General features: G+C 42.4%; 2 protein-coding genes and 1 long non-coding RNA gene across 6 annotated transcripts; 1 reads left to right on the top strand and 2 right to left on the bottom strand.

Annotated features, from left to right (window-relative positions):
• Positions 1–13561: 13561 nt before the first annotated feature.
• Positions 13562–43757, bottom strand: LOC124248922 (uncharacterized). The gene is made up of 4 exons (XR_006891178.1): positions 43600–43757; positions 35953–36044; positions 14680–14906; positions 13562–14017 (listed from the first exon to the last, which is right to left on the bottom strand). It is a non-coding gene; the product is annotated as an uncharacterized LOC124248922 (long non-coding RNA).
• Positions 42917–52442, top strand: PRELID3B (PRELI domain containing 3B). Of its 3 annotated transcripts, XM_046679576.1 has the most exons (7): positions 42917–43132; positions 46930–47098; positions 48280–48369; positions 48799–48869; positions 48985–49087; positions 49699–49823; positions 50416–52442. In XM_046679576.1, the coding sequence occupies exons 1-6, from the start codon at positions 43101–43103 to the stop codon at positions 49801–49803; spliced, it is 570 nt and encodes a 189-aa protein (XP_046535532.1). In that variant the 5' UTR covers positions 42917–43100; the 3' UTR covers positions 49804–49823; positions 50416–52442. The 3 variants fall into 3 exon arrangements, with proteins under 3 accessions (XP_046535532.1, XP_046535533.1, XP_046535530.1); XM_046679577.1 differs by lacking the exon at positions 50416–52442 and having other exon boundaries at positions 42921–43132; positions 49695–49823; XM_046679574.1 differs by lacking the exon at positions 49699–49823 and having other exon boundaries at positions 42923–43132.
• A 7736-nt stretch (positions 52443–60178) lies between these two features.
• TUBB1 (tubulin beta 1 class VI) lies at positions 60179–66438 on the bottom strand. Of its 2 annotated transcripts, XM_046679544.1 has the most exons (4): positions 66382–66438; positions 62444–62552; positions 61820–61930; positions 60179–61694 (listed from the first exon to the last, which is right to left on the bottom strand). In XM_046679544.1, exons 1-4 carry the CDS (start codon positions 66436–66438, stop codon positions 60616–60618), a joined length of 1356 nt encoding a protein of 451 aa, XP_046535500.1. In that variant the 3' UTR covers positions 60179–60615. The 2 variants fall into 2 exon arrangements, with proteins under 2 accessions (XP_046535500.1, XP_046535498.1); XM_046679542.1 differs by lacking the exon at positions 66382–66438 and having other exon boundaries at positions 62444–62744.
• Positions 66439–71283: the final 4845 nt, after the last annotated feature.

Genomic DNA, 71283 nt, shown 5'->3' with positions numbered 1-71283 from the left:
AAGACTGGTACAAAGAGTTCTCAATACCCTTTACCCAAATTCACCAATTGCTAGCATTTTGCCACTTTTCGCTTTATCATTCTCTCTCTGTCTGAACCATTTGAGATTAAATTGCATACATCATGTCCCTTTATCCCTAAATACCTCCATGTGCATTTTCTAAGAAAGAGGACATTCTCTAATGTAATGGCAATACAGTTATCACAGTCAGGAAATTTTACATTGATATAAGACTCTTATCTAATCTACAGTCAGAACCAGAGGGAATAAATGAAAGAAAAGGCGGAAGCGGAGGGCGGATGGATAACGCAAGGCTGTTCCATATTCCAACTCCACCAACTCTCTCAGCCACGTCCTTTAGAGCAACTTTTTTCTGGCCCAATATCCGATCTGATATCATGCCTTGCATCTAGTTGTCCAGAAATAACTAAGTTTTTCTTTATTAACCTGAACATTTTGGACTTCAGCACTCAATATCCACTGACCTAGTTCAAAGATGCTAGGAAGGGAATTTAAAGCAAGGTATCTTAAGAGGTAGCAGAGACGTTAAGGAAGGGTTGAGACGATGGGAAGAGCTAATAAAAGGTATAACTGGACAGCCAGTGTTTGTGAACCATCGTGAGTACAGAAGATGGTGCAGCTGGGCCCTCAGGGACGTGCAGTGTTCCCCTCTGTTCAGGTACATGACATTACCTGATGTCATCTGAGTGACCTCCGTTCAGGTACCAAAGAGACATTAGGGAAACAAGGCCAAATAAAACTGGCCCCTGCCTGTGAAGAGATGACAGTCTAATGGGGACAGCAAACATGCAAGCAGATCATTTCAATACGAAGTGGTGAATGACACAAACACCAAGACCCGTGTGCACACCTATGGAATCACAACATGCTGCCGAGTCATTTTATTCTGGACCCTCAGAGACTTAAAAGCCCTTGACCCGAGTCTCAAGACATCAGTTCCACTCGCTGTCGCCCCAGCACAGAGCACCGAGTTCTCATCACAGAATCTGGAGGGATGCTCCCTACGGTCTCCCCAAACATGTCCTGAGAACCTTAGAAGGATTCCACATTTCTGCTTTGTTCTTTAGGCCTCTTCTGGGAAACCTCCCTCTTTGTATCAATTCTATTTGGATCAGGCTTTTCTGAGTTTCAAAAATCTAGACCTATTCAACCGAGTTCAACTAAAGGGTGCAAACGATGGCCGGAGCCCCCCAGCAGGTCAGGGATGGCGCACGGACACCTCGAGGGCGGTTTCAGCAAGGAAGTGGGTCTGGGTCTCCAAGGAAGAATATGGAACTTCAGGGTTGAGAGCAGGGCTCTGAAAGCGTGGAGAGGTGGTCAAAGCAAGTTCACGCTGGCGTGTCAATTCCAGTCTCATTTTATAAATGTTTCCTTTGTGTCTTGAGAAACCAGAAAATCATTCGTCTTCTTCTGCTCTTAGAAAAGAACATTACTAAAGAAATATTTCAGCCTATAGCCTGTATCTTTTTAGATTGCATGTGGAGTAATTTGGATGGAATGTATTTCGTGGTGGAATTTATCTCTGTGTTCTGACCACAGTAAGTCTTCTTGGTGAATCGTCAGGAGAAGAGCAGAGGTCTCGTGCTTCCTGCTGGCACTGCAGGTCCACCCACCTGAAACACTGTTACCTTCACAGCAAGGCGCCAGCAAAGAGCAAATTAAAAAATATAAAATGTCAATACTCTGCAAGTGAAAGAGTGTCAATTCAAATAATACAATCGGGCATCATTTACCTAGCATTGTTTGTTAGATGTTCTGTGGTAATTTTTCAGAAAACTAAAGTTTGTAGTATCGTAATGACAAAACTTAAGTCATTCAAATTGGGAGGGGATTAACTTTGAAAGGGCACAAGAGACACTTGCTGTACTGATGAAAATGCTGCATCTGGATTGTGGTGGGGCTGCACAACTGTGTGCATCTGTCAGAAGTCACGGCACTGAGCACTTTTAAAGGGTGAATTTTATTGCATGTAAATTATACCTCAATAAACTTGACTTTTGAAAAAGAGAAAAAGTAATTAAGATACTGTCAAGAAAGTGAAAAGACAACCTACAGAATGGGGGGAAACATTCACAAATCATGTATCTGATAAGAGTCTAGTCTCCAGAACATATAAAGAATTCTTACAACTCAACAACAAAAGGACAACTCATTTAAAAATGGGCAAAAATTTGTGGCTCCTCAGAAAGTTAAACATAGAATTACCATATGACCCAGCAATTCCACTCCTAGGTCTATAACCAAAAGAATTGAAAACAGGTGTTCAAACAAAAACTTGTACATGAACATTCATACCAGCGCTATTCACAATAGCCAAGAGATGGAAACAGCCCAAATGCCCTCAATGGATGAAGAGATACACAAATTGTGGCATATACATACAATGGAACATCACTCAGCCATGAAAAGGAATGAACTACATATTGATACGTGCTACAACATGGACGAACTTCAAAAACATGCTGAATGAAGAAGCCAGACACAAAAGGTCACATATTATACAATTCCATTATATGAAATATCCAGAATAAAAAAAAGCCCAAAGAGACAGAAGGCAGATTGGTCACTGCCAGGCCTGGAGGGAGGGAGGAGGGATGGGAAATGACTATTTAATAGGCACGAGGTTTCCTGGGATAACGAAAATGTTTTGGAACAAGATAGAGGCAGCGGTTGCACAGAATTATGAATGTAATAAACGCCACCGAGCTATTCACTTTAAAATGGTTAATTTTAGGTTCTGTGAATTTCATCTCAATAAAAAATTGTTTAAGGAAAAAAAATAGCATCATTGATAGAAGTCTTTCCAAAATGTATTGTGCTGTTCCCAGCTTTCTTTCCTATAGTATAGGATCAATAAAGGCCTTGAGAGACATGGTAGGGATCTCTCTGGGGGCCCATCCCAGAACTCTGAGCTGCCAGAGCAGGTCATCAGTAGCCATGTTTGCTTGAGGACCCTGAGTGGGAGGCTTCCTGGGAGAAAGTAGTGACGGGAATCTTTAGGACTGACAGGCCCCTGGCCCATGGAGATAATGTCTATCCAAGAGGCAGGACTAGATGCCCCAACTCTTTACCATGTCTGTAAAACTCACAAGGCAAGGCATTCTCCCTAAGCTTGGAGATCTCCACGTTCCTCTGCTCTGACCAGATATCCAAGCTGTTACTGCAGCTGTGGTCCTAGGCAGCACCCCTACAATGCCCTCTGAGCTTACCCCTGGGAATTTGTTGCAAGTAATTTGGTAGAAGGAACTAAAGAATTTTAAAAATAAAAACTACATCTACTGTTGGGCAATCAGCAAAGCTCTGTGAGCACCCCAAAGTGAGATTGTCCAAGGCGGGTGGAGAGAAATGTATTTACTGCTAGGGACAAAGCCAGTCCCCAGCACTGGACATGGCTCCTCAAGAGAAGCAGTGAGAACAGAAGCAGACGAGAGGCGAACATCACTGGCTCCGCTCTGCACTCTCTGAAGCAGAAAGACAGCACCAGAGTGTCCCGGAACCCAACCGCCAAGATTCAAAAGGAATTTCACGGGTGGAAGATGAACCAAAATAAGAAGAAATCTAACTGGAATGAATGTAAAGACCTGGATTTCTTTTCTTTCTTTTTTTTTTTTTTAAATACAATTAAAGGATGGCAGCAGCTTGGTAAATGGTGTGAATGGCCACTATGTGCTGGACATTTGACAGGCATTATCTCATCTCGTCCTTGTAACACTCCTACAGAGTAGTGAATAGGAAAACCGAAGCCCCAGGAGGTCAAGTAATTTGTTCAAGGCCACATAGTGTAGGTGTCAGGCAAAGCTAAGCTAGGTTCCCAGAACTCCAAAATACGTGTTCCTATTTTCCATAAACAGTTACTCATGGAATAAACCTTACCCGAAGCACAACTCACATAAAAAGACCCGGGGCTCCACTTGACAATGGGTCTTTAAAGACTCTGCAGATTGAAGCCTACATTGATTAAAATACAGGGTCCCAAAATTTCAGGGACATGACCATCCCACTGTACTTCAAGGATTCATTGGAGGGTTTGAGGCCCAGCTTGAGAAGGAACTGAGAGCCTCTGAATCGGATTTGTCAGTTTCAGGGTCTCGCTAAAGATTCTGAGTTGGATCCTGAATCCAGGAATCTTAACCAACTGGAACAGCCCCTGGGGAAATCTCAGAAACGAGGCGCCCCCTGGTGGTCTTCCTGACCAGGGACAATGGCCCATTCCAGAGCCTTCTACCCACTTACAGAGATGCTTCAAGCAATTCACTTTATTTATTTTTTAAATTATGTTTTGATCGTTGAAATTATTTCCATCTAAACCCTTACGACCAATATCTTATATTTCAGAGAATACTTTTATGTACTTATTTACGATTGCATCCCAAGTTCAGAAACCAATAGTTAAAATTTCAGCTCTTTCCCATGAGTTTCTCATAAGGAAAAAACAAAAAACGAGAGAATACAAGCCCACCTCCCACTCAATATAGAAGTTTTTGAGCTTTATTTAAATTAACATTGTCGCGATGCCTTTGACGGGGAACATTTATTTCACAGAAAGGAGGGTGGGCTCGTTCTAACGGAGGTGAAGGACTTCCTATAACTAACGAACGTTATCTAAGCAGCCTCAGGGCAGTCTTCCGCTCTGAATTAGTATCTTATTATTTATATTATCCATTGCATATCCTATTTATTCTCTGCCTCATTTATTTTTAGGAAAATAACTTGCAGAGTATTTAGTTCTGATGAATGATTTTGCTCATTTGCTTTTGAGCATTGATCAGCCACGAGTCCTAAAGCAAACACATAATTGGAGTGTAGAGAAACGAAGAGAAGCAAAACTAATTAATTTGCCAATTCACTATCATCAGTGAATCTTAAAGTACTTATAAATGGTCACTATTCTGAATGATTCTATAAGCCAGGGATCAGCAAACTTTTCTGTAAAGGTCCAGAGAGGAACTATTTTAGACTTTGCAGGCCAGACGTCCTCTGTCACAACTACTAGACTCTCCTGTTGCACCCCAAACGCTTCCAGAGACAGCATGTAAACAAACAGATGCGGCTGAGTTCCAATAAAACTTTATTGATAAAACTAAGGAGTGGGGCAGATTTGGCTTGCAGGCCATAATTTGCTAAATCCTACTATAGCGAACAGTTTTTCTCCATTGATGCCTTCCATTTTAGGAAACACTTGTGGAATATACATACTAACAATGTCTAGTAATAATATGGAGATCACAATTCTATTTCCACTATGCTAGTATTTACTTGGTGTTTTCTTGATGATTAATTAAAGAATATTTATAGGGCCCAGCCCCCTAGCGTTGTGGTTAAGTTTGGCACACTCCACTTTGGTGGCCCAGGTTCACAGGTTTGGATCCCAGGTGAGGACCTACACCACTTGTCCGCCACGCTGTGGTGACAACTCATGTATAAAGTGGCAGAAGACTGACACAGATGTTAGCTCAGGGCTAATCTTCCTCAGAAAAAAAAGAAAAGAATATTTATAGAGAAATTTGTTAAATCTTAAAATTGTGATTGCATCAGAATAAGTCACATCAGCTACATACCTTGTCATGTGGTACATAAGTCACCTTTCTAAATTAATAGCAAGAATTTACCACCCATTTTTTTATTATTGTCTGGCTAGCCTCCTAACAAACATTAAAATGATGAAAACATCATTCTCTTCTACTCATAGGAATTCTTGCTCTCCCAGGCATATAGTCTGGTTATTATTTCAAAGTTTTAGACAAGTACATATTTTTTATATTTCTATTCTAACGTCTGTCTTGTTCTATATAAAACCTCCTAAAGAATTTTATGAATTTTATTAGAAGGCTTATAAGCTTTCTGGCTGATACATGCTTACATTATTTGCATTTAATTTAATTAGAGTTTTGAAGGAAGTGCTGTAAAATCAGATTTTGAGTTTTCATGCCATTGGAAATTTGTTTCCTACCCAGGTCACGGCACCAGTAATCAAGGGTCTTATTTTTGAAGGCAGTTTATGTAGCTGTATTTTGATGTTTTAAAAATTGTCTAGAGGATAAGACTAAAAAAAAATCAAGGTTTGCGTCTTTTGATTTTCCTTTCTTAATGTTTAGGTTAATGAATTTTTAGCTGAATCTTCATCAATATACAAGATTTTCATTTTGAACCGTCCTTGTCTTTCACAATAAATCAGAATGTCTTTATTTTGAAGTTACGCACCACGGAGTCACCCAATTTCTTTACAAACCTTACAGGTAGAGCAGGGGAGGAGTTTTTCGTATCAAGCAGATTCATTTTTAAATGCAATTATGCACTCATTCTGCCCCAGAAAAGTTTCATCCTCAGCTCTGACCAGACAGCAATCAACAGGGGTTTGGTGACAGTCACTGAAGATGGAGAAGACACAGGCATGGGGCGCTTTGTTCCTAGGGTTCTCTTTTTTCAACAGCTAATACTTCACTGGAAGAAATTTGGAAATGAATAGGAGAAAAAGGTAATTTACCCCATCTGTGAATGACACTGAATATTATAAGGCAGGTCTGTACCTTCCCTTTCTGTTAGAATTTTATTTTCAGCATGTCTATAACTTATAAAGCTGATTGTGCACCCTGTGAATGTACTAGTAGAAGGAAAGAGTTCTGGAACTTACCATCTTTTCTTCTCTATATGGCAAGCATTGTCTGGTTTTCTAGAGTTAAGTGGGGAAAATTGACTTGTCAACTCAGTAGTCCAAGTGAAAGTTAAAATCTAATAAGAAGCTGTCTTTATGTCTTTTTTATGTCTCAGTATCCAGAATCAATTTCATAACCAGCGAAAGTCACGGATGCTGCAAAGAGATGCAACAATATCTGCAATCAGAAGACACAGTCAGAAACACCTCTGCCAGTTGAGTTGCTCTGCTCCTTAGCCATTAAAGCAAAGATTTTTCCACTTTATTTTGAAATGCCGTGCAAACATAGAGCAAGATAAAATGATATATTGCCTAAAAAAGGAGCATTAAATGTTTTTTAATGGAGCACTAAAATAAGGGTAACAGTTTCATTTTTTTAAAAAATAGTATGGAAACTCTTGGGTGCACAGCTGCAAATCCACATGTTCCAGCCAGACTAGACAGCTTCTTCAGGCCGGTCTCTGCCAACACCAATCTGGAAACCCTGCCAGGGACTTGGCCCCCTCATCTCTCAGGGTGGGTATTGGTTTTGGCTGAGATATGGCACCACCCAGCCAGTTTCCAGCATTGCAGGTGAAGCAATTAACAGTACATTTTTTAAAAACATTAAGTTTTAAATGACTTTACCTAGGAAATGTACTCCCTAGGATAATGCTGTCCAGTCTTCCCTCACCCGCCCGCCTTCGTGATTGTCACCACGTCCCCGCATCATCTGTACCATTATTTACTTTACATTTTTTTCCCTTAGTGGGTTTATTTATTTTACCTAAATAGATTTATTTTAAAAGAGAACTTTATGAAACCACCACGAATGGAAAAGCCAGTATCACTAGCCCGGAACGGAAAGTCGCCCTATGCAATGACTAAGGAACTGCTGGGTCTATGTGCCATCCCAGCCATCCTGAGCCTTTCCTACTCTTGTCATCTCCTGTCCTGCCCCAGATCACATTGCCTGAAACTTTACAAGACGGAAGCATCCTGCAATAATGATAAGAAGCCACCATCCGAGGGCTTTTTTCTCTGGGGCTAGAGCTCAGAATAGCCTGATCGCATGGCCAGCGCCCTCACCAGAGCCTGCACTGCCTTTGGCATAAGGGCTCTCAAAGTCCCCACTTTCCACCTAACATCTAGGAAATGTCCCCTCTACCCCTGTCAGGGGAACGAGTCCTCCCCTCCCCCTGCTGAGCTTTATCCTGTCGCCTCTGCTCTCCTGTGGCCTGTACCCTTTCTCCAAGTCCCCTGCTTTCTCCATCCTCTCTCTCTCCTGACCTTGTCCTGGCCTGAAATAGTTCTTCCCTGGGTTTTCCTCCCCACTCAGGACATCCTTCCAAGCACGTGCATGCCCTCCACCCCAAGCCTCTTGCAAAATGGAGTTGGGGGCCGTGCTTCCATAGCTCCAGTCACCTTCTAAGGCCCAGGGGCTCTGCCCTTTTCTCCCCGTATAATTGAAGATGCTCCCAAAAAAGCCCCAATTCTTAAATACCAAGTGCTTGCAGGCTCTCCTCCTCGTCTCACCCCAAATCTCTCTTTAGCTCTCGACCCCTGTGAGCCGGGCCCTCCTGAAGCATCTTCTGCATCTATTGACTACTTAGGAAGCCCCTCCTGTGCTCCTAATCCTGTCCCTCTGCCTGCTCCTCTTCCTCCCTGAAGTAGGAAGTCACCAAGAACCTACCTCTGATCCTTATCACTTCCCTCTCCCTTCTTGCCCTTGGCAAGCAGATACCATCTCCAGGTTTCACTGTGTATGACCTCAAGCAAGTTATTTAAACCCCTTAGACGTCAATTTTCTCGTCTGTAAAGTGGGGATAATGATGGTCCCTAGATCGTGTTCTGAGGAGTGAATCACTGGTGGTGTGTAAAGCGCTCAGAACAGCGCCCAGAATTTGGTAGACGTTCCATAGATGTTACCCGGATCCACCTGCCATTGTGTAGTTTGCAAGTCTGCATGGCCAGCGCTTGACCCTGGGAAAGGCTCCCACAGGCATTCCCAGATTTGCCCAGACTCCTCCTCCTGAGGTCACTATGCAACATAGGCTTGCCAACTGCCCACTGTGTGCGATTCCAGGCACTGGATGTCCCACCTGTGACCCGAGGGTAGGGCTGATGACTGTCAGTCCACCGGGCACGGAGCACCTCGCCTGGAACGCGGAAGACACTCCTCAAATCCCTGTTGAATGAGTGGACACCAGCCTCTGCTAGTAAGAGAAAATCAGACATGATTGGAAGAGAAGCTTCATAATAACAATTAGTAACATCTAGGCAAATAATTGTAAATACACAGAGAAACAAAGAGTTGCAGTAACTTTGTACAAGTAGAAAAACTGAAATTTTTGAAGTCCATTGAAAGTGCTCATTCTTTCATGGAATAATTCAGTGTTCCTTTTAGTAATACAATCAGTAGTCACATGGTTTCCCCATTTTATAAGTTTGCATTTTTATCGTTTCCTTAAAGCATGAAAATACAGATATTTTCATTTGGGTAGCTTTCTTTTAACCACAATCTGAAATAGGTAGTAGAAAAATGGTAAACAAAATATCATATTTTATTTCATGCTGGTTAAATTGATCACATTTTGATATACTTTATAAATAAAAGAATGAGCTCTTATTAATCATGTTAAATAAATTGTAGTTTTCTTAAAGGAGTATTTAAATGCAGTATGTGGGTTTGTTTTCTTGACATATTTCTTCTCAGTACATTTCTTTTGAGTGCATTCAAAAGTCATGCACCTTAATCGCGTTACTGTAATTGCCTCAATATTATCTCAACCACAAGGTTTAAGCCTCTGGACAGAAGCCGAGCAGAGCACTTTGGAGAGCGGCCTCGTTTGTCCAGCGTGACATATCCAGCTTTTCACTGTGTTATTACGTTTCACCGGACGTAATTTGCCCGATGATACAAATGAGCTCTGTGAAAGTTATCCAGGTTATTACTGGGTTCTATGGAGGCATTCTTCAAGTCACAGGACCTAATCCTGATTTTTCATTCCTATTTTTATTATATTACTTATACTTTTTTTCTTAATACAGAGTATTACATGCTAATTATGAGATATTTGGAAATACAGATAAAAAAAGAATTGTCAACCATAATCCCACCACATAGTCCTCTAAATCCACCTACCTAGGAATCATCACTGTTGACGTTTTTGTGTATAATCGTATGTATGATTATTTTTAGCATGTATGACAATGAATACCTATAGACACTGTTTTCTTGCCTACTTTTATCCTTTTTTCCCACTAAATACATGGTGAACATTTTTCCTTGTCATGAGATAGTCTTCTCCGTAATCAATTTTTTATACTGAGGAAAAATTCACATCACATTAACCATTTTACAGTGAGTGACTCAGTGGCATTTAGGACATTCACAATGCTGTGCAACCAGAGCCTCTCTCTAGTCCTAAAATGTTGTCATCACCCCAAAAGGAGACCCTGGACCCTTCAAGCAATCACTCCCCTATTCCTTCTCCCCGCGGCCCCTGACAACCAATCGTCTGTTTCCTGTCTGTATGGATGTACCTCTGCTGGATGTTGCATATAAATAGAATCACACACTATATGGCCTTTTGTGTCTGGCTTCTTTGATTTAGCATAATGTTTCCGAGGTTCATCCACATTGTAGCATGTGTCAATGCTTCATTCCTTTTATGGCTGAATCATATTCCCACGTTTGGATAGACTACAATTTGTTTATCCATCTTCTGTTGATGGACATTTGGATTGTTTCCACATTTTGGCTATTGTGAATAGCGCTGCTATGAACATTCGTGTTCCGGTATTTGAGTCCCTATTTTGAATTCTTTTGAGTATACACCTAGGAGTGGAATTAATGGGTCATACAGTAATTCTATGTTTAACTTTTTGAAGACCCACCAAACTGTTTTCCACAGTGGCTGACCCATTTTACACGCCCACCTGCAATATCTGAGGATCCCGCTTTCTCCAATTCTTGCCAAAACTTGTTATTTTCCGATGCTGAACTTCTTCCACCTTTTGTTGAGAGGACGATGGCTGACGGACTTAGCACACTAGCGCAGTAAAGCACGTCTTTGGTGAGGATCTTATTTCCCTTTGCAGAACGTGAAGTAAAATTGATCATGGAGCTGATGACGTGTGTCGCTCTTTATCAGAGAAATAGCGTCTCCTACACTTTGAAAGTCCTACATAGAATTAGGAATTGAAGAAAAAGATTCTATGGGCAAGATGAATAGCAATTTGAATTTTTTAAGGTTTTTTTTTTTTGTTATTTCTAGGATATTATGAATAAACTGCACAGTAGGAATTTGGATATACCCACTTCCAGAAAAACTTAATAACCATGAGTTGGTGGTATTTTTTACAGCATCTTGTTTTATCGTAATAGGTTTCTATTTTGTTGGAGCATGACTTCACCAAGTTGATCCAGCACAAGTAACGTAAGGCCCTGTTTTTAAAGGAAAGGGTGGTTGTAGCTTGAGGAGTGTGCAGAGGCATAGAGTCGGCGGGACTATTCAGGAACATTAAAATAACTAGTTCATGAAGACTAAGAGAAAGTGGAAGACATTCAAGGGGGAATTTGTAGCCTAGGCACATGGCACAGACAATCATGGTCATCATGAACAAATCTCTTCTGCCTTAGGGACAGCACTTTTGACTTAGTGTGAGAAAACAAGATGATTGATAATTTATCCTCTCGCTCTGTGAACATGCTCTGGGAGTGCACTGACTTCCTAGCGTCATAATTGCTCTTTGCCTCGGAATGTTAACCAGGGAGAGACACCAAACTGAGCTAAAGTATGAGAATATTTATTATACAGCTCATCAATTTCAACTACTGGGACCTAATTAATAACTCTCTAGTTAATAACTAATTTTCTAATTTCAACTGTGAAACAGTTCCTTCTTTTTTAGTATTGAAATTAAGAATAATTTTCCTTTTTCACATTGTGGTTTTATTAACTGTTTAAAGTTTCCAGTGTTTTGTGGTGTTAACGTGGAGTTTGTCACTTAGACTGTATAGTTACTGAAGCTGCTTTTACTCACACAAACCATTTAGATTTTTTTAGATAAATTTATTCAGAAAAGTCTCATATGTTTTTGAAAAGAGTTTGTTCAGGCTGCTTTAAAAAATCACAGTTGAAAAAATCACAATTTCTCCCCTAATCTAGTGGGCATTGTGTGCTCACTCTGTCTCTCTCTCTCTTTCTTCTTCTCCTCCTCCTCCTCCACTCCCCACGCCTTCCTCAGTCCCTCCCCTGACTCTCTCCATTCTGACTCTCCACTGTGAGGTCTCTGCCTCCCAGAAAGAGCCAAGGTAGAAAGGGTGCAGAAGCATCCTTTGTCCATTCCCCAGTGGCCAGGATATGGGCATATACCGAGGCTCAGCCAATTGCACGTTCTTGTCCATGGCTTTGAAATTTTAGGGAGTGACCCTAAGAAACAGATGCACCTACAAGTTATTAAGCGTGATGGCAGCAGAGTTAGGAGCCAAGGGCTGGCAATGGCCGGTGCACAGACAACAGGTGCCAGTGGGGAAACCAGCAGAACTTCCTGGTAGTATTTTCTCGGTGTTCTTGGCTTCCCGCTTCTGCACTTCTTGCTCACATTCCAAGACCCTTTTGCCAGCCTTCTCACTGGTTCTGTGAACTGTTGATGTCCTTCCAATAAATTCCTGTCCTCTGGAGTTAATCAGAACCCATTTCTGTTGTTGGTAGCCAGAACCCTTGATTGATAAAGTGTTTATCTCAGCTTAAACCCGAGATACAAATCTTGGGCTTGTCACTGATTGAATTTATTAATGGAGAATAAATTTGAAATTCAAATTCAATAAAAATTTGTTGAGGAACCATTCTGTTTAAGGCATTATCTGAGGGATGAAGAAAGGCTAAAGACATTGTCAATTTTTTCTTCTTTGGACCCAAAATCTATTGAAGACACACATATCTGATCACGCTGCAGCACAGATCACACAAAATTCTACAGGCGAAGTAGAAACCAAGAACTGTGGGCCTGTGGGGAAGGAAGAAACCGTTCTCACTTGATTGATCCAGAAAGAATCTGTGGAGGAGATGAGGTGTGAGTCGGACTACATCCCTCTACGTTGATCAGAGAGCATCACCGGATTTTCTTGTCTAGGACAGCGATGTGCTAAGAGCTCATGAAGACTCGTAAAAGAAAATACTTTCTTGAAATGATAGAATAGTATATCAGGGAACTCTTGAGCCGACACCCCAGTCTCACTTGGAAGTCACTAGAAACAGGATCATGTCTGCCACGTGGTGGGTGCCAAAGTCTTGTGTCACTGCTTTTTTGCAGAAGTGCCCCCAGTTCCCAGTTCTTGCCTTCCCTGAAGAGGCGCCCAGGAGGCTGCCCCATGTCTCTGGATGAAGAGAGAAACCTTCTTTTCACTGAAAGATAAAGTAAAGCTATGGCGACATCAGTGGTTCGGTTAAAAAAAATACTTGGTTTAAACATAGAAGATCTTTCTCACAATGGGCTGAAGGCTGAGTGGACTATTCTTGTGTCATTAACCCCTTTTTCCTGGTAGCACTCACATTATTCCCAAAGTTGTCAGACTCCCAAACTCTAAGTACTCTCTTGTCATGCTGTACTGGCTCCAAAAAATATTAAAGATATAAATGAAAGAATTAGAAAAAATAGAACACGAGAAGTTAGAGTTTAATTATGACTGTTCTGCACTCTTTGACTATACACATCACATTTCAACTGACCATTTTATATTTGAGCACAGTAAAAATGAAGTTATTTCTCAGCTCTAATTTCCTATAGCAAAGGATAGAAATACTTTGGAATAATTTGCAAATTGTCACCATATGTTACAAGGACAAAGAGGAGGTATTTGATACTACACATTTAAAAATTCGATATCTTGTATTAAAAATTCATTTGCTTAGAAAACCTGAGATTTTTTTTGTATGGATAAAAAAGTAAAATTTAAATGTTTGCTTTAAAGAAATGTTCTCCCGACTGAAAGCATGGGTGTGCAAATCCAGACAGGGGAGATGTGGAAAAGGTGAAAGGGTAAAATGATACAGGGCAGGCATCTTCGAGCCACAAAGACCTGGGTCCTAACCCAGAAGTCACCTCTTACTAGCCAGGTGAAGTCCCCACTTTACAGATGGCAAAGCTGAGGCTCAGGTTAAGGGACCTGATAGCTGGCAGATGGAGAGACCCAGCAGAAACCAAAGTAGTCTGATCCCAGACCCTGTAGGCTTCACTCTTCTGATATCCACAATGATGCTGGAGCTTGCCTTCATCTTGTGCCCTCCTGTTGCGCTCAAAGGGTACAGGGACAAATCAAGCCTGCATATTGCCCCTTTGACATTTTACATGGTGTAACTGGAAAAAAATAGACACACAATTAGGGGAGATGGGGAGAGTATTCTTTCTCTTTTCCCTTTGACTTTGTCCTCTACTTCTCCCTGGTTCAGTAATGGCACAAGCCAGAACCCTGCATCATCCCTGATGCTTCCCTCGCCCCCAGGGCAGCTGCATACAGGTGTTCATGCTGTGCACTGCACCACATCCAAAGGGGTGCCATTCACATTGGAGACTAACTTACATGAGAACACACAGGTGGCACAAAGTGAGATACTGGGTCTCCTAGACATGTCCTGGTTCAGTGAAGGAGAAGCCCCTCCTGGGTAAGCCCACACCTCCACATGCTAAGGGGCATATGTATGCACATACTCTCTGAAACACGTTCTCAGGACTGCGGTCATGCCTCTTGCACTCGAGCCCCAACTCCCTCACCTAATCTGAATCTGACTGGGTCCCTCTTAGGGAGCAGAGGGAGATGGGGGAACTAGGTTGAGAAGAGTTGTGAATGCTGCCCCTCCTTCCTCTTACTTCCCACATACGCACACACTCCCGTCGTCCAGCCCTCAGGGCATCCGGCCTCCCATCCCCTTTCCTGAAAACTCTTCTTCGGGCTGGCCAGAGGGCTGAATCTTTTTCATCCTTCAGATCTCAAATTAAGTGTCACCTCCTTGGGTACCCACCTCAATCTGCCTCAGAAGGCACCTGCCTCTCTCTCGGCGCTCCCCCACCCCCCGCGGACCATCCTCTGTTGCTCGTAGCTCCATGCTCTGTGACGCCTCATAATCAACAAAGTGTTTGCTGGTTGTGAATCTTCCTCTCTGACTAGAGGGTGAACTCCATGAGGCCCGGGCTGTTTCCTATTTGTTCTCCTCTCTGGTTGGCACGTAGTAGGTACTGGATAAATACTCTGCGAATGAATAGATGATTATGTTAGAACACTGGAAAACTCTAACAGAATCAGCTCTTAGGAGATCTTACCACTTCCTCAGAACTTTGTCATTCCGCCAGAAAAGTTTCCTTTGGGGGGAAAAATTAATGAGTGCTTCTTCACATGGAAAATGTGTTTATAATGACAGCAAAGCTGAATCATATGAACACAGGACTTGAATAAAAGCTGACCTTTCTCACATATACCGGTTAGTCTCTCTCCTCCTTTATAAATGAAGATAGGCTGCAAAGAATACTTGGTCTGTTTCCAAAGTTTTCCCTTTGAAGTTTTGTTGCTAAGGTAAAACCCCCGTCTTCCATCTTGGAACAGGAAACTGAAGCAGAGGGCCCTGACTTTTCATAAAGGTGTTATAAATTAGTAAGGAGGACATGGTTGCCAGCTCATAAGTGTGAATCAGTTTTAATTATTTCAGGCTCGATTATTCTGTCCTAATATCCTCTTGTTGAAAAGACACCAAAGTGAAAAATCCATTGCATGATCTCTTCAGGCTCTGGGGGTGCAAAAGGAGAGGAAACAAATAAAGTCACTTGGGTTGTTTCATCCCCAGACATCGACATTTTCACACCATGTTTTTAAGAAATACAGTATTCTTAAATTATCCAAAATGTCTTGAATGTACTTGGAGAATAAATGAGGCCATTTTCAAAATTATAGACGAATAAAGAGCCCTACTTTTTCATTAGAGCTTGACAATAGAGTCTGCATTTAAAAAGACTTTTAAATGTACCCTGTAGCACTCTCTGCAAAAAGTTATGAAAGTGGCTCCCATGGAACTTCCAGAAGGGGCTAGGTCATTGAGTGCATTATCTGGGGATAGTACTGCTTGTTTAAATGATTGATAGCCTGATTATTAGTGATTTGTTATGGTCAAGATAACTCTCTGCGATACATGCGTTGGGTCCATTTTTGTTATTATGGAAACTCTGTTTGAAACTCCAGTGTCAGTGTTACTATGAGTCAGCCAGGCTGGAGACTTTATTTCAACAAGCGCTATGAGTCATTTGAAATTATGTATCATTCATAAGCAGAAAACTTCTTAAATTCTGTTGTATCCCACCTACCTGTGACATTTTGATTCTCTATAGAGTGGGAAAAAAACAGTATACATTGTAATTTGGTGTCTATTTTTCAGGTAATTGACTTAATAAGTTGAAATGAAATCGTGTGCCACCCAGTTTGCAGAAGAGATCTGGAATTAAGCAGTAACTTTCTGAGAGGAGCATCAAAGTTCAGCTTGGTAATTCTGAAAGTTGTTTTTCCCCCCTTGGTGTGTAAAAGCTAGGAGGATGTCTAGCAAGTTTTTCTATCTCAGAAGTGCTACTGAGTTGATCAGAATAAGGTACACTTAATAAACTTACACTGAATTTTAAGCCCAGAAGTATATATTTTGCAGATTCACATTAGATAAGATGCATGCGGTGTGAGGTGCTACTCTGCCTGGAGAAATGTGATGGGCGTTTTATGGGACCCTTCATTGTAAGCATTTCAAACTTCCTAACACAATACACCAATGTACCGCTTCACTGAAACCACCATGATTTTGATTCTTATTTTTTAAGAATTCAGAGGATCAAATAATGATGCCTTCCAGACAGACTGCATGAAGAAAAGAAGTCCACTTTTTCAGTGGAGTGTCTCCGAATTGATATGAGTTGCTCTTTATTTGTTTGCAGGAGGTAGAAAGATGAGTACACCACGTTCATTTACTCTATGTTACCACGTGACGCGTTTGTATTTAGTGTCTGTATACTTCATCATTGTCGTTACCCATTCGTGAGACCTTTCCATGCTTCTCACTGTCCATAACTTAAGGTATTAATTACTGGACCCTCCTGTTTGCCCCTTTGCAAGCCGAAGCTTGCTCCTGACCTAAGAATTGTGTTTCCTAAGCTCATCTTTCCATGCCCTTAGCTCTCCCACCCACCTCCCCAAGAACGAGATTTATGAACTCCTAGTAGCAATTCCATGTACTCAACAGATTACTGTGAAATTCCACTTATGCCCTCTTTTCCTTAAAGGTAGCAAGAAAACTATGTAAAAGATCAGGTCCTCTGTGAGCAAGCAATAAGAAAGTCCTCAAAGTCTGAAAACATCGTATTTAGAAGAAGCTGCTAAGGGAAATCAGAGAAAAAGACATTCTTCTTCTTCATTGGCTCAGGACACACTTGTGAAGCATTGCTCTGTACCGGGAACTGTGCCGGGCTTGGCCATACGTGGACCAACGGGGAGACCTTGCGCTGTCATGGAAGAAGAATGGGGCTTGGAGCCAGTGGATCTTCCAATGATTAGCTGTAGGACCTTGGCTACATTTTTGTTAAAGTCTCTGAACTTGAACAGTGGCCACAGCAGTGACGATAATTAAATGTTAGAGCTTGGCAACTAACTGAGTAAATGTGGGTGAAAGCAAGGGGGAGGGAGAGGTCCTGGAACTGAGGCTTCCAGTCTCGGCAACTGAGGCCAAGATCGTTTGAAGAAGGAACAACAGGATTTATCAGCTGGTAAAAACCCAGAGCAGAGTAAAAAGTAACTTTCAAATTGCACATCTCATTAATTAATGCTCTGCATCCGCCCCCCTCCCCATGCCACCCACTGCTATCAACACATCCTCACCCTCTAGCGTGCTTCACTCTGTGCCACAGCCTCTTAACTGCCTTCCAGTTTATTCTGAAACCCCTCTCCACAGGCAATCCTTCTTGGTCAGTGGCACCCTTGACTGCCAGTCCACCAGAGTGGTTTCTTGTTCTTACATAATGGAGAGGGGCATTGTCTAGAAGTGCCCCACAAAAGACTTTAGAGTGGAGCCCAAACCAACATTTAAGCAGTGGACATAGGGAGAGAAAATTTTGAAGAGATGGAGAAGCCAGCACATGGTTCTAGAGTCTGGATCTCAGGAATCGAGCCAAGGAGAGGGGTGTAGGGCATGCTGACTATATTAATTTCTTGGGGCTGCTGTAACAAAGCACGACAAATGAGGTGGCTTAGATCAACAGAAATCGTTTATTATCTCACAGTTCTGGAGTCCAGAAGTCTAAAACCAAGGTGTCGTCAGTAGCATACGCCCTCTGAAACCAGTGAGGGGAAAACCCTTTCTTGCCCCTTCCGGCTTTCGGTGTCCCCGGGAATCCTTGGTGTTCCTTGGCTTGTAGATCTCTGTCTCCATCATCACACGGCCGTCTTCTCCCTGCACGTCTCTATTTTCACAAGGTGTCTTCCTCTTCCGATAAGGAAAGCAGCCATATTGGATTAGGACCCTCTCTCATGACCTCAGCTTAACTAGATTGCATTTGCAAAGACCCTATTTCCAGATAAGGTCACATCCCTTGGTACAAGGGGTCAGGACTTCAACATACCTTTGGAGAGGATACAATTCAAACTATAACAAGCACTTTGGGGAAAACTGTGTGGTTTAGGGTCTGGAGACTTGAGAGGTGAGAATAATCTCATAGGTGTAGCCAGGACTAGGAATAGAGCAAAGCGAGGGAGGCATTCACCCAGGGACAAAATTTAAAGGGGTGCCAAAAACCTCAGTAAGCAAGGTAAACAACATTTGAATGCAATTTGTTTTAAGAGAAAAATTATTGTGAATAGAATCCATGATGAACAAAATATCACCATTTTCAAGACAGGATCAGTGTTATTGATTTTTCTTGTGGCCACAGGGTCCAAGGCGGCTCCACTGTTACCATCAGCTGAGGCAGCTGAGCTGGAAGGACAAGGCCCAGAATCGCCAGGGGCCATTTTCGCCACAATGTGGAGAACACAGATTGAGAATGAGACTAACAGAGATGCACGCAGAACCAAGAGGGAAAGAGAAACTGTACTCTCTGAGGCCATGTTGGAGTCCCTGGCTCTAGCCATGCCTGAAAGTAAGATCTGCTGGCTTTTTGTGATAGGAGCCCTGTTCCCCTTGTTTGCTTAAGCCAGCTTGAGTCGCATTTTGGTCTATTCAGTTGAGGAGCTAGGGACAGGTGAGGGAGAAGCCAGTCCCACCCTGACATGCTCCTCCTGCTCTGACAAATGGAGCATCCTTTTCAGTTGCCTTGAACCTTCCTGAGCTTTCCTCAGCTCTATGGTTTTCTCCTTCATTCTCTCTTCCTAAATCAATGCGGCGTGTGCTTCCCCCGTGGACGCAGCCTCGAGAGATCCCTAGAACGGCTTCCCACAATGCTTTGAGAATCACGACCTCATTAAATGTGGTTCCATCGTAACAACATTGCTTCTCCTGCTTCCTTTGTAATTATAAAAACATATCCCCTTTATATTATAAGATTAGATAAATTCTGTGGATCAGCTATTGCAGGAAGCTGAGCACTGTTTATCATATTTTCTGAAGAAATGAATTCTGAGCCCAAAACCTTCATAAACAACCTTTGGGGATATAACCTACTTATGTTTTGGGGACTTCCCATGCATTCCAGCTGTGTCATTTGTTTTTATTTTCCTGCCTTCTCACTATCGTTAATCCAATCAGTCAGCAGTATTGAGCCCCAAGCCTGCATCAAGCCTAGTGCTAGGTGCTGGCAGAAGAGTGGACACATTACGGCCCCTGCTCTCAGACAGCTGACTGTGGAGCAAGGAACCTTATAGCCAGTGCTCCCCACACAGCAGGCTCTGGCGGTTGCACCTGTGTGGACCTACATGGAATCCTTTCTCCACCCTCTTTATGTGGGTCCAGACCACACTCCCCTTTCGAGGTACAGCTGAATTAATGTCCGTCTCCCCCCCTGTGGTTTCATGACAGCTGCAAGGACTTTTGTCTGCTCAGAACATTGACTGCACATATAAATCTTTCCATCCATTTAGCCCTTAACTGTATAATTTTCTAATCTTTGCAAGCAGACTAAAAATGAATTCCATAAAGTAACTGAGGTCAAAGTTTATGTCTCAGTATATTTTTTTCCCCATGGCACCAGAATCAGAACTGGGCATCTAGAAACCTCTCAGTAAATCATTGGTTTGATTTGGAATTTGAGCTTTATTTTTTTGAAATAGATGCGCTCTAAGACAACGTACAGCCAAACGTTTAGAAACCAAATCATTTACAAAAGAACCCGAAGTCCCGTTTTTAAAGCAGACCCCTTAGCTGACATGCTCTGTGCATCAAGATGTTCATCTCATGTTACAGTCATAGCTTATACCTGTATTGGAATGCCTTCTGCAAACAATTTAGGCATTTTTAAAAGCTGTAAATAACTAATTGTACAATGTGGGCCAGGAGAATTTATTGTTGATTCTCAGTGATAATTTGCTTTCATCAAATATTTTAACTGAAACCTCTTTTGAAAGCAGGTTTGGTTCTTTAAAACGTTTTTTAAAAGAACCCAAAATATTTATTTTTTCATTTTATTATTTGGGATACTAAAATGAAAAGCTGAAAGTTTCCCTACATTCTGGGATTCTACTGGGCACTTCCACTGGTGAATGTTCTCGAAAATATTGGTAGAAAGAAAATCAGACATAGCTCTTCTTGTTTTATCTCTTAAAAGAATGCCTCTTTATAAAAATTAGACTCTTTGAATAGGAGGCTAGGAGAAGCTGGTTGAGGTGGGAGTTTAACTGACAGTTCTTGATTCATTTGTTATTGGGAAAAATAAGGTACATGTCACACGTGGGGAGTCTGAGTGCACAGAGGGAAGAAAGCCACTCCTGAGAGCACCCCACCACCAGGATGGAGCCCCATCTCTCCCCGGCCTTTCCGCAGGTGCCTTGGGAGAAAAGGGAAGAAACACCTGTGGCATTTGTTGAGCTCAGACGCTCTTGAGCACTGGATGATCTGAAGAGCGCATGGGCACCTTTCAGTGGACAACGTCTATGCTTTTTCACTTTAGGTTGGGAGCAGATGTGTTAGTACCACAAAGCGGGGCCTTAAATAACAGGACCTTTTTGTCTCGCAGTCCTGGTGGCTAGAAGTCCGAGACAAAGATGCTGGCAGGGCCACGCTCACTCTGAAGGCATCAGGGAAGGCTCTGTCCAGACGTCTCCTCTAGCTTCCTGTGCTTGGCTGGCAATCTCTGGGGTTCCATGGCTTGTAGAAGCATCACCTCACCTCTGCCTTCATCTTCATATGGACTCCTCTGTGTGTGCGTGTGTCTGTATCCAAGCTTCCCCTTTGTATAAGGACATATTGGTTTAGAGCTTACCCCAATGACCTTGTCTTAACTAGATCATCTATAAAAATCCTATTTACAAACAAGTTCACATTCACAGATACTGGGATTAGGACTTCAACATCTTTTTGGAGGGGCAAAATTTAATCCATAGCAATGGGCAAACTTTTTCTGTGAAGGGCCAAGTAGTGACTATTTTAGGCTTTGCAGGCCACAGGGTCTCTGATGGAACCACTCCACTGAGCGCTTACAGCACTGAGCAGCCAGAGATAGTATGCAAATAAGTGAGCGTGGCTCCACTTCAATAAAACTTTATTTATGGACAAGGAAATTTGAATTTCATATAATTTTCATGTCTCACAAAGTATTATCCTTCTTTGATTTGTTTTCCCAACTATTTAAAAATATAGCAACCCCTCTCAGCTGATGGGCTGTACAAAAACAGGCAGCTGGCTGGGGTGAGCCTCTGTGCACTCGTGCGTAAGAGCATCCACAAACATTCTTCTTCAGGATTTCTGTACACAGAGGTATAGTGACTCCACAATGGCCTGCAGCAAATTGGGAAGCGGAATCTAATCCACATCTGTTGTCTGCCAGCAAAACAATTCACAGAGAGTCGGCGTCCTAGGCCTGCAGCACCCAGACAAGCTTTTAAGCACAGAGAATCAGTCAGTAGAAGCCTCAGAATGCTCAGAAAATTGAGACGCTGGAGACAGCATTGACAACCAAAGAAACACACACACGGCTCGAGTTAAAAGAATGGGCCATCATGTTTCCTGTCAGGTAGCTGAAAATGTTTTGGGGGGAAATGCATGATATCTTCCATTTAAATGCTGCTCTCAGACAGCAGTGTCTGGAATAAACAGGAAGCTGAAACAAGGGATGAAATGGACATCCGAAATCTTTTATGTGAAAAATTTTTCTGCAAGTTTGATATCCTGTGTTGAATCTCCAATGAAAGCAATAAATGAAGAGCTTTGTTGCTTCTTGGGTTATAGGAGTGAGAGATGAAGACCGCCCCCTTCCCACCTCCCCCCACCCCCCTCCATGCCCCGCCATCTGGGTTTGAAGGTGTTTTGCTTACTCTGGGTTCCAGTCTGGGCTGAGAGAGAATGGAGACCAAGTCAGATTGTCCCTGACGGACACCCTCAGCCTAGGCCCTTCCTCCCATTTTCAATCATGACAATTACTAAACTGGTTACTGACATATGTAACAGCCTGGATACATGATAAAGAACTTAACAAGTCTATGTTAACTGATCCACCTAGATAGCTCATTGAATATTTAACCTTTATCAGTATTTGGCATCATGGTGAGACCAGAAATCAACTACCAAATTTTGAAATAATAATATTTCAATAAAAATATCTTGGTCAGAATAATTTTATAACAGTTTTGCAGTTTCCAAGCAATTGTTCTCTGTTTTATCTACAGCTGACATCACCAATAATTTAGGTAGATGTTTGGGGTCCTAAAACTGCAGTTCTCAGCGACTGAAAAGAGATTAGATTGAGCATTTTAGCATTTTTTTAAGCAAAAGATAGAGGTTAGACCCTTTTGCAACAGTTCAACACCCAAGTAAAAATATCTCCTATTTACTTTCTTTTTCTTCTTTTATCGAGGTATAACTTACAGACAGTACAGTGCCCAGAGGTTAAGGGCACGGCTGCAAACTCTTTAGCTGACACCATTCCTAAGGTCAGGAGCAAGCAAGGGATGACCCTTATGACCCCTGCAATGCAACACTGTGTTAAGATCATAGCCAGTGCTGTGATCGTTTTGATATATTCTAATTCATTTTTTTTTTAAGATTTTATTTTTTTTTTCCTTTTTCTCCCCAAAGCCTCCTGGTACGTAGTTGTATATTCTTCGTTGTGGGTCCTTCTAGTTGTGGCATGTGGGACGCTGCCTCAGCATGGTTTGATGAGCAGTGCCACGTCCGTGCCCAGGATTCAAACCAACGAAACACCGGGCTGCCTGCAGTGGAGTGCGCGAACTTAACCACTCGGCCACAGGGCCAGCCCTTCTAATTCATTTTTAATTACTCACCTTTTCATCCATTCGATCCACATTTGCCTCTATTTTCTTTAGCATATTAGTCATAATTATTTTGAAGTACTTTTTTGCTCACTCCAATATCTAGATAATCTCTGTATCTGCTTCTGTTGATTCTTTGATCTTCTTGTTTATCAATTTCATTTCTTGTTTCTTCTTATGTCAGGTGATTTTTTGTTATATGTCAGACACTGTGGACAATACATTGCAGACTTTCTGCATTGTTATCTTCTTCTAAAACATGTCTTTAAAAATATTTCTGATTAATATTTTATAATCATGAAGGTAAAAGCTTTAAAGGTACGTTATTTAACTTGTCATTTATTCTGAGCCAATACCCCTGTTATGTAAACTTTAGCAATATTAAAGGTTGAAATCATCTAATATATAGAATCAATGGTTCAGAATAGCTTGGAAAAGATGCAAGGGTGTTCTTAAAAATGTTTCATTTTTAAACCATTCTAAGTCACTGCAGACTCCAGATTGTTTCAACATAATAGCTGCCTATTTATCATAAATATGTTCTATGCTTCTGAATCCTTTTAGAAGAAAAGGAGAGTGACTATCTCTTCTGTGGAATGTGGCTTCCCTCTGAGAAGTCATGTGATTTCATTTGAGGAAACAATTATCTTTTTCATCCCCCTAGACCATTGTAAATTAGCATTGTGGCAATTAGAGAATTAGAGTGATAATATCCAGTTAGATAGTTAGATTCTTTACTTTTCTTGATATCTACATAATTTTCTTGAACAGACTTAATGCAACCTGAAGTTTTTTATATTTCATGCTCTTATCATTTTGTAATCCTCAATCAGTTTTCCTTCATGTATTTGTGCCTCTCTCTATGGTTGGATTCTCCCTGCAACCATTTGTTATTAGCCTCTATTGATATAAATTGTTAGAACTGTATCCAACAGCACAAATTGGTACTTGTAGCTGTCCCTCATTTGCAGCTCCTTGACAGTACTAAGTGCAATGGGGGGGAAATGAAAGGTAAAATAAAATGAGTTTATTTTGTGTATCCCTTTGCTAGTGTAATATTTAATGCTACGTTGATGTTTTGTCATATGGATAAAATGTACATGAAACGAACCAGGAAAAATCACATGTGCCTCACTTAAACCACCGTTTCCACTTTTGTCTCACAATTTATGGCAACAGCTTGATTATATATAAAGATTAACAACAGAAACTGAAATTAACTTGTTTTTGTTACTAAATTGCTTCAGGTTCTTTAAGAAAAAATAGGCCCTCTAGCCTCCTGTACCATTTATCATTTAAAACATTAGAGCTGATTCTATAAAAAGGCTAAAATTTAAAACTATCCTTTAAAGAACTGCAGTGATTAATTATTGGCCTTGCTTGCTTTTCATAAATAGAACATTTTGTATTCAGGAGGTAAATCCTATTTTTACATTTACCACAAGAATGTGAATCACTAAAAGAAAACAAAAAACCCAATTCCCACAGGTGATTATTTTTATGATGACTGTTACAAAATTAATTTTTGAATTTAGAACTACTGATGTGGTCTGACTAGTTATTTGGTATTTATTAAATGCCAACTGTGTGTCCAGCTTTGGTGGTGGTGTTTGAATGTCACTTTTGTGATTATATACTTCCATAGAATCTTCACTAAAGAATTTATCCACCTCATCATATAGAATTCAGAAGACTTTCTGGGGTGTGGGGGGGGGGGGGGCGGAGGGGAGCAGGGAGGAGGCAGGAAGCAGTGTTTGGAGTAGTTAACTAATATATTTCTCTTTTCCCTCAAAAGAAGAAAGCCAGTTAAATTAATTAAAGCTGGTACTGCGTAAGTCATTTGACTCTGGCATGCAAGGTATACAGGAATAAACAACCCAGGCTGTTCAAGTTTGACCATGTTACGCAATCATAAAACACTCAGATCCTTTTTCCTTTGGGGTTAACTGACAGCTTCAGCAATGAAGGCTCGGTCCTCCATACCCATTGATACCCCGATCCTGAATTACTGCCAGTAAGGATCCACCAGAGACCTGTTATTTGTCATAAAGCAGAAGCCCGTAATCCCACCTGCACAGGTTTCTGCCAGGGAAGGTGGGGGGCGGGCAGGTATCTTCGTTAGTAACTAACTATTCTCTATTATAATTTGTTGTTACTGTATCAAACATGGTAAGTTCAGTCCAACTGTTTCTGATGAGTTTCTGAATACTTAAAGCACTTCTGAGTCTATTTTGATTTGTAACTTTTGCTTGTCTTGAGGTCGAGTATAAATTACTTTTACGAAGCAATCTAACCTGCTATCGTCCATGTGGGTTTTTTTCCCCATAGAATCATTTTGATTCACACAGGAGTCTCACTATTTTTAAAGACTGGCTTTGGGCCTGACGTCATGATTCCTGACCTGCGTACATCTCCCGCCGCCTCAAAGCCCTTTTCATTTTCACCCTCCTCCACACTCTCCCGCTAAATCTCAGTGACTCATTCTGCCATCATGTAGCATTCATTCAACGCCCACACCACGCGGGGCCTTGCGAGGTCCGGCAGAAAGCTCCGTGCCTGTCTCCTGTCTCCAGAGAGGTTGGGATCTACTGAAGCAATTTGAGAGGCCGCGTAGAGAAAGAAAGATAAAACAGCCAAGTAACACTCCAGATAAATTACCCACCGAAAAGAAAACACTGTGAAATCACAGAAGGCGTCAGTGTTTGTGGTTTGGGAGTTAGGATGGCTGCGAGAGGAATATATTAATGTGTATTTGCATTTTGGAGGAAAGCAGGGGGAAGAATGAGGGCAGGGAAACAGACAGGCATAGCCTTCCTGTTTCCAGATTGCTTCTTTGACGTGCCTCCCTTTTCCCAGTCCCAAATGAGGGAGCAGCATTAGAGAATCACATTTCCAGTCAGATTTTTCTATGTTGCTTTGTTTATCCTGCTAAAAGGAGAACTGAGGTTATGCATATTATTTTGGTGGTGTCAGATTTGTAGTTATGCATATTATATGTAATCATTCTAAAGTGATTTTCTTCCATTTGGGCCTTTTAGTGTAAAAGGAAAGTCTGCTCGCATTGTTTGCCTTGGAAAATCTGTCAACTTCTGAACTCCATCTAAAAATGGACTCTAGACTCTCTGCTGATTTTACACATTCTAACATTTTATCTTCCCATTAGTAACACAGTGATCTCTTTCTGCAAAATAATACTGGTAGTTTTCTACCCTCACAATACTATACACCAAAACTATTTTTCCCATTTAAAATTATCCATTGTTAAGGCTCCATAAATTGATCTGAGTGGAGTTTAAGCAGGTGTATACATACGTAAAAATTCATCCAGTGCACGCTAGTGCACTCTACTCTTGGCAAGTTATATTTCAGAAAAAAATTAAATAATATCACCTGTTTTTCTCCCTACGCAGCAGCCATTTTCTTTCTCATTGTTATTGTTTTTTTTATTACTAACATAATATTTTCAAATCCTTCAAGGAATTCTAAAACTTCACCCAGAACCCCTTGGCTGTAATAAAAATGCTTATTTTTCAATATCCACTTTCACTTTGGACATATAATTGTAACTGTGAAGTATATGCCCTTTTGTACTCTGTTCTTGTTCCCCATGTAATATTATATCAAATATTTTCTATGTCTTTCATGATCCTCACAATTTTCCATTTTAATGGATGCAAACTCTTCTGCTAAGTAATTACAACACCATTTGCTTAGCCACTCCTCTTGTATTGGACATTTAGGTGACTTCCGATTAGTCATTAAAACAAATTACCCTCCTGTAAACATTTATGCATGCACAAACAGATGGAATGTTAATTTGAGCTCATGTTCTATGCAAAGGGCACAAAAAAGGAATACAAATGTGAAATCTCCCATGAGGAGCACTGAGTGTGGTCTGCAGAACTGCTGACTAATTATAGCATGTGTGCGTTTGTTGGTGCCTGCGGCATGATCGCCATAGGACAAACCCAAGTGGGCTCTGAGCTCCATTTGGATGTGGAATGGCTGATTGGGCTTGCCTTGTTCCCGCCAGAAAGCTAGGTCAGCTCCCTGTAACGACTTGATCCTGGTGGTTGAATGAATGAATGTATGAATGAATGCATTATCCCAACAAGCTTGTGAGATAGGCAGTATTATTCCCGTGTTACAGATAAGGAAGCTGAGGCTCGAGGACAAAGGTACAAAGTGCCATGGAAACACAGGGCTCTTAGTTTACGTGCACAATATTGCATGTAACCCTCCCTGGAGCCCTCTAAGGTCCATGTAATAACCCCAAACTTGCAAATGAGGAAACTGAGGACCAGAGAGAAATTAAACAATTTTCCCTGATCACTCAGCTTGAAGTATTAAATCAGGATTCAAACCTAGAATTTCCAACTCAAAATTTCCTATTCTCTTCCATGGACTATGCCTTTTCTCAAATGTGGGATTATGGCGTAAAAAGGCAGAAACATTTTTATTATTCTACTTTTAAATTGCCAATATATTGCTTTTATTCCTTGTATTATTATTATTACCTGTAACATACATACCAGTGTACCTACAGCCTTACCAGCACCAGCTATGCTGTTTTGAAACGTTTTTGCTAATATGAACTGTTTTAATGGCACCTATTGCTGTCCTACGTAGGGTTTCTTTAATTCGTATGGAAGCCCAACACTTCCTCCTATGTTTGTTTACTCTTTGCTTTTGTGCATGTTGTCCACTTATGAACTTTGTTTCTTTGTTTATTGGAATCCCCATTTTCCTGGCATACATTGACATGTTGAAGTGGCTTCTTTAAATCTTAACTCTTTGTCACAATTGATTCCCACAGTTTTTGCAGAATAGTTGTTTCCTTTTTGATTTTTGTTTGTTTTCATTTTATTAACGTGGTAGACAGTCTAGTGAGCCAAATGTTTGGTGCCTTCTATTGCTTCAGTCCTTAGAAAGTATTATCACGCTGCCAAATGTCTGCTTAGAGTCAAATGTCTTATGTTTAATGTACTAATCCATCTGGAGCCCAATATAGTTCGAATGCAAACCCACAAGGCATCTCCCAATGTCCTAGTGAAAGCCAGGGGTGGATTAAACTCACACCTTCCTGGACAGCAGCACCTAGTGGAAACAGCCAGAATCTGTTCTCACCTCTCAGCACATGGTGTCCATCCCACACTGTTGCTAATATTCGAACATCATCCAGACTGTTACTCAATACCATATATTAAATTATTCATTCTTTCATCACATCTTTGTGACACTTTCTCATATAAATTTTATCAATGGATTCATTCCTGGCTTTTTCTCTATTCTATTGATTTTTTTTCTACACCACTTGGGTAACCTTTTAGTTATTGTACATTTATAATGCAATTTTATATCTGGCATGGTAGAATCTAATATTGTGGCATCTGGAGCTTATACAATTTGGGGGGTGTGGGGGTTCATAAAGAAAATGTATTTATCACTTTTGTAAAATTTACAAAAAGGTATGACCATGAAACACATTGCTAAAGCTCCTCGCAGGACCTGGGGCGGGTCCACACAGTGAGAGCAAAGAAGCTTAAGCTTCATTAGCCTCTTGGACAAGCCACCTCTGCCAGTCGAGTTAGTCTCCACTTATTTAAATAATTTGTGTTTTTCTAGGGTCATTCTTTTCTCATGAATTTTGTAATTATTTACTTCCACTATTTTCATTTGTTTGTTCTCCTTAATGTCTTCTAGAGATTTTAATTGGACTTGGGGAGAATTCTCCTCCTTAAAAACTTTATTCTCTTCTAGAACACAGCATTGCTCTACATTCCATTGTCTTCCTTTGTACTTTCCAGTAAATTTTCATTGTCTTTCATACATCTATCCATTGTTAAGTTTTTGCTAAATAATAAACTTTAATTAATTTTCTTGTTACAATTAATGAGGTGTTATTCCTGATATATAGGAATACTATCGGTTTTAGACATCTCTTCTTTCTCTCTAGAGAGAGAGAGCAGGTTTATTTACAATTTTGGTCACCTGAAATTGAATATTTTATCTCTGTGGGCCTAATATGTCTTAATTCTGGTTCTTAATTTATTGAACAGACATTCCAAAACAATATTAAATTAAGGCAGCATCTTAAGTTCATTCTGCTTTTAATGAAGGGTCTCCAGGGTTGTCCATCAATTATAACTGTCTCTTGATTAAAAAAAACAATTTCATAATATATTAAGAAAGTATACTTCTAGTCCTTTATTTTTAAAAATGTGTAGATGGAATATGTGTTGAATTTCTTCAAATTACTTTTCAGTATCCATGGAAATGATCATATATAGATTTTCATTTAATTCATTGATGTCTTATATGATTTCATAATTAAACCATCCTTGCATTTCAGGGATACATTTTACTTTGTAATCAATGCCCTTTTGATGGGTTTTATTTAAGATTTTCCCCTCTATATTCATAACATTAACTAGTTGTTTGGGGTGCTTATCCTTATCAGTAGTGTATTTAATATTTCTCTGTCAGAAACACTATTAGTAACATAGTTTTATCTCTTTCTTAAAATATTTTTAAAATCCATTCAGCTTCAGAGCCTTTTTCTTGGAATCATGATAGTCCTTTGATGACTTCCTGATTTTTTCCTCTCTTACTAATCTATAAAAATTTTCTTTGTCTTGCGCCAACTTTAGGAATTTTTATTTTGCATGAAATTGCCCATTTCTTTGAGAATTACAAATGCAGTAGCTAACTTAGAGATGCTTATTCTTGCTTTTTGTTTCAATAGAGTTTCTATTTCCTTTCTAATTTTTATTTTTATGTGTTTTTTGGGGTTTTCTTGATTTGACTTATCAGAAATTTGTCTATATTATTAAAGTTTCAAGGAATCAGCTCTTGCTTTTGATGACTTTATCCTTTGATTTCCAATTTGTGACTTTTCCTCTTTATTTCTTTCATTGTGTTTTTTCTTCTCTGAGGTATTAAGTTGAATAATTTATTTACTTTCTCTTTTTAATTTTAACAGTAAAACATTTAAAGCATTTATTAATATTTTCTCTACGCATTGATTTTGATATGTAGTATATTATTATTTTCTAAATTGTCTTTTATTGAGTTCTTGATTTTCTCATTATCCCAGTTGTTCTTTAGTTGATTATTTTTAAAAATCAGAGTAATTGGTGATTTTGTTTGTTTATTCCTAAGGCTTTTAATTTCAAGTTTTAGTTGTATTTTGGTTAGAATGTAGCCTATAAAACCTCTGGTGAAGTTTATTAATTTAATTTTATGTAAACTAGCAAGTGATATGATTGGTAAGTGTTCTATGAGTAATTCTAAAGAAAGTATATCTCATTCACAGACTACAGAATTTTGTCTTCTTTACTTGTGATTTTGATTATAAGGAATTTAATGCTCCCCTATAACTGAATTTTGTTAGTTTCTACTTGATGTTCTTACAGTCTTTGCTTTGTGTGTTTTGTTGCTATGTTATTTGGTGCATATAAGTTCACAATTATATCTTAAGTATGTACTGTGTTTACCTGTGTATAACCACCCATTTATTTCACTTATGTTTTATCCTGAATTATTTGATATTATTATTGAAGGCTTTGTTTTCCTATATTTATTATCATTGCTATATCTTTGTACAAACTTTTAGTTTTAGGTTATCTGTGTGACTTCTTTTAAGTACGTTATTCACCAGCAGCACAATGTTGAAATATCTTTTAGAATCCCTTTCGAGCATCTTTGACTTTTAGTAAGAGTTCCATGTCGTGTTTTTCTTTTTATTTTAGCTTTGTGCTTTTTCCTTCTATAAAAGGTATAAAACTTTTGATTGAATTTGATTTCCCTGATTATTTTCATAGATGATATTTTTCTTTTATTTTAAGCCACTTTATAAGCATTTTAAAGAAATTGAAAGGGAGAAAATCTCCAGTGCTCCCTGTATCATCATTCCAAAAGAGCACAGGATTATCTAATGAAATTTAAGCATCTCCAAGTTTCCAAACTCCCCACCACCACAAATAGCTCACTTTTCCTATTCAGGTTGTGCTTTCTTGAATTCTATAACTGTTTGTTTGTCTTCCATCAAATGCTGATTCCTATTTCCTATGTTTTGATTGCAAGGCTTATTATTCTGGTGCAATATTTTTAGCTATCATCTTCAAATTTTAAATATGCCATTCAAGTTTGTTTCTGTACCCAAAATACCATATCCAAACCTCATTTTACTTTTCCCTCAACTCTTCCTCACAACTCCACAGTTTTCTGTCCCTTTTTGAAATTTCAATAAACCACAGCATTTTATTAATTCTGTTTCATGAAGAACTTTGATAATGTTCCAAAAGCTAAGTCCATCTTTTTAATGAACCCTTTATGAAATATCCTTTCTCTAAAGGTCACTATTATTCTTGTTCCAATTGCAGTACTAGTGTCCACATGGACCATTAAAATATCACCTCCATTTTTTCTAGTACATTCTCACCTATTCTGATGGAAAATTTGCCCTGAGTAAATTATAAGCACAATTTAAACTCTTCTCCATATAGTACCAATTTCTTTAAAATGTCACACTTACCTTTAAAAACTGTAATAAATAACAATATTAAGTTAACTCTTTTTAAAACCCAGTTTTGTAACTGGTGGTTTTGAGGCATTATTTATCTACTGGTAGTGCATGTGTGTGGTAGTGAGAAATGAAAAATTGTGAAGGGTGGAGAGCAAGGAGAGGCAGGGGCACAGAGGAAACAGAGAGTAACCAGGATGAAGAACCATAAGATTAATAAACAAATGTTATTCTTTATTAAGATTAGAATTTCCAGCATCGGGGCACCCCCTGCTGACTGAAGTCCAAATAAGGCTGTTTTAAAATATCGTTTAATGCATGTCGTAAAAATGAATCAATCTAGTTACTTAGGAAGGGTCTTTATTAGTTTTCTTTCTAAGAAACTTTGGTAGATCTTCATAGGCTATAGAGTAACACCACAACTCAACCTCTCAACGCTCAATATCTGAAAGAAATCTATTTATAACCTAACAGACATTTATTAAACACCCAATAGGAACTTGAGAGGATATAAAGATGACCAACACAGAATCTTTACATCTTAAATTCCCATGAGGGAGATAGACCACTACATAAGAGTTTCTGAGTCTCATCTCATCCTACTCCCCTACATGCCCCACCTCATCCATGACAGTCTCCAAATTGGCCATGCAGTGAACTTTCACACACCTCTAGTATTTCCCATGTTCTCCTTTCTCCCTAGAATTCCCTCCTCCCTCTTTCCTCCCATGGAAAGACTACTTCTGTTCCTTCATGATCCAACAAGTGAATCATTTTTTGAACATTTAAGTTTTTCCGATTTTACATTATTAAAAATAATTCTGCGATCTAGATCTTTATCCAAATTTCTGAATATTTTGTTACAGTAGACTTCTGCATTGAAAATCACAAGAACAAAGAGGAATGTTTAAGGCTCTGAATAGATATTGCTAAATTGTTCTCAAGAAAGATTGTGCCAATTTATATTTTCAACAGAAGTGTATGAGAGTGCCTATTTCACACTCACCAACTCTAAGTAAGAGTTACATTTTAATCATTGCTTATTTAATAAGCCAAAAATGGGATACTGTTTTAATTTGCATTTCCTGGATCACCAGAATGATTGAGCATTTTTTCACATCTATTAACCATTTGCACTTTTTCTACCAATTGTTCATGAAATTTTTTATTTTCTAAAGAGTTTTAGTGGGTTTTTAATAGTTTATATAAGTTTTTTATAGTAAGAAAATTAACTCAATTCATCATATTTGTGGTAAATATTTTCATACTATAGCTTCCTTTTAATTTTGTTTTTGATGTTTTCTGTATTTGTGAATCAGTCCTAGTTACACAGTAATTTGTATGAATGATTCGATTTTTTAATATTTATCTCTTTAATTAATCTAGAATTGATTTAAGTGTATAACTTGAGATAATACAACTTTCTGTTTTTTCCCAATACTTAACTGACTGCTCCAGCACCATTTTTTACCAATCCATTCTTTCCCCTTGGATTTAAATCAAATGCTAAAGTATTTAATCAAACTAAATTTAAATCAAATGCTGAAGTATCATACACTTTATGGCTTATTCCAAGGCTACCCATTTCTCTTTACCCATTCTTGCCCAGTATCACACTATTTTAGCTACTATAGCTGGATAATATGTTGTAATATCTGGCAGATCAAATTTTCCTCTTTGCCTTTTCAAATCTTTCTTGGCTATTCTCACTTCTTTATTCTTCCAAATGAATATTAGAATCACTCTGTCAGGTTCCAAAAGCATCCCATTGGGATTTTGATTGAAATTTCATTAAACTAATTTGGGGAGAATTGACAAGATCAAACATTCAATCTTCCTGCCCAGGAGCGTGGTATGTCTTCCTTTATTCAAGTTTCCTGTTATGTTCCTCTGAAAAATTTTATGATTCTCTTCATATAGGCCCTCTGCTCCTCTTGCTAAGATTCTTCCTAGGTATTTCATATTTTGGGTTATTTTGAATGGAAATTTTCCATTATTGCTTATATGTAATCATTGCTGGTATGAAAGAAAGCTATTGATTTCTGTATTTTTCAATTAATTTTGAATAAAGCTTAAAAGATTTTATATTAGCTTTTCAAATAAGTCACAATTACCCAACGTATAATTTTAGTAGATATACAACCAATGCTATTTGTTGATTAATCCTGTTAAAAATGTAAATACCTGAACGTATTTGTGCTGAGACACCAGTTGGCTGATGTAAATAACTAAAGCTATTTGAAGATTTCGCCTTATTCAGAGTTATAGTCAATGCCATTTGAAGAAGTGAGAAAACACTGAAATTACTTCTTACAGCAGGCTTTTTCTACATTATTACTCTTAGTGAATAGACGAGTCAGAAAAGGAAAGAAGCCTAGACATGCCGACGTGGTCTTACTTCACTGCATTCCAAAGATTCTCAACACATGGCTCTGGTGCCTGTGTTTCCCCATCTGCTAGGTGTCTGAAGTTTTTGGAAGAAAGGTCTGTGGAACCGAAGATTCAGCCTGCAAGGACTCATAAACATTTTCATCGTTGTTTACTGTAACACACACTCCATAAAAAGAGGTATTTTCTGTTGGAGCTGATGCTTCATTTTGCAGTCCTAGCCCTTAAGAAAATTTCTTACTTTCTTCTCTTCCCCGGTGGTTTCAGTCCATGCATTTGTCAAATATTTCCTTGATGAAAAATAGAAGTGGAAGGAGCAGGGTGGATTTGGGTACATTTTGGCATTAAGCAAACTTGCAGTGCACAAGTAAAGCAATATGCAGGGGCTGGCTGATTACTTTCTAATCAATCATTCAGGCACTTTTTCAAATAGGGCCATGCACTGATTTACTAAGGACGTATGGCTCAGCTCTTTTTTCCCCAGCCTTACGCCCAAGCAAACAGCTGTTCTTTCAAATGAAGGCAGTTTGGGCTGTGGGCACATCCCTCCCTCCAGGCTTGCTCTGAGCCGCCAGCTGAGGTGCTGCCCCTGCTTCTCACTGGCCTCAGAGACCAGTCTCCCTAGACTGACCCATACAGCTACTAGGGACACTGCTCAGACTTGGCACCTGGTGGTTCGTTCCCAGTAACCTTGTGTCCTTTCTGGCTTTGAGACCTTCCTGTTGTGCCTTGCAAGTCCCAAATCCTGGTAATTGTCCAGCTTCCTAAACCTGTCCACACTGTTGCTGACTCCTATCAATACGTAAGGCATGGTGTCACCTAAGCTAGGGCTTGCCTTGCTTTCACTTTGTTCCTTTATTCACTCAACAAGTGCTTATTGAGCAGCTACTATGGGCCTGGCACTGTGCTGGTCCTGGGAAGGCACTGGAGAAACAGCTGTGAACAAGGCAGACCATCTTTCTGGACTGTTCCCTCTGTCCAAGCACTCTCATCAGAACTAAGAAGACCAAAACCCTGGATTCTTGCAGGCCTACGGACACCTCTGATCCTGAGTGCTGGGCTTTGGTTTGCTTTGTAGTCTAGAATGGTATGAGTTTACATTATACTTCATGGCAAATTTCCGACCTCATGTTGGAGCATCCAGATGTGACAGACGTTCCATTTTCTCAGTTGAGAATCATGCAAAAAGACAGAAAGGATACACTCCTTTTTTGTTTTGTTGAATTTTGTTTGGGAGGAAGCACAAGAATACACAATGGGAATGGAAGCCAACATCTCTGTGTTTTCCCTTCCTAAAGGTTTTCGAACATGATGTTTAGGTACATAAAGGCTGTGCCTAGATTTTGCTAGTGAGACCGGCCACCAAATGTTCTGGTTTCCATCTTGGATGCCAATAACCCGATTTAGTCTTTCTTTCTTGAACTGAGTGGATCAACCAGTTTGGGCATCTTGGCAACATGAAAAGCAACAAACTCCCAGGTGAGTAGAGGAGGGGCCACCTGCCAAGCCTGCAGATATCTGCTGTCTAGTATTGTTGACTCCCAGGATCTTGGGAAAGAACCACCGAAGATTCCTGTTGGAGCCTTATCAAGAACCTCTACCTACATACTGTTAAGCTCCTCAGCTACTCTACAGTATCACGCCATCCTTCTGTACTGGGGGCTGAGTTTTGACGATGAAATAACGTGTTTTTTAAAAGTGCCAGGTCAGTTCTGACAAGATAATTCCTGGCAAACCTCTGACTTTCCTTCCACCCTTCCATCCTTTTGTGCTTGTTTTTAATACAACTTCTTAAACATACATAAAACGTCACACTTCTACAGAAGGGACCTCTTAGGAAGGACCATAGTAAGGCAAAAAGCTGACTCTACCCCAAATTCTGCGCATAGAATCCAGGATGTATTTATTGTACTTTCACTTATTTTCAAAACATTGTAACACACTCACCTTCTTACAGATGGAATAAGGGTAACCCGGCAGGTCACACTCTGTGATGTCAAACATCCATGCTCTGCAGTGGCTGGGCATGCCACCTACAACTTGGGGAACAAGGTAAGTACACTACACAAGTGTTGTGTTGTAATGTCACACCCCCACCCCCCGGTCCCCACACCATAATCTAGCAATGAGAGGATAAGGCTGGGAAGTGGAAGGCCCCTGTGACAGGAAAGGCACTGCCTTCTCTTTGCTTCCATTTTCTAGCTGTAAAGCAGGAATAATAGTCCCCAACTCCTTTCTTTACAAGGTGTCACACTGGCAAATGAGAGGATATATGTGATGCACTCTGAGGTGCTTTGGAGAAAGACAAGATATTTATTAATCCTAGAAAACTCCCAGGCACTCATTATTGAATGGGTCGGACCCCAGGGGATTGACAGAGGTGCCAGTTTGATCCTTTGAAACTGCAGTTAGCTGAACTGCTTTCAGGAAGTGGATTGTGGCTGTAATTGTTCTCTCCCTCAGTGTTCCCACTGTTGGCCGCTGAGATGTTATATCCGAAAGGTCATCAAGATAAAGTTGAACAAGAATAGGCTGCACAAAAAGGAGCTATCTGAATCCATCCCAGGCCAATATGCAGCTGCATTTGTAATTCCCTGTTTCCAAGGTTCCCTGTGGATGGGGGCACTTGGAAGGGGAGTCCCCTACAAGGCCTAGTCTGTTTCTAGCTTGGTCCATTTGCCTCTAGTAAAGATAGAGAACTAATTTGCCTCCAGCAAAATGGAGGAGACTGCCCAGGCTCTGTCCCCTTTTGTAAACCTAATTATGCCTCTCACAGAGAGGGTGACACCCCCTCTCCCCTGATGACACTGGGAGGTGAGCAGTTGACGTGCTATGTTGGCTGTGGTCACCAAATAGCAGGTCACTGTCTGGGTGACTTCAAATGAGAAACGTCCTTTACATGGGAAAAGAAAAAAGGAAAACGCGGCTGATGTCTATGTTCATACAAATGCTACTCTGAGCCTTCTTTGGTCTTCAGACACTTGGCGGCTGGCCAGTGGACCTCCTTTCACCTTTCCGTCTCCTGACGTGGTAATAGGGACCAAACGAAACACATCAAACGAACGTGAAAGAAAGGATTGCAAGAAGTGTTCATCTTAGGGCACGCATGCAATGATGACATTTTTATTATCCTGTTAAGAATTTCTGGCCAGGTTTTATTGCCTAATTTTGTGTGTGAGAGTGTATGTGAGGGAGTCTTTTCATGGTAAAAGCTTTTAGCATAGAGAGTGAAGCTCATTCTGATATGGACAGCCTGTTTATGGGAACACTGCTAATAAGACAAATTGATTTAGCTTTAAGAAATTACCCTAATTTCTCAGGATGAGGAATTACTGGAATAGTCAAAGTCTTCCCAGGAGAAGAGATTCATTTCTTATGATAGGAATTTAGGGATAACTTGGTTAGATACTTAGGTAAACAGAAAGCAGGGGGAAAATCATATAAATAGGAAGTTCTGGACAATTACCCAAAATCTTCAGTCACTAATGGGAATGAAATTGAATTTGACTCAAGATACTTGTTAAATTAGAAGTAATGTGAGATTCCCAAAATGGGGAGGTCCCTTTTGCAGAGACAAGCGGGTGTGCTCCAGGGCCCCTGGTCCTGGCGGGCCTTTGCGCTCCTCCTGCTTTCGGGTCTCTCCTTCTAGCACCAGTGAAATTGCCCAGGTAGGAGAGGTCAAGGGATGTTGAAGTCTCAGGCTTGAGTTGTGCAGATCACTTCTCTCTGGCTCATTCTGTGGCCACACAGACTCCGGTTCTCCATTTTGTGAGGGCTGCTTGGGTCACAAAGTGGAAAGGTGAGAGTGTGTGCAAGGATTCTGCTAGTAGGGCTTCCTCAAGATGCCTCAAACTTCCCCCCTGCCCTCCGTCACCTCCCCTCTTGCTGTTTCTCACCGTGAGTACTTATTGCATAGTTCTCCTAACTGACCTTCCCATGTAGTCCCAGCTCTCGGGGTTTAAGAAAACTCTCATTTTTAGTGTAAAATTGGTGCCCAGTAAGCCCGCCAAATCCACTTAAAACCAAGACCAAAATTTCATAGTAAATAATGAAAAACAGAAAGTGTGCCTGAGAGTTTATCCTGAAAAATGAATTATACAATAATGATAGTAAGTTTATATATACACACGCACATATACATGTATGCAGATATGAAGTGATACATACGCATATATTATGATATTTATTTATACATATTATGAGATACACACACAAACACAACTTAGGTTAAAATTGCAACTCTATGCAAATTCTTATTACATAGAACGAATCAAGTGCCAGTTTTTACCATAATTTTCACCACCAAACTGGAAAAAGCACAACACAATATGTTTGAATTTCACAGCCCAATCACAGTGATGGAGATCTTTGCAGAAATATTCAGGGACTCCTCAACCTGATGAAATCCTGCATCTTTTCCAAGAGTTTCTGTTTCACTTTCCAACCATTTAGGGTCCATTTTTAGCCATGGACAACCATGAGAGGCTAGCCAGCAAATACTTGGGCTCCACAGATGAGGGTCTCAACTAGTGCTTTCAGCAGGCATCAAGTTCACAAGTATTTTGTTCAGTCGTGAATATTTGCATGTTTTGATGATTCTTGCTTCCATAAGTAGCCACATTACAGCAAGGGCTCAAAAAATGAAGAGTTAGATAAGAAGCACCCCCCATCCCTCTAACACAGAGGTTGTTGCTATCAGATGAATGTTTGTGTCCCACCCCTCCCCCCAAAGCCATAAGTTGAAATCCAAATGCCCAATGTGGTGGTATTAGGAGATGGGACCTTTGGGAGGTCCCCAAATGAAGGAGATTATAGCTCCTATAAAAAAGGCCTGAGAGAGCTCCCCAGCCCCTTCCACAAAATGACACAATGAAAAGTTGGCAACCCAGAAGAGGACCCTCATTCCACCACACTGGCATCCCAATCTTGGACTTCCAGCCTCCAGAACTGTGAGAAATAAACTTCTGTTGTTTATAAGCCACTCGGCCTGTGGTATTTTGTTATAGCAGCCTGAACGGACTAAGACAGAAGTCATCATTTTGTACTTTAAACTTCTGTCAAGACCTCCTCCCTCATACTTTGAACCACCAGTAGACGACCTCACATGGAATGAAGGCAGTTAACATCTGAGAAGAGAAAATTGACAAGGAATGGTTCCCAAAGAAAAAGCATGTTGGAAGGCAATGATTTGAAGCTAAGGATTGGGAGAGACCCATGGGAAAATTAATCAAGTCCTTGAATAGTGTACTCCAGTTGTGGGGACACACACACACACATAAACTATGATTATAAGGTCTATATAAACGCCGACAGCAGCACAGAAGCACAAACAAAGCATCGTGCTGAGCTAGGGGAGAGGCGTATCAGTGAGGCACTCAAGGGGACTGAAGTATTTGCACAGTCTCAAGATGTGAGTAGGACTCTTCAGGTCAAATAAGGGGAAGATGCATTCTGGGCAGAGAACGCCATGTACAAAGTTCAAGGGTGTGGAAACATGTAGCCAGTTGAGGGGCAGCGAGTAATGGATGGAGCTGTAGGGTTCAGCTGAGTTGCATAATGGGAGGACAAAAGATAAAGGCCAGACAGGTAGACTAGGCCAGATCATGAGAAGTTGTTAGCTAAGCCCAGGGTTTCAAAATGGCGACACTAGCGAGGAAATTGCCCCTGGTTGAGAACCACTGATAGTATAAGCTCCATGAGGACAGGGATGGCCAGGAACAGATGATTTGTGGCTATCTATTGAATGAATAAATGAAGAGAGCAAAGGCAAAAAGATCAGAAAGGAGAAAAAAATATGTTCTCTGAGTCCAGGAGAAATACAGAGAGGATTAATGAGAATACAAGAAATGTTAAAGAGGAAGGAAGGAAAGTTGAAGTTCACAGTGAATTCAGAGATAAAGGTTATTGCTGAGAGGTTCCGAGGAAAAGATGAGATTGGAGTTTGAACAGAAAGGAAAAGAGTCAAAAGAGTGGCTACGAAGCTTGGAAATCAATCTCAAAGTGAGACAAGCCCACTACTGGAGAATATGAAGGGGGGAGGGCCACAGGCTGACTGTTTTATATTAATAGTTATATATTTAGTGTATAGCAGGAAACAAATACCAAATTTCTATTGACAGTAGTTATATAAAGTTTCATTTAAAGTGTATTTGTAAAGAAGCTGATACAAAAAATTAAATAATGATGGAACGGGTTAGATAGGGCAAAGTGTAAATACAGCGTGTGAATGACTGAGTTTGGAAACAAAAGGAGCAGGGGCCCAACTGAGGCTGCAGCCTGTGACTTCATCCGCCTCTCCTGCGAGGCCTGTCTCGGCCCCGCCAGCGTGGGCCGCTACACTGCCTCTTCCCATATCAACCCCTGATCTCAGCCTTTCAGCCAAATCCTCCTCTGCTCCTCCCATGATGCTCCTCCCACGATGGCTTCCAGGAAGCCCGCCCAAGAGGCTGCAGTTCACAGTCATGGGTCTCTCTGCTCTAAACACCTAAGCCTCGCTTTAAATATCTTCCAGTTATTTCTTGACTTGTGTTTTGGCTCCTCAGCCAGATGCGAAGTTCCTTGCTGGTAGGAATCACATCTGCATTCCTCCCTCCCCCAGGCACAGGGAAGGCACGGATCTGGGGACTATGTGTCATCATTGTGGCAAGTGCCCCAAGAGCCAGTCACCTACTTAATTTCAAGTCAAATTAACGACCTGCTAATGACTTCCCTGTTTCTGTGAGAGGCACAGTCAACGATACAATGCTTAGGTATCCGAAAATCACTAATTTGTTTCCTCTGTGTGTTTCTAAGTGAGTCTCGAAGAGGTAGTATATATAGTTCAAATTCAAGTACAAGGGGTATTATTTCCACCTTGGAGAAACACACAGAAAAGAGACTTGGGTCCTACAGCTCCATCCTTCCATGCCCCCATTCCCCTCACTCCAGATGTAGTAAGTAAAATCAACAGACTGCTGTAGTAGGGGTAGGGGATAGATGTCATTTAATTTTCACGACTTTAGAAAACAGGAATCTTGAACTAGGGGGCAGAACAACATTCTCTAAAATAAACAGAATAGGAATCCTGGATGGGGAGCAGCTTACGGAGCTCCAGGAATAGCAGGGACAGGCTGTTCTGTGCTGGTGGTTCCTGCACCAGTGTTTTTAACATTCAGCAACATTGACTTCGCATCTTAATCAAGGCTGAGGCACTCTCAGCAGCCCTTAAAGCATCACTTCCCCAAGAATTCACTCTAAGTACAGTAGGTTTGGTTTTTTTAAAAAAAAAAATAAAGTCCTAGGTACCACAAATTGCACTTAGCAACTATCAGACCATATTATGTCCTTCCTGTCTAATGTAATTTTTCTGTTTTTCTATATAAAGGGCTTTGGCTATTTTAAAAAATTATCCTCCCTCCTAAATTAACCTGACTTTTATTTGTTTTTAATAATATAATGAGCTAAGAACAAGAATGAGGCAGTGGGGCTGGCCCGTGGCCGAGTGGTTAAGTTTGCGTGCTCTGCTTCCACGGCCCAGAGTTTCCCCGGTTAGGATCCTGGGCGCGGACATGACGCCGCTCATCAGGCCACATTGAGGCGGCGTCCCACATGCCACAACTAGAAGGGCCCACAACTAATGATATACAACTATGTACTGGGGGGATTTAGGGAGATAAAGCAGGGGAAAAAAAGATTGGCAAGAGTTGTTTGCTCAGGTGCCAATCTTTAAAAAAAAAAAAAAAAGAATGAGGCGATGCTTCTAACTAGCTTCTAAGTAGCCAGATGTAAAGATCTTCCTCCATGGCCATCATTTAAAAAAGCAAATTGTTCTGCAGGCGAGGGAAGACTTATGCTGAAAGCTAGGCCGGGCAATTTGTCCACTGGGCAAAGCTCAGCTGTGGATAAAACCACATGCTATTCCCTCTTGCCTCCTTACTTCTTAGTCATTCAATCATTTATGCAACAAATAATTATTATGTAGGTATGAGGCGAATCATTGAACGAGTCTGGCAAGGGCCTCACCCTCAGAGGCTAACAGTCTAGTGGAAGCTAAACAGATAAACTAGATGATTTCAGTAATTCATTCACTCCCCAAATAAGTATTATTTCATTTTTCAATAAATACTCACTGAGCCTTTACTATAGGCGAGGTACTGAGAATTATTATTGAGTAAGACAGGCAAGATCCATGCCTTCAAGGGCTTACATTTAACTGGAAGTCAAACAAACAAACAAGATGATCTCAGAGAGGGATAAGTGCTAAGAAAAATGCAACAGGATGTGTGCTGGAGGAAAGAGGGGCTGTAGGATGTGCTGAGGAATGGTGAAGGAAAGCCTCTCTGGAGAGTGACATCTGAGCCAAGACCCATCCTATAAACCCAGGGCCATGAAGCTTTTCCATCTCTTCCATGTAGCACCCATGCTTCTTAACCACATCCTTCATTTGGGCATTTATCACACTGTCTGGTGTTAGGTTCTCCATGTCTGTCTGTCTTCTCCCCATTTAGGGTCATAATCTCTGGGAGTTGGGGGTGGCTGCATGATTTTGGAGCCTCCATAGTCTGGGCTGACACGGGATGTAGGAAGAATTTTCTAATTCGGTGCCATGAACACGTGCTCAAGTGTCCCGGACACAGGGACAGCCCGTGTAAGTGGCTGACTGGATCCGTCCGCAGGAAAGAGGGGGCGAGGCGCGCCAGAACCTTCCGCCCAGGAACCGGTTGGGCCTGGCCCAACTCTACCCAGAGGTCAGCGTTCCCGGCGACGCCCGCGAGGGGGCGGGCCGCCGGGCAGTGTGCCGCGCCTGCGCAGCACAGCGCCCGCGCCGGCGGCCCTGAGCGCTGTCCCCGGAACTGCGCCGGCGCAGTGCGCCGGGCGCTAAGGGGCGGGGTTTCGTTGCGCCGCGCGCAAGGCTGGGGCAAAACCCGGCCCGGGATAGGGCGTGGGGTAGCGCGTCGGGACGTCCCTCGCGTCGGGCCGTCCCTCGCGTCGGGCCCGACGGCGCTTGCGCGCTGCGCGGCCGGTGGGGCTGCTGGGGGGCGGGGCGGGGGCAAGTGTGGCCTCTTTGCCTCATTGTCCCCTAGCGCCGCCCGGACATCGCGCAGGTCGCCGGCACCATGAAGATCTGGACTTCGGAGCACGTCTTTGAGTAAGTTTGGGGCGTTGGGCAGGTCGGCGGGGGCACGGGGCCACCGCGGGGTGGGAGGGCGGGGTGGGGATGGAGTCGTGGCGAGGCCTGGGCGCCCCTCAGGAAGCTTCCAGGCCCCGGGCCTAGTGGGGATGGCGGGCCTGAGTCCCACGGGGCCCCGAAGGCTCCCGGGCCGCCCTGCGCCCCAGGAAGAGGCCCCAGGACAGAGTGCCCGGCCCCTAGAGCCAGCCGCCGCCCCGCGGGGAGGGGGCCCGAGACGGGAGCCTGCGGCCTGCCCTCCGGCGAGCCCCCGGGTGGTGGGGCGTCGCGGGCACGAGGTCCTTGACAGCTCTCGGGGTGGGAGGCCCCTCGCTGCCACATGCAGCCTGGCGAACCCCAGTGGGAACTGGAACCCGAGAAGAAGGCGCAGACTTTGTCGAGAGTCGCCCCCCCCCCCCCCCAGCCCGCGTTTGGGTGGAGTTTCTTACCGCCAACGTGAATTTCTGGTGAGCTCAGGCGACCAGGAGGCGAGACCGTCCTACAGCTCGTTGACTTGAGGATCGGAGCCTTGGAATGGAGTCCAAGGTCCGGGTCTGGCTCCAACAAGCCGCGTGACCTTGGGTTACGCTTTTCCCCCTGAGACGTGCAAGATGATGGTATCGGCAGGGCCTGCCACGGCAAGATGTCTTTGAGGCCACTTTTCAGTAACATCTCTTGTTAGCGAGAAATTTTTAGTAACGAAAATAGGCCTTCAACCAGTTGGATGTTGGGAATTCACTTCCCTTCTGGTTCGGGGATTCCATATAAAAAAGAACCACACATAGAAGCAGCTGTATCTTTTTTGCCTAAAGAGTTAATCAGTTACCCCAGACTTTATTGACTAATCTGTCTTCTTCTGACTGGTTTGACGTGTCACCTTTGTCCTACACATGATGGTGATTTATATTTGAATCTGTTTGTGAACCATCTGGTTATTCCATTTAGCTTGCTATTGTTGCCACACTGTTTTAATTTTTATAGCTTTGTAGTGTGTTTTAGTTTAACCATTTGATTTTTTTAAACTGTTTCCAAGGGCAGTTTCAAAAGTTGTAAGCTTTTTACGTACTCAATATGTCTGCTGGATCCTGGAAAGTATAGAATACGAGAATCAGAAGGAAGATTTCTTTTCTCGCTAATGTTTACAATCTTTCTGGGGAAAAAGACCCTAAATTTGTAGCCTTTCTCATGTTCTTTAACTTGGTCACACTCTTCGCTACTCCATTTCAGCCCTTGGGATCCTGGATGGTGTGTTCCTCGCAATCCTTTTCTGGGTTTAAATACTTCATCGTTGTTGGCACTGTGTCTCCTTAGAACTTTCTTCTCCCTGGCTTGTCCCCTGCCTCCCTCTCCACTCTTTCTGCCCCTTTCTTCAAGATTTCCTTCTCTCCTTACCCTTCAGAGTAAATATTCCATGAGATTCTTTTGTTGGCCTTCTTGTCTTGCATTTCATGTGTGATTCTTAATCTTTCTTTTTTCTCTTCATCACAGACCTGTCAGATTTGGTGAAAACTCTGGGACCCTCCTCCCAGAAGGCAGATATATTCAAATAAATGCTGTACGTGTTCTGGGAGAAGAAGCCCTGATCCTGAGTCTCCTCAGATAATCTGGGCTTTTTGATCGAGGTCCCAGCTGATACGTAGACATTGGTGGCACCCAAATCTGTACCTTGAGCTCCAGTCTCTCTTGAACTTCAGGTTCTTACTTTCAGGTCTTACCAGACACCTCTACTCACGTGTCCCACAGGCTTCTGACACTCAGCATGCCTGAAATTTAAGTCATTGTTTATCCTCATAAATCTTAGTGTTTCCCATCTGAAGGAGGTTACTGTCTAACAACGTCGAAGTCATCATTCTGTGCCTTACCCATCTTTGGTTTTCCAGTACTTCCTTCTGAGGCCTGGCATAAAGCTGGCATCCAGTTGAAGTCATTCATTGATTCCTTCAACAAGTATGAATGCCCACTGTGTGCTAGGCACTCTTCTTTGCATTGGTTACATTTTGGTAAATAAGACATTGGTGCTGCCTCCGTGGAGTTAACAGAGCCCCCACACCTTGTTTTATAGAAGAAATTGGACAGGTCAGTAAGCCACCAGGTTCTCCTGACTGCCCTTTTGGTGCCATCTTTGAGTGTCTTCCAGTCTCAGGTCTTTTCCCACAATTACATTGATGCTGGAAGACTGTTAATTGTAGTACGCATCCTTCGTAACATTTGAGCTAGTTATCTTTCATAATGTCGTAGTGCAAGCTAAGTCAACATCGATGTTTTCAAGATGGCTCAGAGAGAAGTAAATTGCAAATAATGTATAACCATCCGGAAGCCGTGCAATTATGAATTTTTTAGTGGGGATGGGGGAAGAGATAAGTGTGAGGAAACCAGCTAACCATGGTGTATGACTAGAAGGAGACAGGGAAAGGGCTCATCGATTTCATTTTAGATAGTTGCCTTGGTAACAATCAGAGTGCTCGCCCTATATCACTTCTATTTATGGAGACTGTTTATATTTATGAAGTAGCTCCGCTCATATACCTGCATTGATTGCTGAATAAGGCCTGAGATTAAAAACAGAATGAGGTTCACTTATACAATATTATAGCAAAAATGAAAACATTAAAAATAATGTCACTGGTTGTCCTGGGTTCTGGGAAATGAATGGTGTTGAGATTTTCCGTCTGTCAACAAGAAGTAGTTATATCAGGCTTAGTTCTCTGAAAAGTTGAAATAGATTAATGCCTGCCTGTTTTGCTTTTAGAAAAATAAAAAATAGTACTTTTATCAGTAAATGTAGTTTGAAACGTCATTTCCAGATCTTTTTCCTTTCAATGAGGATGGGCGCACAGGTGGCTAGTGGAGAATCAGATTGCAGGTGGACTAAGTCACCTTTAATACTTTTTATAGTTAATAAGGGGCTCTTTTGAAAAGAGTATTTTTGTATGAGCATCTTATTCACATAAGTTGTGAAGGGAACAAATGTAGATCACATTTTGAATCTCCCAAGCACATGTGCTTTTTCAAGAAGATAAAGGTGCTGCAACTTCCATCATATTGTTAACCATTTCAATCCTAGATGATAAGCAAATGTTTATTATAGTAACAGAGAATATTAGAACATAAGATTTTAGGAGTGCCTTAAAAACATCGTATTGTGTGACCTTTTCAAAATAGAATCACTCCTTTGAGGAAAGCAATGGATTAAGATTGACTCGAGCAGCCAGTGTTATTACTTTAATATAGAGAAAAATACATTTTTAATATTACAGTATTTAAATCAATAATGCGTTGGATCTTTTTGTAATCCCTATAAGAATTCACAGTGCCTATAAGTTCTTTTGCCCTTGTTACTTTTTTATAGCTTCTTGGAATTAGAGTCAGACAAAAGAATAAATGGTATAATGACAATTTTTGCTGCTTGTTTCTGTAGAACATAATTTTTAAATACATTTTATGAATCAGTGGTTCTTAGAATATTTACGTGTGAAAGTGAACACGAGTAAGTAGGAAAGATTGCTTAAGAAACTGTACTGTAACGCTCTATAGGCTATTTTAATCTTCATAGATATCAATTGTACCATATACCCTGTGTGCTGAGAAAATACTGAAATCTGTACATGTTCAAAATGTAGATTGTGCCCCCAAAGTCATCTTTCAGTCATTGTTTCAGAAAATCACATTCCCTAGGTAAATTAACTAAGCTTCAATTGTAAAGAATAATTTGATGGGTTATAAATGGTTTAGTTTATATGCATATTTTTAAATGTTTGATTTTTGGTTCATGTTGGCAGCCACCCGTGGGAAACTGTTACAACAGCTGCAATGCAGAAATACCCAAATCCTATGAACCCGAGTGTGGTTGGAGTTGATGTATTGGACAGACATGTAGATCCCTCTGGAAAGCTGCACAGCCACAGACTTCTCAGCACAGAGTGGGGACTGCCTTCCATTGTGAAATCTGTAAGTGTGTCTTTATTCCTGTAGAAATGTGACTGCTGTAGAGAAGTTTTCTAAACCACATTATAATTTCAAATAGGTTGTGGGAGCCGATTCCGAATGTCATTTTTGCATCAGTTCAAATTGTATTATAATAAACTTGAGTTATGAGTGTATAATGAATTGGAAATATTATTACAGTCTTCATGAAGGCACCTGATAAAACCTTCTGAAGGAAGCCAGCTAATGCTCTAAAAGGAGTTACATTTTGCTTTTCCTACTTTTGCCAGCAACTAGAGACCAATAGTAAGATTTGGAAGTAATGGTCTGGTGGCAATTCTTAGCTGATGGTTGCTGTAGTTGATGGTGGGTCGTGCACATTAAGTGAGGAGCATTTTCTCTGACTTTGCTTTTGCCACATTTGTTCCAAGGTCTGGTTCTCCTCATACATTTAAAAACATAGTGCTCTTCAGTTACAAGTGAGCAGGGTTTAATAAGATGACCTAACTAGCAAGAAACTGGAATGCCAGGTCATTGTGATGTGAGAGAACTCTGGTATGATAAGTGGACCCAGTTTTCTGTAGAGGCTCTCCTTCTAGAAGGTAGGTTCACTCAGAAGACTAAAGTACACATTTTTCAACAGAAACCTACTGATTGCTTCCTTTGTGCAAAACATTGCATTGGATAGTGGGGACACAGAAATGAGCAAGATCAGAGGATTGGCTTGGGGTCAGAGCAGAGGGAGTGACTCTGGATATGATGTATCCTCCATCATGAGATGGCTGTTTTTCTGTCTGGAAAATGAAGCCATGGCACCCTCTCCTTTGGACTGCTCTGGATACTCTTGAGCTCTCCTTTTTCTAGATACCATGTTTCCCCAAAGATTTTCATGTCCGTATTTCAGGCTCACTGCTCCATCACCCCTTGGCAGTGCAGCATCCTGCCTTACACTGCATACATGCTCACTGGGCTGGTTGCTGATTGCCTCTGGGAAGGTTTTTTTGTGTCTGGCAGTCTCATACATGATGTGTGAATTCATGCTACCCTCACATCAGCCTCCTTTCTGACCTTTGTCTGATTCCTCATGTTTTTTATGAAACAGATTTTTGGTTCAAGATCTTAACACATTTTTACCTTCAAATAAAATGCTGATATACTTGTTAAGAAACCCTTCTCTGATTACTAATTCTGAATGTTTTACCTAGCTTATTGGTGCAGCAAGAACCAAAACATATGTACAAGAACATTCTGTAGTTGATCCCGTAGAGAAAACAATGGAACTTAAATCTACCAATGTAAGTTTTGCCTCCCTTTTGTTTTAATTTTAAACTGTTTGGCTTAATTTCTTGTCTCTTTTATAGTTGATATACAGACGAGCATATGCTCTTCACTGTGGTCCAGGAAATCAGTGCTTACCTGCTGTATCATGTTTGTAGCTTAGCCTCACCACTCTGCGGAGCCTGCATATTGTTTCTAGGGGACAGGACTGAATAAAATGAATTTGGGATATGTGCATATTATTACTATTATAATACTTTTGTCAAATTTATTTTTTAATGAAAAGCAGTGAATAGTGAAATTTAAGTTCTATTTACACAGTAATAGAAAAGTGGTTTGTTGTTGTTTAGTATGTTTAGCTAGCAAGATTTTGGTTTGTGAATTTTAGAAGTGTTTTTAATCCTGGTTTCCAGTTTGATTTGACTTTTTTTATTATTATTCTATAGATTTCATTTACAAATATGGTTTCAGTAGATGAGAGACTTATATACAAACCACATCCTCAGGACCCGGAAAAGTGAGTAAAAATGCTTTAACAAACCTATTTTACAGGGTATTTTAATGTTTTTATCAAGTATTTCTCTAAAAACTGAAAAGTCGTTCTGAAGCTGTCTGAATGTGTTTTGATCCAGAACGGTTTTGACTCAAGAAGCCATAATCACTGTGAAGGGAGTCAGTCTCAGCAGTTACCTCGAGGGACTGATGGCAAGTACGATATCTTCAAATGCTAATAAAGTAAGTAAGGCTTCTCCCCAATTGCTCTTATTCCTGGGTTTCATTTCTTGGAAGAGCTTAGTACAGAACGTGTGTTTGTCCTCACAAGCTGACTCTCAGCTACAAGGCAGTGAGAATCCATACGGGCAGGTACTTGCACAGGCTCTGGGGTCCAGCACACCTGGTTCACATCCAAGCTCTAACTCTTACCAGCCTTTCAGCCTTGGGCAATTAAATTAACCTTTCTATGCCTCAGTTTCCCATCTGAAGTGGAGATTAAAATTACCCGTTTTACAGGGTTGGGCATGAAGAGTAAACGAGATAACAAATGGAAAGCATGTGGCCCAGGGCCTAGCACAGGGAGTGCTCAATGATGTGTAACCATGTGTCATTATTTAAAGCACTGATTCTCAACCTTTTTTCATTACCTTTTTCCCTGCCCCCACCCCAGATCCATTTGAGACAGAGGGTATCTGTGCTTTATACAAAAGAGATTTTTTTCCACCCCACCCTGCATGATTTAAAACAGAGTTAGTTTAGAGAAAGAGATGCTTAATGCACTGTTTTGTAACACATGTTGAATCATTCAGCAGTGAAAAGATATTCATAGATGCCTTCTCTGTGCCAGGCAGAGTGCTAGGCTAGACTGGGGATACAGCGGGGAGCAAAACAAACGTGGTCCCTACCCTCGTGGAACTAAGAGGAAAGCGACAAGTAATCACACAACACGGCATTAGGAAAGGAAAAATACAGAAAGGTATGAGAGTGCTTCATGAGTGTTCAGTGAGTGACATTTCTGCCGAGTGCTGACTGAGGGGTGGGCTGTCGTGAGGGGTATGCTAGGAAGCATTGCAGGCAGAGGAGCTGCACGTGCAGGGCCCTGAGATGGCCTGAAGTGCTCCTCTTTCTTTTCCTCGGCAAACTACATAGAGCACCAGGAGAGAATGGTTGAAGAGGAAGTCAGTGACCAGATCTTTCAGGGCCTTCCTTGAATAGGATTTTGGTTTAAAATATGAACATAAAAAGGAAAAAGGGGTTTGACCTCACCCCCAAAAAAGGACTGCTCTAATCATGAAATAAGTAAAACATCACTGTGATTTAATTGTAGATTCTTTTGAGGACGTCTTTTGCATACAAAATAAAAATCAGTTTATAGATCAAGCCAGTTGCTCAAGGTGTTTGATATTTGGTAAATAACATTAAAGAAGAAAGAGCAAGGACAAAAACGATCCATCCTGGTGGGGTAAAGTTATACTTGAAACGTTCCTTGTTACTTCTTAATGTGCCATTTATTCTATATGTGCCTTTGCTCTCACTCAGTAACGATAAATGTATTGGGTTTTTTTAAGGGCCGAGAAGCAATGGAATGGGTAATACATAAGTTAAATGCTGAGATTGAAGAATTGACAGCTTCAGCAAGAGGGAGCATCAGGACACCGATGGCAGCAGCAGCATTTGTAGAGAAATGATGATCAAAGTTGATATACAACACCCAGTCCCCCAGGTCTCTACAAGCTGACAAGATATTTATTTGTTATTTAAAAAATACAACTATATTTTAGGTAGAATTTTTTTTTTAATAAGCTGGAAAAAGGCTCTGATTTTTGATCAAAACAAAGAGGTACAGGTTTTCTAAATAAAAGGGATCATCTGAAAGTAGTGTTGTTTGAAATGACCATCTAATTTTTAGGATTCCAGTATTTACGTGAAAATTTAACAGTTTTTGGAAATTGGTTTTGGCATATTAAATCTCCTTAAGGTAGAATTTTAAAGCTTTTCATGCAGTGGAACTCTACCTGGCTTTGGACCAACCCCAGAGCAGAGCCTCCTCTTAAATACACACAGTTGCCCTGCTGCGGTAAACTGCAGGAGCTTGCATGAGGGAACTCATTTTAAAAAAGGAGAAATTGCATAGTTTTAAACGACATTGATTTGTATAAAATAACTTGCTCTGCTATAAACCACCATTAAAAACCAGTGTTTTAATTTGGTACTTAAGTGACATTTTTGGAGTGAAAATTATCACTAAAGTAATATATGATTACAACAAAAATATGATTTTATTGTATCCAAGAGTACTGTATTGATTTGCCAAAGTTTTATAACTTAGTAAAGGTATTACCTTCCTTGGATTTGTACTTTGACTTGGTACTTAGTATGCTGTACCGTGGGTTGGTTATGTTAACTGGAAAAATAAAGTCATTACCGGAATTTTGCAGTACTCCAAACTTAAACAGAAGAACAGCTGTTCACATCTTTTAGCATTTCACATTTGCCTAACTTATAAATTGCCATGTGTCAAAATCATGGTTCTGTAATTGCTAAAGCATGATATGTCAGGTTATTTGAATATAATTACTTTTTGAAATAATTGTGACCACAAAACAGCTTTTTTAAAACATGAAGAGCTGTACATCATTTGAAATTACTCAAATGACGTCTTGATCTGAAGCATAAATCCCAGGTACTTAGTGTTTTTAATGATGTGCCACTGTGGTGGGTGGGGGCGGTGGGGAGGAAAAAATAATGAGAACAAAAGCATTGACCTAAACTAACCACTACGTGAATTACTTTGCAGCTTTTATTTATGGGAAATCCTTATTTTAGATTCTAAAAGGCAGCTGCAATCTCAAAAACAATCCAGTAAATGTATTTTGTCTCCTATTTTGTAGCAGGCAGATAGCACCCAGTAAATCATATCTTTGATACCTGCAGTTGTTGCACACAGAGTATTTTTCTTAAAAGGTGATGAGCTCTTGCCTTTATTTTACAATGATAAACTTCTAATCAGGTTTCCTGTAAGAGAAACCAGGTAATATATGTACATAAACCACAGAAATAGTATCCAAACTATTTAAAAATTAGTGTTTTTCTACTTAAAATACTGTTTAGCTTAAGACTTCTTAGGGCATTTGTGAAAAATAAATCTAATAAGGTTTTGATTATTTTTTGTAACCAGACATGGTTCTTCGAACTGAAGTAACATTTCATCTAAACAAAACATTGCTAAATATTGAATTTGATAAAAACTTGCCTTGTATAATTTTTGTAAATTCTGAAAAAGGTGTAGTGCCCCAATGATAAAAAGATTTCTAAACAAATTTTTATCTTGATTTTTTACTCTGATCTAATGATAAAATTGTGTACATTTTCGTTTTCCAATATAGTTCTTTTAATTAAATAGCTGGTAGTTTGGGCTTTTACCTGTTAAAATACAAATACACAGAAAGCAGATGCATTTGAGAGGACTAAACTGGAATAGCCTTGGTAGATTAGACTCGAACTGTGGAGCATCTTAGCCTATTTAATATTAAAAATGGATCTTACATGAATTAAGAAAAACCTTTCTTGTTAATAAAAACTTCATTTTAACTACTATGTTTTTCCTGATTATAATTTCTTTTTAATTATGAAGAGTAAAAGTAGCTTTTCTCCTTCTAAGAGTGCACTTCGTTGGCCACCAGCTGTAAGCCAGCCCTGCGCTCCCAGGCAATGAGGGGCTTTTTGCCGCTGTGGGATCCCCGCGCCTCCGGCCCCTTTGCCCTCCGATTTTTATTCCCACTCCTTCCCCGCCAACTCTTTCGCCCCGTCTTGTCCCAGATCATGGGTTGTCCCAAAACCCTAGGAAATGTCGGGGAGTCGTGCTCCTTGGCCGAGGTCCACTTTGTTCACTAATTCGGGAGGTGGAGATGCTAAGGTGCTTGCAGTGTCAACCTCAGGACGCGGCCGTCTCCTCGTAACCCGGGGGTGACAGTGCACCCCTAGACCGGCCTCCGCCGCGGCTTCGCGGCTCACACTCTAGAAACCACGCGGTCCCCGTCCAGCCCCCTCTCGCCCCAGCTACTCCGCCGGCTACTACGGAAGCCCGCGGGGCACACGCTCCAAGCGCCCGCGGAGCCAATAGGCAGGCGCGGCTGCCCGGCCGGCCCGGGGATTGGCACCCGCGGCCCCGGCCGCGCTCCCCCATTGGCTGCCGGCGCCGGGGGGATTCCGCGACGGGGCAGCAGGGGCTGCTCGTGAGGGCGGGCGGGGCAGAAGGCGGCGGGATTGGCAGGGCCGGAGCCCCGCCCCTTCCGCTTCTCTGGCCTGACCTTCCTGCGACTGGGCCGCTCGCGGAGCCGACGTTGACGCGTCCTCGCGATTCGGCCCGACGCGCCCCCTCTCGCGACATCATGGTGGCATACTGGCGACAAGCTGGACTCAGGTAGGCCCGGGCCTCGCGGGGAGCGGTCAGGGAGGGCGCGGGGTGCTGGGCACGGGCCGGGGTCGGAGGTCACGCCGAGCGCGGCGGGGGTCGGGCGAATGCGGCCCCAAGATGGCGGCCCGCTGACAGGAGGCCGGGGCCGGGGCCGGGGTCACGGTCACGCCTCGGGCGTGCATGGCCTCGTCTGTGCGACAGGCCCGCGCTCCTGTTCCTCCTTCCCTTCGGGCTACAGCGGAGCACCTGGCGCGCCACCGGGGACGTCTGTGGCACAGGCATGCGTCCCCAGACGCAGCGGTGTTCAGTGCAGCGTCCTTGTCCTTCTAGTTGCGCGGGGTTACGTTGTGGAAGTAATGTGGTCACGTAAAACCCGGGAGCGAGGAAGGCTGGGGTGGGTGCTCTCCGTGCAGCCGCTGGCCGCATTGCTGGCCTTTCTTTCCAGCCTCAGAGTGGGGCCTTGTATAATGGGGCACATCTTTTTGTGCTTTACCCCCTCTTGCTCTCAGGTTTCTTTATCGGTAAAACGGGTGAAAGCCCTTGGTAAACTGTAGAGGGCGCTGCACAGAGGTGAGTGGTAGCTCTTGGGAAAGTCAAATATGGAACCCATTTGAAGACATGGCATCCAGTGAAATGGGCCAGCGTCGGTCAGGTTTTCACACCCGATTTCTTTGCCTGTGCACCGACTTGGGCGAGCGGTGTACCTCGCTCCAGGTGACGCACCTGAGACTTGACTAAAGTAGCACCTTCTAGTGGTGACGTTTTGGGGTAGATGACCGGGGGAATGAGCAGCCCAAGTTTCCTGACTTGTGAGGTCAAGCAGAGTTTTGTAGAACCGGAAGGGTGACAGTCCCAGTAACAGTTGCTGTTTATTGAGCACTTACTATGTGGCTGGCGTGGCTATCCACGCTTTTCGCACTTTGTCTCTCCTCCTCCCGACCCTGTGGCACAAATGTCAGTATCCTTCTATTTGGTTCTACTGTTTCTGCAGGTGAATAAACTAGCCGGAAAGATAGCACAGCCTGAAGGTCACCCCGTTAGTAAGAGTGGAAGTAGTGGAGCTCCTATCTCTCTGCCAAAAAAAAAAGAGAGAGAAAGAGAGAAATCTGAAACATAAAAAAAATAGCAGCACCCTCCCCCCTTCCTGTTTTCAAAAAGTGTAAAAAGTGAGCTGACATCTTTTGGAAAATAATATGTTGATGGGAGTCCATCTACCAAACAGGAAGCAGGCTGTTAGACATTTTGCTAGAGTGGATGATGTGCTCTAAGGACTTTTCAGTTTAATTTAGAAACCTTGATTGGAAAGTATTTTCGATGGCAGACTTGTGAAACAGAATCCAGTATTCTCAGGAAAACCTTTAATTAATCAGAGGAAGAACTATTTTAACTCAAAATGAGTATTTTTTCTCTTTTAATTATATATACTTTACCTTGTACGAATAATATAATTAAAGAACAATTTTAAGTAGAGAAATGGAAAAGAAATTATTCATGTTATAGCCTCTGTTAACATTTTGGTCTATTTCCTTTCTTGTGCTGAGGGATTTTTAAAAAATACCTATGCATCTTTTATTTTAAATTAATTTGTATTAAAGAGAGAAAACAGCACAAAGAAGAAAAAGCACAATCACTCATCCTAACACCAGTTAAGACTTTGGTACATATCTTTCTAGTCATCTTTTTCTTTGTGTGGAATCCTTTTGGCGTTAGTCATTTTTGAATCCAATTCTACAATAATGTATAATCAAACCAAAATTAAAAGTATAGAAAGAAAAACAAAAACACAGTAACACAACCAGTCTGGCTGAATTATTGATAATTAATTGTATATTGTCCCTCACTTTCTCCCAGCTACATCCGATACTCCCAGATCTGTGCAAAGGCAGTGAGAGATGCACTGAAGACAGAATTCAAAGCAAATGCCGAGAAGACTTCTGGCAGCAGCGTAAAAATTGTGAAAGTGAAAAAGGAATAATCTGTAAGTTACTGACTTATTTAGAAGAAGAGTTGCCTCTTAAATTTTTAAAGCACTTTTAAAAAATCAGAGTAATTTTAATTTTGAGTTCTGTCCATTTTTTGGTGAGTTAGTACATTTAGAAGTTAGTGGGATAATAATTTAAAGCATACAGATCCTAGAAGTCCCGTGCCATAATAGAAGAATGTCATTTCAGGCCCTGACAAACAGAAGTAATTGGCACATTGATTTTCACTTCATTTAGCAATGCTCAGATAAAGAGCCGTCTTATTTTAATTAAGCCTGTTTCATTTGTCTGCACAAAATCAAATAATTTAGAGGATAAACTCCCCACTTTTGTAATAGCTATTGGAGTTAGATAACAGTTCAGGAGCATGAAAAATTATAGTTCTTTATGTTTTTATTTCCATCACATCTGCTAATGTTCTCACAAATCACTACTTCCCCAACAGGAGGGCTACAAGTACAGACAAGGGTCCTACTATTTTATCAAGCAATAAAATCTGCAAGACCCTGCAGTAAATACCGTTTTGCGAAATTCATTAGGCTTTCAGAGGTTTTAGTTCGTTTTACTTCTCCAAAGATGTTGGCAGTGTAAAGTTACATTCTATGCAATAAAAGACAGTGTTGTGCAGTTGATAAGTTCAGACTTTTGTGCTCCAAACTACTAAAGTGATTGGATCTCTAAACTACTTTCTTGACATTGTTATTTCAAAGATAAGCAAGGCAAATTACCAGAGAGATGTTTTTCAGATTTAATTTTCTTGTTTTGCTTTAAAAAAGCTTCGGACCCACAGTAGCAAGGAAATGTGATAAATATTCGTCCTTTGGCAGCTTGTGGTTATGAGCAATTTTACTTATTGGAACTGTTTCCCCTAAGCACTTTTCATTTTCATTTTGAATTAGTAAATATTTTATTACAAGTCTAGAGATTCAATGTTTTGAATTTAGCTCGTTTTCTAGGGGCTCTCTGTCTAATCTCATCATTCTGAGTAATAAGACCTGGTTTTATGTCAGGTTATTTGTTTTAACTCTGAGCTAACTGAAAGAATCCCTTAGCCTCTGAAGTATAGCCGAGCCAAACGCCACATCTAATTCTCCTGACCTTGTGACGTCCTTGGGGTCAGGAAGTAGTGTCCAGCTCCCATAGATAAAATATTGACCACTCTCCGTATGTCCTGCAGGCCATGCAGCCCCCGCCCCATTAGCACAGGGGGAACTGTGGTGTCTTTTAAAGGCAAAGTCGTTTCTTTATTGCTAGGAGAGTGTTTGGTTTTACTTAGCAGGGAAGCGCTTGTTTGGCTAAGGCCGAGCGTGTCAGGTTTTTACATCCAGGAGCCAAGGTTTATCACCAACCCAGTGAACTGAAGCCATAGTTATATTATACAGTTCATTATAAGAAAGTTACTTCCCATATTCATGTTGAATTTTTAAGAAAACATGAAGGACTAGCAACTGTTGCATTTTCTTTTTTCCTCCTAGGCCCTGACTAAAGCTTGACATGCTACATTTTCCAGGTGAAGATGTATGGGCACATGTTATGGCAGATTGAAAGCGATCTCGCTTCATGGGGCAAACAAAGAATACCTGTCTTGTTAATAGATTGACGATGCCAATAAAGTGAAGCATGGGTCACCCTGGCTGTTGGTTTTTGGTTTCCGTTGGACCTTTTTCTTTTTCTTTATAGGAACTATCTGCACAACTGCAGGATTATGACCATAAGACCCGGGGTTTCTTAAGGGGCAGGGGCAGCAGATTTAATATCTAATGACCTTAGGGATGCAGAAAACATTTTGAAAATGCCTCAAAATAGAAAGTTCTCTTTTTCATGACTTTAATTGACAAAGTTAGACTGTCACTGAGGCTCTCTGGTTGTCCCTTATCTTTGAATTGCAGAAGTCGTGTCCGAGTAGTGGATGGGCTGTTACCCGCTGCCCTCATCCTCTTGTGTGGGCAGCAGGATCTCTAGGTAGCACTGCTTAGCCAGTAGCCTAAAAGAAAATAGTTACTAAAAGAATAGAGTAGAAGGAGAGCTGTAGTTTAGTGGTAGTCACTTCTTAGTGTGCACATAAAACCTCTAGAGGAGAGCTAGTAATTTTAGAATTTAAACACAATGCTTTTCACTTTTTTTTATAAATGAATCTTTATATTCTGGGAGCATTTCATAGGAAATGGGGCAGAGCTGTGGAGTAACTATCGAGTTGATGGCCAAGCTGAAATTAAAATCTAAGGTTCTTGACCGCAGGTTCCGGGCACCATGATTTCAACAGTTTGGTGGTGTTTGCATGGTGAGTCATTTATTCGTTAAATATTTAGGGATGAAGAATTGTTGCAAGTGTTTTGTCTTGATCTTTCTTTCAAACTTGGAAGGACTTGGCTGAGTAAAACACCGTTGCAAAGTTAACTGCTTGATTTTAACTTTTTGGAGAGCGGAAAATTAATTAGAACAGGAAATTTTGAAACACTTTTCATCTTCTGCAGCAGGACCAGTGCTCACCACGGTACTTCAGCTTACAAGAACTTATCAGGGCTGCTCAGCAATACAAGGAGGAGCCCAAGAAAATGTCTTTGTTCTCCGCTTCTGGAGATGCCTTCCTGCCCCAGGATGCTTGACCTGTAGCTTTTATTTAATTCTCGGCACAGGACGGACGCAGAAGGAGGAGCCCCAGAGTGAGTGGGAGAGCTGGGACGCTGGGCAGTAGCAGCTTAAGAGCCCCTGAGCCCTTTGCCTCGGGGCTGTTGTCCTGCTGTTTTGAGATCAAGGCACCTCACTTGTCAGTGCTTCATCCCCAAGAGTAAGGTACTAGGAAGCATCTTTCCTTACAGAGACAGAAATAAATTAATCACAAGGCTGTCGGGCCGTTGATACCGGACAAATGAAGTAGCTGATAGGCAAAGGGTTAAATTATTCCAGACAAGTAATTAGAGATAAGTCGTTTGTTAGGGAGGCAGACAGGCTAATTAGAGGTGAGACTTAGGGACAGGGCTTGTGACATGGAAAGGATGAACTGAATGAAAGACAAATTTATTGTCCGGCAAAGATTCTTTGAGGCTCATTGTCTGTGATTAGAAGAAGTCCTGAACTGATACTGTGGAGAGGGAAACTTCCTGCACCCAGCCCTGCTGGCTGACCGCTAGGATACTGCGTCCAGGTCCCGGGGCCCTGTCACAGCTCGTTGTGGGTATTTCACTAACCAGGTGGGTGATTTTGAGGGCATCGTTAATCTCTTCACTCCTGCAGCGTTCTTGTGTGTGAAATGAAGGCATCGGACAAGCTCTAAAACTCTGATCCTACTCTCCGTCTCTGAGAGACCAGTGTCGCCGTAGCAACCATATGGCTAAAGGAATCGGCGCTTCACAATCAGAGGGGACGCATTTCTTTTGGTTTCTAGGGTTTTTTGTTGTTATTTTTTTTAATCTATTTCTACCATATGAAAGAGTAGGATGGTGAGATGCATTTTGAAATATTTTTAGCTGCTCAAGTTAATCAGTCTGGGCAGTTAGGCTCCAAGAAAAGGAATTCATTTAGTCTGAAGTAAAGCAGTTTAGCCATTTAAAATTGAATTTCTTTGTACTTTAATGATCACTATTGATCAAACGAAAATCTTTACAGTAATATAAATCAGTTTTTTTTAATTAAGGTCTCTAGCCTGCCTTGCATCTATTTAATTGCCTTTTTAGATTTGAGAAGGAAAGTCCTAGAGGAAGCACGTGTATGAATTCTTCCATAATCACAGGTTGTAAGTCTTTTTAGCATCTAAGGAAGTTGTGAACTTCAAACTAAGAGTATAAAGGTGCAGTTTCTTAGTAAGCCTTGCTTTGTTCTTAGTGCTTCTTGAAACCAAGTAGAAAGTGTTTAAAACTTTTTTAAAAAATTTTGTAAATAAGAGGCATATGATACCAGCAGCAAGACTTAATTGTCTCTCAGTACATATTTTAGTTACATGCTCCTGATGCATATGTGAAAAGAATGAAGTCTCCCAGAATGAGCTGCTGTTATGCACCCGCCTGCTCCCTTCTTACTGCAGATTACAAGATCAAAGTGGGAGGGCAGAACCCTGCTGCCTGCAAGTAACTTTCCTGCAGTGAGGGTCGGACCCTCTTCCCATTCCCGGCTGTGCATGGATCAAATAGTACAGCTCAGTGGTAATTCTAGAAGGCCATTAAAACCCTTATGGTCCTGGAAGGGATGGCAGTGCTGTATGTCAGAATTAGGTAAACTGTAATTAAGAAGTTATGGATGATTTGATTATGCTCTCGTGTACTTGGTCCTGTTGTAATGTGAGCAGATTAAAATTGTGTAATGGTTAAAGCTGTGTCATCGTGCAAACATTTATGGCAACTTCTGCAAATTAATTTGAACTGTAAAAGTTCCCTAATGAGATGATGTCCTCCGTAACTGAGAAGGACACTGCAGCCGTTGCTGCTTAATTCCTGCGTTTGAATGGTTGCTGGGAGTGCAGTGTGCCCTTCTGAAAGCAGGGGCTCCAGAGCCTTCTCAGAAGGTGACTGCTGAATGGAAGTGAAATGGGCGTTTTGAAATAGCCTTTACAAGGAAAACCCAAGATGACGATTAATGAATTCCCAGAACCTAACACTAATAGGAAACTTATATAAATATATATGTTAAAAGCTAAACTATTCTAAGATCTTGATTGCTTGTTTTTGTTTTTGATGTCTGGGCCGGATGTTTTTGTGGAGAGGACTGCCACTTTCCTTTCCTCCCTTTTCCCCTCTCCTGTTAGTGTGCTGAAGTGTACACAGGGCTACACCATTTACTAGTGGAAGTTGGCTCACATTTACATTGCTGGGTAGCTCACCACATACCGGTTAGTCACCTGGCTTTTCTGGAAGCTGGCCAGGATGAGAAGGTAGGATGCTGGGCATCATGTGTTATGAGAGAAGCAGAGGTAAGAGTCCTAGCAGCCCCGGGATGCCAAGTAAGGATTCCAGGGTGCTTATCAGTGCTGCTAACGAGTTGACAACGTCAACAGCGGTGGCCCCCCACACGTCCACACGCATAGTCTTGGGGCCTGGCACAGTGCTATGCATACAGTAAATACCCAATAAACATTCTTAAAGGGAGTGCTTTTTGATAAATTCACTTTACTATTTCAAAACAGTTAGTAGAGTGTGCTTTGAATATCAAACTCTTCAAGGTTAGTAAATGCCAGCAGAAGACCCTAATGCCTATCGGTTATTCCCCGGCCCCCTCCCCCATGGGCCTGTGTGGAAGCTGATGCTGAGCGTGTGGGCCCGGGTCCCTGTGCTGCAGTGCGGAATAGGCTCGGGGGTGCTGCAGGGCAACGCTCATCTTAAGAGACACTGTTGTGTGAGTGACTGCACCCTGCAGCTTCCGCCCGCAGCGCCTTGTGCTTAATGCTCCTTGTCTTCTGCTTCCATTTCTGCCTCCCCAGTGACCTCTTCATTTTCCTCTAGAACCGCTTTGGCATCTTGAAATTGTTGGTACTCAGATACCAAATCATGGATGTTACTTTCAGCTTCCACAAATTCGTTTACATCCATCCCCTCACTAGTGTACCAGTGCACAAAAGCCTTCCTTCTGAACATAGCAGAGAAATGCTCGGAAACCCTATTGAAGAGCTCTTGGATGGCCGTGTTGTTGCCTATAAAGGTGGCAGCCATGTTCAGCCCCCGGGGTGGGATGTCACAGACAGCCACCTTGACATTGTTAGGGATCCACTCCACAAAGCAACTGCTGTTCCTGGTCTGCACGGTGAGCAGCTGCTCATCCACTTCCCTGGTGGACATCTTGCCCCGGAAGATGCAGGCCACTGTCAGGTAGCGGCCACGGCGGGGGTCGCAGGCAGCCATGGTGTTGCGGGCGTCAAACATCTGCTGGGTGAGCTCGGCCACTGAGAGGGCCCGGTACTGCTGGCTGCCTTGGGCTGTGAGCGGGGCAAAGCCGGGCATGAAGAAGTGCAGGCGGGGGAAGGGTACCATGTTCACCGCCAGCTTGCGCAGGTCTGCGTTGAGCTGCCCTGGGAACCGGAGGGAGGTGGTTATGCCACTCATGGTCAAGGACACCAGATGGTTGAGGTCGCCATAGGTGGGAGTTGTCAGCTTCAGGGTGCGGAAGCAAATGTCATAGAGGGCCTCGTTGTCGATGCAGAAGCAGGCGTCTGCGTTCTCGATCAGCTGGTGGATGGACAGCACAGCGTTATATGGCTCCACCACCGTGTCGGACACCTTCGGGGAGGGCATGACGCTGAAGGAGTTCATGATGCGGTCCGGGTACTCCTCCCTGATCTTGTTCATGAGCAGAGTGCCCATCCCGGAGCCCGTCCCCCCACCCAGGGAGTGGACGATCTGGAAGCCCTGCAGGCAGTCGCAGTTCTCACTCTCCCTCCTCACAACATCCAGGACAGCTTCCATCAGTTCCGCTCCCTCAGTGTAGTGGCCTTTCGCCCAGTTGTTACCAGCCCCCGAGTTACCTGTGGCAGAAAGCAGTCGTGGTTACCTGGCCCAGAGAAGGCAGGGGGTGTGGGGGTGGAGAGAAAAGGGTACCACTAGGAGGCATCCTCATCTCCTCCTGGTGGAACCTTCCAGAAAAACCTACCATGGATAAAACTGTCTGGTTGAAAGAGAGCTCCCAATTTGCTGGATCGGATGCTATCCATCGTCCCAGGTTCCAGGTCCACCAAGACTGCCCGGGGCACGTATTTTTTACCTGTGTAGAAAAACAGGAAGAGGTCAGCAAATTGTTGTTTTTCTAAAAGTTAATGTTTCATCAAAATAGAACCTTGTGATACTGGTAAAAAAAAAAAACCAAACCGGTATTCTAGAGATCGTCTTTGGTAGAAAGAGATTTGAAATCATATCCTTGACCCCAGCAACAATCACAAATCTGTAAAATACCTTTAAAAATTTTTTCCCTTATTGTCTGTTTTGTTTGTTGTATTACCAATGACAGAGAGTCCTTTCCTATTAGAAATGATTCTGGTTTTTATTTAAAAACTAGAAAGGAAGGTTGGTGCTTAAACTTGGGTTAAGACGCGTGCCCCTGTTCAGTGACTTCTTCACCAGGCCTTGCCCTCAGACGGGGCTTGGGGACCTGTCACTCTCAGAATTCTGCTGCTCTGCCAGGACGTTACTCATGTGACATTGCAGTCTCATGGGCCCTCCTCTCTCTGACCGTGTTCCCAGGGCTGGTGGCCACTGCTACCAGAGCATGGCATCCTACCGTGGGCCTCGTTGTAGTACACACTGATCCTCTCCAGCTGCACAGCACAGTCCCCGTGGTAGCTCCCAGCTGAGTCAATCCCATGCTCTTCACCAATCACCTCCCAGAACTGAAAGCAGAAAGAGGGAAGGTCAGTGTCCAGAGGGACCCTGGAAAAGGCCATGCTGGTGCCAGTGAGCCAGCAGATTGAGCAGAAAGATGGAAAATGAGAGCTTCTGAACCTGCTTCCCTGGGTCGACTTGACTGTCCCTTCCCAAGACATTCTTTTAGGCTCTTTTCCTAAACGCCTGCTCCGTGGCCTAATTCATTTTTTGCCTCTACTAAACATGAATATGAAGACTGCATGTATACCCACCTAACTCCTTAAATAAAATGTCGACACATAAAGTATTAAATCAGATTTTGCTCCTATTAAATTCAGGCCTTTGTATACATTAAAGCTGTTGTTTTAGAATTTCACGTCAGACAGCGTATCTCTACTTGTGCTTATGGTGCCTCAAGCTAGGAGAGGATAGATGCCAATAAATGAAAACAGACTGAATTCTTATCTGATTTCACAATAATATCTCCTTTCACTTTGGGGATTTATTTTCACAGTTTTCCAAAAAGCCTACAACAAGGACATGTATGCACCATTTTAAGCTACAAGCGTTTTTGATAATCAGTATGCACACAGTTCAAAATTATGCATAGCTGTTCTCTTGTAACTATTTGAAACATATTACACTTTCAATCACATATATTGTATTTATTAATATAGATATGTACCAGGCTCTTAATATGGAAACAGTTACTGAGATGGCCCCTTTTTATTGCCCTGGAGAAGCACATATTAAAGTGTAATGAAAATATATTCATTTATGTTAAAATCCCCAAGTGTGTTTCCCCAACCATATCTTGTAAATGATAGCCCTGCTCTGGCCATGGTCTTATTAACAAAACTCTATTTTACAGCAGATTACCAGCAGTGTTCAGAGTGTGGAAGAATAAATAAATTTAAGTTCTATGACACAACAAATTAAATGTGTCTTAAAGTTCTTCTGGCCCCAACTAATAAGTAGTCGCTGGGGCTCTAACCATTAGACCACACTAATTCTGGAGTAAGTGCTAAGAACCTATCTAGACCCAGCACTCCCTCTCGAGGTCCTCTCTACATATTATCTTCCACCTTCGGAGCAGTGGGGGCTTGTGCCTCCCAATTCTGTGTGTGTTTTGGTTACAACATCGTATCACTGTGGCACAGAAGGATGACAACTTCTTTTCAAGCAGTAATATTCTTTGCCCCAGGTTTTAAACACCTGCATTAAAAGACCTTAGTTTTTTCACAGGTGCATTATTCACAATAGCCAGAAGTTGGAAACAATCCAGCTGTCCGTTGACAGATAAATGGACAAACAAAATGTGGTCTATCCATAGGATGGACTGTTATTCAGCCCTAAGAAGAAAGGAAATTCTGTCACATGCTACAACATGGATGAACCTTGAAGACATTATGCTAAGTGAAATAAGCCAGTCACAAAAGGACAAATTCTGTATGATCCCACTTATATGAGGTCCCTAGAGCAGTCAGATTCCCAGAGCCAGAGAGCAGAATGGTGGTTGGCAGGGATGGGGGAGGGGAGATGGGGAGTCAGTGTTCAACGGGGACAGAGTATCAGCTTTGCAAGATGAAAGGCATTTTGGAGATTGGATGCACAACAATGTGAATATACTTAGCACTATTGAACTGCTACTGTACACTTAAAAATGGTCAGGACAGGGGCCAGCCCGGGGGCACAGCAGTTAAGTTTGCATGTTCTGATTCAGCCGCACAGGGTTTGCCAGTCCGGATCCCAGGTGCGGACATGGCACCGCTTGGCAAGCATGCTGTGGTAGGCATCCCACATATGAAGTCGAGGAAGATGGGCATGGATATTAGCTCAAGGCCAGTCTTCCTCAGCAAAAAGAGGAGGATTGGCAGCAGATGTTAGCTCAGGACTAATCTTCCTCAAAAAAAAAAAAAAAGGTCAAGACGGTAAATTTCATGCTGTATGTGTTTTACCATAATTTTTAAAAATTTTAAAGACCTTAGTTTTAATGCTGTTCATAGTAGTAAAAGTAATTTCAAAATAGCAAAGAGAACAGTCAGACAGCTGTCCCGCTGCAGGAGTGGGCATCTGACGATTAGGATGGGAAGCTGTGGGCTCTGTCTGTTTTCTTAGTTTCAGCCAATTGAGCTAGATACTTGGTAGAAAAATTTAAGAGGGGAATGGGGAGAAAAATCATTCATCCTCCAGAGGGTATATTTTAATTATTTCTACTACTGGACACAAAAACTTTTAGGTTTCCCTATTTAATTTTCTGTTGCATACTAAATGGAACAGTAATTGATCTTTTTTAACTGTATAACATAAACTGGGAGAGGAGGAAAAGATATCTTACTGATACGGTATAAAAAGTTTCCCAAGGAAACTGGACAGCCACACGCAAAAGAACGAAAGAAGACCATTATCTTTCACCATACACAAAAATTAACTCAAAATGGATTGAAGACTTGATTGCAAGACCTGAAACCATAAAATTCCTAGAATAAAATACAGGCAGTGCACTCTTTGACATCAGTCTTAGAAGGATCTTTTCAAAAACCATCTTTGCTCGGACATGGGAAACAAAAGAAAAAATAAATGGGATTTCATCAGATTAAAGAGCTTCCACAAGGCAAAGGAAACCAGGAACAAAATGAAAGACAACCCACCAACTAGGAGAAAGTATTTGCAAGTCATATATCCGACAAGGGGTTCATCTCCAAAATATATAAAGAACTCTCACAACTGAACAACAAAAAAAGACACAACCTAATCAAAAACTGGGCAGAGGATATGAATAGACATTTTTCCAAAGAAGATATACAGATGGCCACTAGGCACATGAAAAGATGTTCAACATCACTAATCATCAGGAAAATGCAAATCAAAACTACACTAATATATTGCCTTACACCCGTTAGAATGGCTATAATCACTAAGACTAAAAGGAACAAATGTTGGAGAGGATGTGGAGAAAAGGGAACCCTCATCCACTGCTGGTGGGAATGCAAACTGGTGCAGCCACTACGGAAAACAGTATGGAGATTTCTCAAAAAATTAAAAATAAAAATACCATATGACCCAGCTATCCCACTGCTGGGTATTTATCCAAAGAACTTGAAATCAACAATTCAAAGAGACTTATGCACCCCTATGTTCATTGCAGCATTATTCACAATAGCCAAGATGTGTACGCAACCCAAGTGCCCATCGACTGATGATTGGATAAAGAAGATGTGGTATATATGATGGAATACTACTCAGCCGTAAAAAAGACAAAATCGTCCCATTCGCAACAATGGACCTTGAGGTTATTATGTTAAGAGAAATAAGCCAGACAGAGAAAGACAAACACTTTATGACTTCACTCATATGTGGAATATAAACTAACACACAGACAAAGAGAACACTTTAGTGGTTACAAGGGGGAAGGGGGTTGGGGTGGGCACAAGGGGTGAAGGGGTGCACTTATAGGGTAACTGACAAATAATAATGTACAACTGAAATTTCACGTTATAAACTATTATGACCTCAATTAAAAAAAGTTTCCCAACAAACTTCAGAAAACTGTTTTGAAACAAATTACTGTTTTTAGATATGAAAAGTTTGTTGCTAAGGTGATAAAAGTAAAAATGGTTGACATGTATTATACACATGTAACTGTCGACAAAATCAACATGAACTAAATTAACCCTTTAAGCCTTTACTGTTTCCTGGTCTCTTTAACCAAAGGCACTGTTTTATAAATAAAATATTCAGCAAGTGCATGCACTCCTCTGGGTTCATTGTCTCCCTGCTAACTCAGGGTATTTTCTTAGTTGGTATCCCTGTGAACCGTGGTAAAGCCAGTGCTAGTCATCTGACTTTCCTTACCTTGGCTCCGATCTGGTTACCACACTGGCCGATCTGAATGTGCACGATTTCACGCATCCTGGCTTTGCACCCAAGTGTAGGATCTTCACGGAATCCTCAGACTCGGGGAGAGCCGCCCTTCACTGGTGTGAGCCCAACACAACTCTGGGCGTCGCAGGGATGGGACCAGCAGACCAAGTTATCTTCCCAGTGTGACCCAAGTACGTCCAGCCCCGAGGCCCAGCCCCACCCTTCTGCTCTGTGCCTATCATCCTTGTGGGGTGGGAGGCAGTGGAGGGGGTGAGGGGTCAGGGGGAAAGTTTCCTCTCCCAACACACAATATTGCCTGGTCATTTCCTAGAGTTCAAGGCCAAAGGCTGCTGTCATGCACAGTGCCTGGAGGGCCAGCACCAGAGGTAGGCTTTGCTGTGGCAGACTCGGGGCACCAGAGCTGGCTCTGGGCTCCCTGCTAGTGAGGCACAAGGTGTGACAACTGAGCCATGGCTCCTAGCTCACTGGGGTGACCAGGACCACCTCCAAAGAACTTCGCCTGTCCAAGCCAGTTGCATTATTAGAAATCGTTTTATTTAAACCCATCACTTGAAGATGAGGCCATGATGTCCCAGAGCATGAAGTGACTTCACCACAGTCACACAACCAGTAAGACATCTCCCCATCCTCCCATGAGAACCTGCCATGGCTCCCTTTGTCTTTAGTCGTGTTTCCTAAGGAGTGGTCTGACAAGCACTGGTGGCACTGAAGCGACTTTGGGGGAGACACGGGCAGACAATCTTTATGTTGTATACGCTAATGTTAATAGAAGAAAATAACTGGTATTTATAATAGTAAAATGAAAAGGAAAGAAAGTTTCCTTTTTGAACTTGACCAGAATTACAGAGGTGACGTGATTCGTAGGAGTTTGGGAAACCACAAACGAGAGAAAAACCTAAACTCCACGGCTTGTCATAGAGGCCTTTCCCAACCTGGCCTCAAATTACCTTCCCAGCCCCCTTTGCAGACTTCGGCCCTCAGAAAGCCTGTGCTGTTTGGGTTGTGGCAGATACCTGCACACTGGGCCAGCGGCTTCCTGGCTGCACCGGCCCTTTGCCATCGTGCACGCTCACACCGATGTTTACCCTTCCTCTCCCTTAGTGCCAGTTCCCACTCTGCAGGTCATTCTGTCGAGGTCCTGCCCAGCCTTCTTCCCAGGCCTGGGCCTGGCTGCCCCCTTGGCCCTTCCTGGCTCCTCGGTCCATTGTCCAGAGACTCATTGTTTGCCATTGGTTCCCCTTCCAGACCGAAGGGACTCCCCACTGCATTGCCCTGGCACCCAGCAAGGACTGGCCGCACAGGGTGTTCAGCACACCTCCCTGAGCTCCCAGCACACAACTTCCCAAACCAGCCACCCGTCCATCCCCTCTTAGCCTGCAAGCCTGCCCAGCCCGGCAGCACAGAGCAGAGTGGCCCAACCAACCACCAGCTTGACATCCTGCCCAGGATGCCCATGACGGGATTTCGTTCTTATGTCCATTTGCCCCACCGCCTGGAGGAGATGCAGATGGAATACCAGATCCGCAGAAGAGGGGAACTGGAGCCCCAGAGAGGAAGCAAGAGCCTGGATTTGGATGAGGGAAAAGCTGGTAAGAGGTGCTGTGTGAGCTCTGGAGGTACAGGCACAGGGCACACACAGAGCGAGGTCTCACTCCTGAAACCCTGGGATGAGGGCAACAGCCCAGGAAGTACTTGCTTCTCAGGGCTTCTCTCTGGCATTTGCCAGGCACCCCAAGGCTGGCCCCCCCATTTGCTCAACAGCTTTCAACACATTGGGAGCTGGGGCTATGGGAATGAAGGAGAGATGCGGGCAGCCTGTGAGCTCACAGAGCCCTCTGTGGAGGGGACTGATGTAGGAAGACACCATCCCCCAGGACATGGATCTAAAGGCAGGACAGAACTGTGCTCATACCCAGAGTCCTGGTGTCCTCGCCTCCCTGGCCTCTGACCAGACCAGTGGGCTCACTGAGGGGTCTGCCTGCCGTTGCCCAAGCCCCCTCCTGACGGTCAGCTCCTAAACCCTTTGCACTCTCTACAGGCCTGGTGAGGTCCAAGATATGAGGTCAGGCACATGGGCAGGAAAGTTACTGACAATGGACTTTCTGGGGGTAAATAGCCTCTACTTACTCCCAAAGGAGTTCATCCACAGAGTAAAAGGACCTGAGCTGTACACCAGAGGAAAAAGCTAGAGGTGGGGAAGGACCTTGTCCTACGGGTGCCAGCACCAGGACCGCTCCTGTCCTCCACTGTCTGGTGACCTCACGGGCCACGTGCAACTAAGAGCACCTTGTGACCCGGGGTGTCAGGTCCTGGACCAGGAAAAGTTGCTGTTACAGGTGCTACTGGGACAATTGTGGGCATTTGAACGTGTGGACTGGATAATAACATTGCATTCGTGTTATATTTCCTGAATTAGATCATGGCCCCCGGGTTATGCCAATGGAAATCCTTGCCTTCAGGAGGTACTATGAAGTATCCAAGGGTCAGGAGCCGTCATGCTGGCAACTTACTCTCAGACAGTTGGGCAACAAAAATAACAATGTGATAAACGGAGAGAGAGGTGAGGCAAATGTGGCAAAATGTTAACAACTGGTGAATTTTTCCAAATTTAGCTCAAGATTAGTACTCTTGAACATTTCTCTGTTTGGAATTTTTTTCTACTCAAATCTGAATGGCCACATGATTCACAGATGCTCCTGGTCCAAAGCCCGCAGCCGCTAAAGGTAAAGAGAAGCAGGTGTAAAAGGTAAAAACAAAAGAAATTTGCACGTGCTTAGCCGTATTTTTCACAAAATAAAAAATATACACAGAATGGACTTTCCGGCTTCCGTAGAAGTCACCCCATCCTCCCTCCCTTGGAGCCTCCCTCCCAGCCCTTCGCCCCTTCCTCTCCCCTCTGTCCTCCTCCACCTGCCCTCTCAGCCCTCCCCCAGATGTCAGATTCCTGCAAATCCCCAAGTCGCTGCCCTGAGCCCTCCTGGAGTGGCTGTGATCTTTCCGGGCACTTCCCTGGTCAGAGATGCCCGACCTCCTGTGGCCCCAGCACTTTCGTTGGTGGTTATCACACTCGGTGGTGTTTGCTAATTACTTATATTTATGCCTTATCTCCCTGCCAGCCTGGGAGCTGCTGGTGCCGTTTCACCTCTGAGTGCCCACAGTGCCTGATACACAGCAGGGCCTCAATAAATGTTTGTAGAGCGCATGCCAACAGCTGGGCGAGCTTGAGCAGCTCTGCTCAGAACAGCAAGTTTTCTTAAAACCAACAATGTATTTATTCACGAGTATGTCCTAACAGGGCGGGGGTGGTGGGCATGGTGCCCGAGGACTTTTTCCTCCGTCCACTAAGAGGTGGTCTAAGCCGAAAGTATAAACTGTTCCAAGAAGCCTGGACGTCAGGAATGGATTGTAGAGGGAGTAACCGCAGGAGCTATTACGGGAAGCGGCAGCTGGCAGAGCTGCTGAAGGGGGCCGTGCTGGCCACCACAGGGACCGCTGGGCCGGGCCGGAGGGGCATTTTTGATCTTCCCGTGTTCGTTCTCTGCTGTATGAGCAGGATCCAGTGTGTTGGGGTCCCCCAGCTCCGCCCTGGAGCACATTCCTCTCGGTCACCTCAGTTTGCTCAGGGAGGCAAAAGGCCAGGTTTCCAGATGAGCGCGTAAAAGGTTTTTCTGTTAATGGGGCAGTTGGCAAAAAGGGGGGAAAGAGGAATCCTGTTTGCTTTGATTCCCAGCACCACCGGCCGTGTTTGCTCAGTCCTGTGTGTGCTGAGCTTTGGATGCTGCTGGAGGTGGGGGTAGATGCTGGGCAGGGAGATTTTGCGGGTCCTCTGAGCTGAGGTGGGCTGAGCCACTGAGTGGGGCCCACCTCCTCCCCAAACGTGAATTTTCTGAGCTGTGAAACAGGATAATGGTCCCATGTCCCATTATCGTGCTCGCTGAGCACGCTGCAGCCGACCCCCCAACATCCCTCTGCAAAGCAATGTTTTTCAAGTCTGCTTTGCAGGATGGAAGGAGAAGATGTGGCTCACTGCGTACACAGCGCCATTGCTTCCACGCCTGGGTATTGAGCACCTGCTGCGTGTCAGGCTTGATCTAGGAGGGGCACAGAGGCTGTCTATCTGAATTTGAAATGTCTGGGTAGAACAGAGTGCTAGGAAACTCAGTGGGTCTGAAGAGCCATCCCCCCGTGTCACCGCTCTTTGTCCTTATTTATGAAGGTACCTGTTCCCCCGGGGAAAGAGCTCTCCTCTAACTGCCAATTTAGTGAAAACCAGTGAAGCGGTGCATATAGAGTGCCTTTCTCAGACCAGTAGAAGGGTCAATGGCATACCTGACCCACCCAATGGGAAGGCCTTCGCTGCAAAGGCATCTGGGAGTCGGCGCAAGTGTCTGACTTAATGGCCGCGTGGAATGGAGAGGAGCCCCTGCGGCTGAGACACAGGTGATCGGTGTGTGTCCCTTGAGAAGCCAGCGTTAACCTGAGGTCTGTTCTCCTGCCAGGCTGAAGGTGACCCCCCCCAACCCTGAACTGCGGCAAGTGATAAAAGGTGGCCATCTGTGATGAATGACAAAGTCATTTTCTCCCCCCAGGGAAGGGCTGCGGCGAAGGTAGGTTAACAGGGACCGCGCTCCAGCACAGAGCTTCAGCGAGCATCGCCCGAAAGGGCAGACGGCAGGAGCCAAAGAGTCCCTTAGCAAGCCCAGGAGGTGACGCCGCAGGGCAAGGGGCCTCCTGCCTGGGGACACTGAGGTGATTGGGGACGACCGGCTGGCCCTTAGGTGAAACACTCTCTCCTCCACAGGCTGTCGCAATAGCGGTCCACAAGGAGAGGCCGTGGGAGAGAGCCTTTTCCTGGATGACACTTGGGTCTAT

The sequence above is a fragment of the Equus quagga genome, chromosome 12 (genome assembly GCF_021613505.1).
Source record: "Equus quagga isolate Etosha38 chromosome 12, UCLA_HA_Equagga_1.0, whole genome shotgun sequence".
Taxonomy (NCBI): Eukaryota; Metazoa; Chordata; class Mammalia; order Perissodactyla; family Equidae; genus Equus; species Equus quagga.
This window is presented reverse-complemented; position numbering and strand designations above follow the sequence as displayed.

Coding starts and splice junctions, on each gene's coding strand:
- TUBB1 (XM_046679542.1), bottom strand. CDS start 62,705: ATGTCTTGGGAAGGGACAGTCAAGTCGACCCAGGGAAGCAGGTTCAGA. Junction 61,931..62,443: donor GTACTACAACGAGGCCCACG/GTAGGATGCCAT, acceptor TTTTCTACACAG/GTAAAAAATACGTGCCCCGG. Junction 61,695..61,819: donor ACCAGACAGTTTTATCCATG/GTAGGTTTTTCT, acceptor TTTCTGCCACAG/GTAACTCGGGGGCTGGTAAC.
- PRELID3B (XM_046679574.1), top strand. CDS start 43,101: ATGAAGATCTGGACTTCGGAGCACGTCTTTGA. Junction 43,133..46,929: donor ACTTCGGAGCACGTCTTTGA/GTAAGTTTGGGG, acceptor TCATGTTGGCAG/CCACCCGTGGGAAACTGTTA. Junction 48,370..48,798: donor TGGAACTTAAATCTACCAAT/GTAAGTTTTGCC, acceptor ATTATTCTATAG/ATTTCATTTACAAATATGGT.